This window comes from Medicago sativa, chromosome 5 (assembly GCF_051527215.1).
Source record: "Medicago sativa cultivar Bolivia chromosome 5, Bolivia_mono, whole genome shotgun sequence".
NCBI classification, from domain to species: domain Eukaryota; kingdom Viridiplantae; phylum Streptophyta; class Magnoliopsida; order Fabales; family Fabaceae; genus Medicago; species Medicago sativa.
The window spans coordinates 26,714,783-26,786,871 of record NC_140753.1 but is presented as its reverse complement, the minus strand read 5'-3'; the positions used below and the strand labels follow the sequence as shown (position 1 = coordinate 26,786,871).

Sequence of the window (72,089 nt, the reverse complement as noted above, 5' to 3'; positions counted from 1 at the left end):
TGAGGTTGAATATGTGTGAAAATGAATCGTACCTTGAGGGTGACGTTGAGTAACCCTTATATAGGCTAAGGAGGCGCTAACGACTTCCGTGAAACACGACGCCTCATCAGAGAGCCGTTGGAGGCCACGTGGATGGTGCAGAAGAGCGCGAGGGCGCGTTCCAACACGTTGGTCCACACTAGAACTAGCGTGTACCCTCAATGCATTACAACCTGTTTCATGGGCTTCATCCAAGTGGCTTTATGGGATTGGGCGTTCTAGCCGGTCCAGAACACTACCATAGAGTGTCGAGATATCAAACCCGAACAATATGATCAAGTTGACTGTGTAAACTTCTTTGCATCTGGAGGAAGTTAATGACATTGGTTATGCGGCTAGGCCTTTATTACCAAGAGGAAAACACTATTGAACTATGGTTGAAATTGAAGAAAATTGCTAAAGAGATCATCAAAGTGTATATAAGTCGTCTAGATTTTCGGACAATATGACACCTCTCAACTGGAGATTGCTTTATATGCCTTTCAAATTGTTCAACCTCTAAAATGAGTTGATCGGGAGTTAGTTCCGATCTAAAAAACAACAATCGGGTCATAACTTCCGATAAATTTTATGGGATGTGAGTTACGATCCGATAAATTCGAGGGAGTTTCAAGTAATGTGGGTGCTTACAAAGCAATTACCATCTCAAGTTTAATATAAACCAAGTCCATACTCTTAATTGGGTCACTAAATGCCAACAATTGACTATCATAACATTTACAAATATGTGGTCTTCACAAATCAATATTTTTGCTACAAGTAATCAAAACTGCAAGCTTATATTCAACCATTCACATATACCTAACAATGTTCAAATTAAGTAACAAAAAGAACCTTGATAATTAACCCATGAAACTGATTTCGTGAGAGGGATAAGAAGCAAGGGTATATGATATTGATTTGACAATGGAAACAATAGGACAGGAACATTTTAGCGGCGAATTGTCGGATTGTGTGGTAAAAACCATTGGTCAGCTACTAGGGTTGTCCATGCCATTACAAGTCTACATCCTTTGTGTTTTGTAAAATGAGGACATTGGTTGTGTCGTATGAATTAATTTGTCCCGTTACAGCATTTTTGGCATCTTTCAATCTATGTTTCATGTATAATATATATGGTATTTATGTGAGTTGATGGATTTTCAGGAGGAGATTAATTTGATGTTAACTGTGTCGGGTTTGTACATTGGTGAACATGACAATTTTATGACAAAGACATTGTTATTTTTCAGTTACTTTTAGTTGGTGATGCTACAAGAACCCGTTAAGACACAAAACTAGTGGTTACTGTCCAAATGTGATTATCTTAGATGACATACATGAGTCTCTTACAATATAACTAAGGTTTAGGATTTACTTTTGAGTTTGAGCATGCAGGATTGTTAAAACTCTTATCGCCTATTTGAATTTTACAAGTGTTGAATGATTAGTCTCTACAATTACGCAAGAATGATATCAAGTTTACACAAAAAAAAAAAAAAGAATGGGTTAAGCCCAACTGAAAATGTTTATTTTTACCCAACATTCGACATGAACAATGTATATTTATACGATTTCTGACTTTTATATTACCGATAAAAGCCGGAAACCCACAATTAGCATAAATGATCCTAAAAGAGATTTTAATGAGAAAAAAAAATAATATTTGTAAAATTATTTTGTGATAACTTTTGGATAACCCTCTTTATATCACACTCTAATTGTATTCTTATTCTCTCTCTATTACTTTCATTTTCGTATTGATATCTACATTTATATTTGTATATCTTTGATTATCACATGAGTTGTCAAAAAAAATGATTATTCAAATAACATATCTCTTTAATGAATGCATAGAATTAGAGGGGTTTTGCAAAAAGATAAATAAATAAAGGGTATTATTAACGAAATTTAGTAATTATTCTTTTAAAAAGTAACTATTACAATTTTCAAGCATTCAATGCACAACTTTTCATTAAAAACTTACTCCCTCCATTCCTTTTCTTTTGATGTTTTACAACTTCAACTATATTCCAAATTTTTTGATGTTTTAGTGAATTTATTATTGTTTTCTCAAGTTTACCCTTGTTGGAAAACACAATAAACTATTAAAGTAGTTATGACATTTGGTTTATCACATGTGAATTTAATGATAAATAAGGACATTTAAGTAAAAAACACACAAATATTTATATACTTTAATTACTCCTTAAAACTTGTGTCAAGAGCTAAAACATCAAAAGAAAAGGAATGGAGGGAGTACCATTTAAAGTGGTTAAAAAGTGATCTGGGAACACTCGTTAACATTTCTCTTAAATAAAACAACGAAAAATGATGGTCGTTATCTAATTGGTTGAAGGGAGAGGACTAGAGAGTTTTTTATAAAGGAAAAATAATGAGTTGCATTTTACCCCTTTATAATATAATGATGATAATGATGTTTCAGTAATGCTAAATATATTATAGTCAAACTCTTCAAATAATGGATGGAAGGCAAAATTGAGCGAAGAGAAATTTTAGTCCCCTCCTCTCCATTCCATCCAACACTACCTTAAAATTGAATTCTAGGCCTAACTTCTTTATTTATTTTTTTTTGGTAAATTAAGAATTTTCCCTTACATAATTTAGATTCATTTATGGAATTAACATGTCACAACTTATTTTTCTCATATGTGCTAGCTATGGATTGAACCCTTACCAAATAATTAAAAGGTTAAAATATCTCCTTAAGTTACTCAATGATTGAAAATATTTTTTAAATGAAAAAATTTGGTCACCACCTTCACATCAGTATCAGGTAGGGTCATTTTCCTTCAAAAAAAAAGGTAGGGTCATTTTCCCTATCCACTTGGAAAAGTAATTAACCATAACAAATATAGAATAAATTCTAAAAGAAATGGAAGACCTAGTTGTAACACCCCCCAAATATCTTTCTCATACCCACATATTGTTGATCATGTCTATGAGGTGTTACACAAAGATATTTGAGTCTAATAGCTATATTTTTTGTTGAACCAAAATAAGTTTTGAACAATGTCTCTGAAGTTTTGATGATAATAAGGTATTAAAGAATAATTGAATTTGTTAATATGTGTTCAAGTGTGCAGGATCATGCCATTAAATTCTAACTATCTAAGTCAACTTTTGGATGTGAAATATCAAGACTATGAACACATAAGAAAGCATTCGAAGCAAAGGAGAAACTATTATGACTTGGAACAAATATGAATAAAGGTCAAATTTAAAGTCAATGCTTTGATTAGAGGAGGCACTTTGGTAAGAAGCTTTTGATGCAATCCGACTCTGAAGGACTCTGAAGAATGGAGCATCTGAAGATGACGTCAACATCTGAAGACTCTGACCTGGTTTGTCATCTTCTGAAGGAAGGGCGATCAGACTCTGAATAATACAATTTGTCTTCTTTTGACCACGTGCAAAAACAAACAAGAAAATTCAAGGACAAAGAGAAAAATAATGAATCATTCTATTAGAAACAAAGGATTTTTTAATGACCATTCACTAACATTATCCATAAGAGGGAAAGTCTCAACATCTCTGATCAAGATTCTCAAGGACTTATTTGATGCACTAACACTTCTTCAACAAGGGCTCTCCTATTCTCTCATATATATTGCACAAACAGTTAGAAAAATTCTTACAAACTTTCAATCATAGAATTTCTTAAGTGTTCATAAGTCACTTGCACTTTAACATTCTTACCTCCTCCAAAAAACCATCACACCGACCAAAACCCCTAACAACGTCACCTCTCCTTCTTGATCAGAAGTGTCAGCGCATCAAATAAGTCATTGAGAACTTATTTGAGTAAATATCTTGAGTTTAATTGATTGATTATGTGCGTAATTAAATGTAAAAGATGAGTATTTATAAGCAAATACTAGTCCTGCTAGGAAAAATAGCATTGTCTACATTGATTAGCATTGCTCGACTATTTGTGTGGGTAGTGCATGTGTTTTCCCGCGTTAAGGAGAAAGGTGGGGGGCACATGGTGCCCCACATTTGGCTACGAGCTTTCCACTTCGCAACATGATCTAGTGACATAATCCAATATTCATACTCTAGTATACTCAAGAATTAACTGACTAACTCTTGTTAGAATATAATAACACTCGCCTAACCTACATTGGTTGAGGACATTACATATGTCCTTAAATCACACATGTGGTGACCTCTACGAACATGATATCATTTTTTAGGTGTAAACAAATTTTAAAATGATTCACGTGATATCATTACTTCATTTATGAAAACTCTCACGAAGCTAATACATTTATGTATTCTCTTACTTTAATGCCTTAAGTTTTTAGGTGGAGATGCGGCGTCTTCCTCTCTGGTGATCATAGAGCATCAACCCCTTGTTGCTTTCGATGCTCCTCTGAAGTCTTAAACAAGTGGTATTACTTCCCTAGTCGGTTTGGTGGGGAGCGGGATTGAGATCCGGATGTTTGGATCAAGTATAGGATGTCAGAACTCACACTTGAGGGCGGATGTTGTTGAGTTTCAAGTGTGAATGGTTAGCACCACATCACTTATAAATGAGTAGAATTATAAGAAAAATGAATGATTCATATACCTAATGCCTTAAAATTTTAGATGGACATATAACTCTAGTTCTCTTATTGTCCTGGATCACTGATCTGTTGATGTTCTTGACGCTCTTATAGACTCTCCAACATCGATTAACCATAGGTCTGACCATTGAAAATCATTTTGTCGACGGATGATGTTGATTATCAAAAACCGTTGTCTCATTTTTTTTTTATTATGTAATGAAAGCATACAAGATATCTATCTAATGGAGTACATTCATAACATAGATGTTAGATCCAATTAAAACATATGGAATCACTTATATGCTCCTTCTCATCAAATGAAGTAGCGGGCCGTCCTTTGAAAGGGTATATACGCCATGTGACATAGGTAATAAACTTAGGCCTAGCATCTTCAATGATTTTTCACTAGAGATCATTATCTTATAGGAAAAATTACATAATTGGTCTCTTAACTTAATTTTAGGTAACACTTTCGTACTTTATCTTTTTTTTTCCTTCTGATTTAATCCTTTATGTAATAATCAGATAACACTTTCATCCTTCATCTTTTTCTTTTTCCGATTTAATCTTTTATGTTATAAAATGTCAACATTCTTACCTTTTTATATCAAAACAAAATAAAAAATTCATAAAAAAATTATAAAATATCCATCAAACAAATAAAAAAACCCAAATTTTCATCATACAAATATAGAAACCCAAATTTCATTAAAAAAATCTTATTATAAATGATACAATATTGACATTATAACAAAAGATTAAATCGGGGAGAAAAAAGATAAAAGGCAAAAGTGTTGTTTGATTATAACATAAGAGATTAAAGAGAAAAAAGAAGAAGATAAAAGACTAAAATCTTACCTAAAATTAAGAGATGAATCATATAATTTTGTTTATATCTAATAAGTAGGAGGATTCACCCAAGTCTTTTATCAGAAAGCAACCCCTATCCATGGTTTCACATTTATAATAAAAACGTTTTTCCCGTGAGCAATGTACACCCCGGGTCCTATTTATAAGAAATATTTGACTTTTTTGATTCATTGTAGAAATAATGTATTTGGTCTATATTCTAGACCATATACATCAATTACTCAATGAATTTAAAAAATCAATTTTTTCTTATAAATAGAACCGAAGATCTTCCTCATATTTTGTAGATTGTGCCTAACACTTAATTTATGGATCCGCCAATGTGGGCATATTAAGGTTAGAGAATCCTTAAAAAAAAATTAAGGTTACAGAACCCATGTAATGTTGTCCACATGTGCATGTATTTAATATACGAAACTTGCAATAATTAGGTTATGTCCAATAATCACCCAGCTAATGATTGCAGGGATTATCATTAGTTTATTCAATTTTGTTCATTTGAGTTATTAAATAAAAAATCATGATAACAAATGTTCTTAAGACATTTGTTAAAATGTAAAAAAAAAAATATTATGTTGAGAAGGACAAGTTAAAAAAAAATTACTATATTTAATTTCTCAACACATGTTTGTAAGAGACTTATTAGAATTTTCCTTAAATTAATTTGTTTTAACAACTTTTCCTTAAATTAATTAGTTCACTAGCCATAGCTTTGTTTTCATTTGGAGTGGTATCTTGAGTTTTAGATCCTTAAACTTTTGATATCAACTTGCTTTTAAGTAAGTTCCATGCACTGACAGGAAAATCAAGTGTATAATCCCCGATCATATGTCTAATTAAGCTGCAAATGTTTAATCTACAGGTCAACTTTGTTTGATTCAAAAGGAAATTTCCAATAGTATATTCACTTATTTTCCTGAGAACTTTGATTACAATTATTTTACATTTAATAAACTCATAATTCATAAAGTACTAGTTAATATATTTTTAAAATAGCACATACCAACCATGTGGAGAACATCTTGACTTGAGACCTTAGCTTATTATTAATTTCATAATATAGTAAATGAAATAAATATATTACAATTTTAATATAAAGTGTCCTTTATGTTAGGTAATATTTTATTAATCACGTGGATCGTACTACTATACTTGTTGTAATTTGAAACTACATGCAAGTAGGTTCCTCTCCAACCATCCGCATATATGGATCAATGCATAGCCTTACTGAGTTTTGAAAGGATGCAATTCTATATATATGCAAGTTGGCCAAACTATTAGGTATCATGTTGACCCACTAGAGAGGGATCTTAATTTTCTCTGACAAGTTAATTAGGTTATGACTGAATCCTAGATGCTTACCTTAGAGAAATGCTAGTCACACACATTTTAACACATATTTTTCAACACATTCTCTTTGATTGATTAAAATTCACATGAATCTAACTAAATCATGTGGGACCCATATAAATTTGGTGGGACCCATGTGAGTTTTAACCAATCAAAGAGAAAGTATTGAAAAATATGTGTTAAAATGTGTGTTGCTGCATTCCTCTTAACTTTATTCATAACTACACCCTCCGGTCAGTAATATAAGCAAAAATTCACTTTTTAGATACATTCAATTAATGATGTATGTGACATATAATAAAGACCACATACATCATTAATTGAATGTATCTAAAAAGCGGATTTTTGCTTATATTAGTGACCGGAGGGTGTATATTTTTTTTAAGAATAACCTTGTTCCACAAAACACTCCATTGTGGTTTATCTTCTAGGATGCTTGTTTAGGGAGGGAAATTAGAGTCTTTACGGGGGAGATAAAATGTTATAATAACGACTTTTGGAATAGCATTGTTGCTAGTTATAAGTTGAAGGCTTATGAGACATGAGTTTTGACACTAGTACATAGCGAGCTAGGATGAAAACTTAATCCGAGAATTCTCAGTTTAATATTCTATGATTAGTTATGAGTAAGGAAGCAAAAATAATTATGGATATAGTTTAGATTAGTTATAACCGAGGTAAAAAAACATTGGTGGGGCGTGTTTTAAACGAATAGTCATGAGGTATTAAAGCGAAGGATATAATCACTACTACAAAACTGGTCATAGATAGCACTTTTTTCAGGTGATTTATAGCGCTTTAAAAGCGCTATTATAAATGGCGCTGGTAAAGGTAATATAGCGTTTTTTTTTTTTTTGTATAAAGCACTATCTAAAGCAGGGTTTATATAGCGCTTTATATCAAAAAGCGCTAGCAAAGGTTGTTCTTAGATAGTGCTTACAAAAATAAACGCCATCTAAAAGTGGTTTAAAATAACGCTTCTTTCTTTATTCGCTAATAAAAAACAGCGTTTTTGTTTTAAAACGCTATATAACAATAGGTTTAGATAGCTCTTTATAAAGAAAAAAAAATCGCTAGAAAAAACCTATTAATTTAAAATAATATATATATATATATATATATATATATATATATATATATATATATATATATATATATATATATATATATATATATATTTGGCACATTATAATTGAGACTATTATTTATCAAATAAATCTTAAACATATCATAAAAAATGTATGTATATATAGCATAAAAATCAGAAATGTATAGCCACTAATATGGTAACATGGATATCTCTAAAAAATCCTCTATGGTAGCATGGAGTCTTCTTCTATCTTCTTGGTCATCTCAACATTTTTATCCAAAACAAGCAGGCAAATCATCATTCATTTCCAAATATCGTTCACTCTCCTCCTCCTGAATATATAGCAGAAAACACCATTAAACAATAACACTATATTATATTAGAGACAAATTCAAAGTACTACTGATCATGAGTACAAATTAAAGCAAGATTATAAATTAAAACCACTACCACTTCTAGCAAATATATTTAGAAACATGAAACTCACATATACCTTATCATAAAAATATCATATAACTCTTAGGCTGATCATGAACTGACACCATTCTTCTTGGATTTCTATTAGTTTATTTTTTGAATATGTCAAACACTTAAAACCATCAATGTACTACATATATTATAACATAAAAAATAACCATGTTACTTAATAAACTTAATTATATACAAATATTATACTTTAATATAAAAATAACATACCAGCTTTGGAATCTCATTTAGTTTTGAAATGAGAATCTCTTTCATAAACCTCATCACAAAGTACCCGCAGTCTATACCATTTTCTGGGCGAGGACATTACAAAAAATAAAATAAGTAATTGTATCAATAAAATTATTTATATAATTCATACACTAATTTTTTAAGCTTGTTATGTTATATTATTAAACTTGTACTCGGACCCATGATATGTTGTTAAATTTATTCTTTGGTACTTGAGCTTCCCTTGCAGAGCGAAATACTTTTAGAACTTTACAAAATATAAATGTAAACTTATATTACATACAATTGACCACACACACACACACACACACACACTTACGTGTCAAACATAGTCTTCATTTTTGGGTAATTCATATAGTCATTGAGTAATGGATCCAAATAATATATGATTTCCGATATGGGATCAATGACACATAACATCCAATGTTCGCTACACAAATGTCCAAGTTAATTAGAAAATCTTATATAAACGGTGGTAAAAAGTGAGGAAAAAATAATCAAAAACAATGTTTCAAGGAAAATCTTACACATGCTTATGTATATAAAATGGTAGAATAAATAACTTCCGCTCATCTTTATATTTCATAAATTCCTTAACCATGTATTCTTTGACCAATTCTTGTTCTGCTTCAATTAACACCAAGGATATTCGATGGGAGGATAAGGAGAATTTCCTTGTGATATCAGTGTCTCTATAATGAAAATATAATATTAGATACTATTAAATGTTCCATTCATACAAATAAAATAATTTGTTCGATCAATTTAAAGTTATTCGAAGTACCTGATATATACGCAGACAACAGAGACACCTATTTCTGTATTTTCAAAAAACTCATTCATTTGCTCTTTGGTAATGTCTTCATCATACTGTGCTTCACCAAAAATACCTTCCTCCATAGTTATCTGATGCATATCCGTGTTTTCCATTTGCATTTCCGTGATTAAAGAACTGACACACACGATGGACAACACTTTGTACAGTAAGGCTTTTGATGTTTGGTTTTCGCAATATCTTGTTTTTGTTTTGTGATTGGAATATTGCTATGTCCACCCTTATTAGTGACTCCTTTCAACTTTTGTGCTTGAGACATATTTCTTGGTTAATCCTTCATGATTTTAGTACCTTCATGCAATATTTGTGTTCTAATCTAAAATATTAATTGTATAGTTAAATTAGTTAATGATTAACAAATGATTGAATAGTAAAATGAACATTTCTTGTGTATATCAATATATCTGTTTTTTTATGTGACCGACTCGTCACCCCTCCTAATCCCGTCATTACCATTGCCTTTATATGTTGCAGGAATCTATGTGAAATTGATTCAGTCAGTGATCAATTTATATTTTGCACAGGAGTGGAGAAATAAAGGTTATCTTTGATAGAAAATGTTTGTTTGTGTATTTTAATTAGACAGAGTATCACAACTTCTTAGAAGTACAAATTCTGCCCTCATTTCAAAGAATCACAAACTATTGTTTCTCTTGAAAGATCAATCCTATACTTAGCAGTACAAACTATAAATGAGACTAGTTACTAACTAAAATTCTTTTTAAAACCTGCTAGGAGAAATAAGTTTGTTTCAAGGAGATAGCACTACACCTTGTAATTGATGGGCAAGTACAGAAACAATCAGAAGCAAAGTCAGAAACAATTTGCCTATGTATTCATGAAATAAAATAAATATCTTAATACAAAAGAACTTGTGCCTAATTAGTTCTGACTTAAAAAAATTGCAATATATGCAACACCTAGAGCAATCAATTGCAATCCGAATTGCACAGTAATTCATGATATAAAAGTAAAATATTCGAACATAACTAATTCAAAAAACAAAAATCATCACAACCATGTATGATGTACAACATTGCTAAATGAAAGCAAGAGAAATTTACTTTACCTCAAGATTAAGGGAAATGTGGTTTCTTTGCCATGCCACATATGTTCCTATTGCATCTCCAACCAACCTTATATCAGCAACATCATCAGGTATGGGCAACTCTGCATCATGTTCTAAAGCAATATCAATTGATTCAAATAGCCAACAGGGAGTGACTTATGGTGAAGTTTATCTCCCAATGTTGTGTACCCTTCCTTTAAAGACTATGTGATAAGTAGGAGACAACAGGTACAATGAACAAGGTGATATACCCTAAACCAATAGTCAACATAAAGCTATTAAAAAAATATAATTAGCAAATTACTAAATGAAATATATACAAGTAATTAAATATCTCAGGAATGTTCTTCAAAACATCAATTTTGGAACTATCTTTGTCACTAGGGATATGCATATCCTGTTGACTTCTTGAGATATCTTTTCCCCTTTCCTTTTTCAAATGATCAACTTCAGATGATAGGTTTTGAATAATGGCCATTAATTCTCTAGTACTGGGATTTTTTTTCACTTTTCTTTTGACCTTTATTAAGAACTGTTTGAGTGACCCCTAACCCGATACCCCTTACACGACCAGAATACTCACGAACATTTAATGTTTTGCTAAGTATGTCTCTCCAGCTAGAAGTTTGAGAAGATTGAGATAGAGTCACCTAAAATAATATATGGTAGTACGGAAAAAATAAGATCGTCATAAAAAATTTCACAAGTTTTATATGAAGTAACAATAAATTTTCAGAATCAAATTAAATTGAAATAATACTTACACATTCTTCATATACTTTCTGGACACTTTCATCAACCATTCCATCCTTCTTCACACGCCCTTCCCTCCACCTTAAACATTTATCAATGTCTTTTTCTTTAGATTTAGTCTCTGCTAGCTACAAAATGACAAAAAATGCATACCAATTAGAAGTATTGTTACAATCTAATACGTCATGACATGGTTTTTGATTATGTATACTCACTTTTTTTTGTGTTAAGCGTACATATCCCATACGCCCCCTGTGGTATGGCTATTGGGGGTTTGACGCTCTCTTTCTATTTTTTTCACTCAATTCCTGTACAAACAAGTAGCATTATCAAAACATGGTATTCAATTACACACACACACACACACACACACACACACACACACACACACACACACACACACACACACATATAATAGCATAAAAACACTTATCAATAAATTATTCTAACTTGCAATTCAGCAGTATTCTGTTTTGCTACAAAAGTCTCCCATTCCTCCGGAGATATCAGGCTTTCGTAAAGTGTTGGACGATCTTGAAAATTTTCATCAACATCTTTAAGATGCTTTTTTGTTAAATAAGATCGAAAACATCTATGCAATTTTCCAGCAAGTTGAAGTACATATTTCTTCCGTGATTCATCAACATTAAGGAAATAACTCTACAAAATAAAAATAAAAAGACAAATGTATAAGTAAAAGCATTTATATGTAGTCAAACGTCAACTACTATTTGATACATGTATTTCCTTAAAAACAAATTCTTTATGGGGATCCATTGATTTGTCTTTGGGGTTCCAATGATCACAAGTGATTGGAATGTGCCTATGAACAACGACACCAACGAAACTTGCAAACGGTGTGGAGTAAGGCTTAATTGGTTGATTACAATCATTCAATAACACCTAATAATTTCATAAAACAATTGTAGGTATGTCTAGAAGAAATAAACCACATATAATTTAATTTTAAACAAATTGTTGAACAACCTCATATTTGACTCATTTATCTCTTGTGCGAATGACCTTCTTCATAAGGGTTATCCCACGTGATAGAGGTTTGGCAAGTGCACCAAATACTATCGAAGTAGTAAAAATATCGATCCCACGAGGACTGTTTTTAACTTCAATAATTCAATTGCGTTATAAAAATAGGATGTATAAAGGTTTATTTTAGTTTGCCACTAGGCAGTAGATTTGGTTTGATTTTAAGAAATCAAATAAAAGAAATAGGTTTGATTAAGAAAATATGGAGAGAGATGAGATCAGGTCTTCGAATCCTCTATGTTTCCCCTAATTGGTTACTGCACCTATTATTACTAATGATTCTCTAGTTTCACGATAGTTAACAAATTAGCCCTAATCAATCCCTTGAGTTAGGACCCTCTTTTTAAACTACAGCCCCTAATTCCTTAGGTGGTCTAATAATCATCAAAGGTTTAAGCACGTTAACCTAATATCACTAACAAACGATTATCCATTCCTAGACTAACCATGTTTATTAGAACAATTCAATTAGGTCTAAGTCGAAAGCTATGGTCAGTAGTCATTCGTTCTCACAAAATCATGTTTATATTTGATCAGGATATAAAAAGCATTAAGAACAATTGAATTGAATGAAAACTAGAATATCATTAATAAGTAATAGAGTTTCACAGCAACATGTATCAATTAGGGTTACATAGATTCATCTCTGACCTAATCTCTGAGAGATTTAGCTACTCATAATCGAGTTTACAAATAGCATAATCAATGAAATAATTAAAACATACATGAATTGGTAAAAGGATGAAGAAATCGCCCTTCTAGCCGTCTCTGATGTCTCAAAATCGCACTTTGCTCTCCAAAATCGTAACCCTTGTTCTTCAGATTGAGTGCAGTATTTATAGAAGTCATGGGCCTGACCCATCAAAATCGCGCCGCGCCATGTATATAGGCGTGCCGCGATTTCCTCTTTACAGGAAGTGTGTAATTTTGCTTCAAAAATCGCAGCACGGCTTGAAATTGGCGTGGCGCGATTTCCTTCGAACAGACTTCAACTTTTTAAGCTTTTTGCACTCCAGAACAGCATAAATTGCATGAGAACTCTATCAAAATGTCACAATAAGTCCCTAATATTACGTAATGACAGGATGTCATCACAACCCCAAACTTAAACCATTCCTTGTCCTCAAGGAATTTGCTTGCAACAGTGACAAACGACAGTAAAATAACAGTTACCTGACAAAACGATAGTACCCAAAAGTTCATTCTCCTTCTAGCTAAAGATGAGCTAGTTTGACTTGTTCGCATCCACCAGTTCACAACTCCACGCATCAATATGAAATAGGGTTCTACCAGTCGACATGCAGGTCTACATATTACCATACGCTTGAAAAGTTTCTAAATATTAATCAAAGTCAATATCATTACACACTTTTGAGGTCTTTAGGGTTATAACAGGGCTTAGGTGAAAGGTGGGATATATTTGGATAAGTAGGCTACACAAAATTTGAGTTAGGCATTCCTACAGAAGTTAAGCACAAAATTCAATCCATCATTCATTCACCCTTTTGGAATAACAATCAATGTAAAGGTACTAGAGAATATTTTTAACATTTAGGGACAATCGAGTTTGAAGTTACTCGGATTTTCAATGTTTTGTCCCTTTTTCATCATTCATTTTCATTTTTTTTTTCATACACCATTTTTGTGTATATTTTGCATGACAATTTTCTTTTTCTTTCATTTTTTGTTCTCTAGTACCCCCACCCCAAACTTAGTTGGTTGCAAATTCCAATAGCAACCCCAAACTTAATCTTTAGCAACATACTACAATGCCTTAACTCAGAAAATACATTAAGGGACAAATCCTAAAAGTCTCTAGGCTTGTAATGTAGTTTGTCACCGAACAAAAAGTTCTAATCCTACCGGCTCACAATTGGTTAAGAAAGGATAAATTTAACAAATTAAAACAGGGTAGGCTTCAAAAAGGCTCACAGGACCAAGCACTTTTGCCTCAGTGTGTAATTGACAAAGACCAATCAATAATAGAGAAACAATGCAAGTTCTAGAAATGTAGTTGCATGGAAAACTAATCTAAATATAAGTAAATTGAAAAACAAATTTGGCAATGAACCTTATGGCTGAGATTTCTGGGAGTGTGACTACCTAGCAACGCCGTACACTTCGCCTTTGAATCAAGTCACCCCTCCTTTAGAACTTTTGGAATACCGTTTCATCAAACAACTGTTACTAAACTGGAATTGGTCACATGAAACAAAACAAATTCATTAATAATAAACAAGTGCAGGAGCAATAACAATAGGGAAATAAGTTCAATGGACTTCGACATTAAAAAGAAAATAAAGAAAATACATCAAAAGAAAAATAACTGAAAATAAAATACAAAGCAGAAAATGCTAATCCATCAGTAGATCAGCCCATGTTCACATCATCATCCGAGTGTCCAGCCCCCGGTGTCCTCAATCCTTCAAAGATGCCATCCCCTTGATCTTGCTCGGTGGCATTGAAATCATCAGTGATTTCCCTCCTCATGCGCAGACCATACTCTTCTTGATGTGTAAAATATTGCTCCATGCGCTCACGGGAGCCTCCAAACCTCTCATAAGACCCACTAATCAGACCCATATGCAATTGAGCCTCCGCAGCAAACGCAGCTGAGAACCTAGGACGGTTCACCCATAGCTGGTCCGAAGTCTCATTCATCCAATTAGCTTGCACATGCATGAATTCCTCAAGCTTTGGGTGAAGAGGAGCATAACCCCCTTGGCTACTACTCCCTCCTTGCTCCATTTGTTGTTGCCTTGCTGCCTCCCTCTCTCTCTCTCTCCTTCATATAGCCCTCATATTTCTTCACAAACCCATCCATGACCGAGTCGGTGATCGGCTTCATATTGCTTGTGTTGAGATCACTGTCATAAGCCAGCACCAACTGTTTCTCACACAACCAATTAATTAGACTCCCATGCCCCAATTGTGTGGTGTTTTCGGTTGCTAGATCATGAAGACTATTGGCCAAGAGGCGGCCAATATCTATAGGGTGCTCCTTGATGATGGCATAGGCAGCAAGCACCCTCTTGAGAGGAATTTCAGAAGTGCAAGATGCACTCTCGAGAGTCTGGACCACATAAGACACCCATGCCTTGGGTACCGGCAGCATCTCCGCATAAGTAAGCATCCGGGACTTTTTCCAAGTCGACCCAGGCCTACACATGGTGGTGATGATCTCATCAAAGGTATCCTCCGTAATAGCAAATCTCTCCCTCCTCAATTTTTCAACCCAACACTCCTCCGGTGCTTGAACATTCAGCCATGCATTGAGAGCATCCGGGCTGAAATCAATGTATTTGCCTCGAACAAAAGATTGAAAGGGTGTATCGGACACCCTTGCGTTTGCAAAGAATTCGACAATCACCGTTTTGTTGTTTGCCTCGTCGATCACCTCATTCAATCTCGTCCACCCCCTCCTTCGTAATTCAGACCCAAAGAAAGGATATTTCACAAGCTTTGTGAAATCAAACTTCCTCTCCCCTATGACTTCAAAACTCTTCATAGATTGATGGAACTCTTGGGCTAGGTCATTGATGAAATGGATGGCGTTTTCGGGTGGTTCGGATGTGGCACGAGGGCGTTTGGATTTGCTTGTGGATGGTTTTGGGTTGGTGGTTTTCTTTGAGCGGGTGTTTCTTTGGTTTGAGGCCATTTGTGGTTTAGGAAGATGGTGAAAGGGAAGTTTTGTGAAGTTTGGGAAAGTTGGGAATGATAGTGGTTTGATGGTGGTTTGGATTGATGAATTGATGATAGGATTATGGGTAGATGATGTTTAGGAAGTGAAAAAGGAGATGAAGATGATAAAAATTCGTGAGTAGAAGTTTAGGGAAGTTTTGATAGAGAAAGTTAGGAAGAATGGAATGAAAATGGTGATGAACAGTGAAGGTTTTATAGTGCTGTTTGGGCAAAATCGCGGCACGCCAATATACAAGGCGCGGCGCGATTTTGCATTGTAACGGGCAATAACGGGCAAATTTGTAACGGCTAGTAACGGCTATAAGTTCCAACGGCTATTTTTTTTCACATAACAGCCAAAATCGCGCCGCGCCTTGTATATTGGCGTGCCGCGATTTTGGTGAAACAGGGGGTCACCTTTGCTGCTTCTGAAAATCGCGCTGCGGCCATATATAGGCGCGGCGCGATTTTGAATGTACAGGGGGGAATTCCTTGCTTTCTCAGGCCAAAAATTTTGTTTTCTTGAAAAATGCCTGAGTTCATTGAATCTTTGAAAAACTTTTGAGGAGAAAATCATGCAAGACATCAGTACCTTGCATGACTTTCTTGGCAAGAGGTATCCTTGAACAAATTTTTAAACTTTCCTGCCTTGTATTAAAAGAAAAGAAAAATATTTTTGTGTTTTTATTTTTTTTTGAAAGCAATAAAATCATACCTGAAAAAATAAATAGTGGGTTGCCTCCCACTCAGCGCTTCTTTACCGTCACTAGCTTGACTGATGACCATCCCTAAGGATCAGTTGATGTGGCTCCCTCTTCATTGTTTGGGAGTCCTCCTTTACGGTACCGTTTCAGCTTTTGTTCCTTACCCTTGAAAGTTCCTTGTGCACCAGACTTCCTTAGGTCCACAGCTTCATCAACAGGCTTGTTTCTTGCCAACCCTTCGTCACAGTACCTCCTAATTCTTTCTAAAGTATCAGAGAGAGTTGAAAGCATACACCATTGAAAAACAGCCGGCCCATTACGCATCCCACAGGGAATCCTTTTATAAGCCAATTTACCACCTGGACCAGTGGTAGTAGTCTTTATTTCATTGTTACCAGTTGTCAATCCCCCATACTTGTTGTCACGGATGTCTCCTGATGATTGTTGTTGCATCTGTTCTTTGCTTACTTCCAGTTGCTTAACACCCTCTATCATTCCAACATCTTCAATCACTTCTTGTCTGTCTATAGATTCCACACTTTCCACCTCCGTAGATCGAATAGGTTGAGATTCAAGGGATTTATCTTCGACTGTTTCTTCCACCACGTCAATCCGGTAACACTTTGGATTCTCATCTTGGTGCTTTATTGCCTCAAAGATATTGAAGACTACCTGCTCCTTATGGAACCTCAACATTAGCTCTCCACGTTCAACATCAATCAAAGCACGACCAGTTGCAAGGAAAGGTCTTCCTAGAATGAGTGGCATGTCTTCATCTTCAGCCATATCTAAGACCACAAAATCTGCTGGGAACACCAAGTCATTAACCTTGACTAGCACATCTTCAAGCACACCGAAAGGATAAGAGATTGACCGATCAGCTAAAGTAATGGTCATTCTTGTTGGTTTTGGTTCCCCACACTTAAGCTTCTTCATCATTGAAAGAGGCATCAGGTTGATACTTGCTCCCAAGTCACATAAAGCTCTTCCAATGTCTACCGGTCCAATTGAACAAGGGATAGTAAATGCACCAGGATCCTTCAGCTTAGGTGGCAGCTTCTTTTGAAGAATAGCACTACAATTTTCAGAAAGTGCTATGTTCTCATCATCCTTAGGCTTCCTTCGTTTAGTCAACAAGTCTTTCATGAACTTAGCATATAACGGCATTTGATCAAGAGCTTCGCCGAAAGGAATGTTCACCTGAAGTTGTGAGAAAAGTTGCATGAACTTCTTGAATTGACCTTCATCCTTTTCTTTCTTCTTTGAAAGGTGAGGGTATGGAAGCTTCACATATGATGGAATAACCTGTGGTTTGTCTCCATCTTTCAAAATTTGACTCTTCGACTTCCTCAAGATTGAATCTTCATCAATTAACTTCTCACTTTGTTCTCCCTCTATTTTTTTCTTCCTTTCGTTTTCAACTACTCCATGATCATTTTCTTTTTCAACTACACCCTCATCATTTTTTTCAACTACATCGTTCTCCTCCATCTCAACTACTTCATCAACCTTCTTTGGAGCTTTTGGAACTAAAGGTGTCAAAACCTTTTTGCTCCTCAATTCAATAGCATTACAAGACTCATTCTTAGGGTTATCTTTAGTATTACCTGAGAATCCGCCTTTACTTTGTTCAGCTAATTGCTTAGCCAATTGCCCCAGTTGAGTTTCAAGCATCTTCCTAGAAGCTTCATTGTTCTTTCTTTCAGCTTCTTGACTCTTCTTCATCTCTTCAAAGTTGCCTTGAGTCATCTTCATGAAGTTCATCATAGTTTCCTCAAGAGCTGATGGCTTCCTTTGTTGTTGTTGAGGAGGAGTGAGCATCTGAGAGTTCAAAGCATTGTTATTTGAGTAGCTTAGATTTGGATGCTTATTGATGCCTGAATTGGAGTATTGATTCTGCCTTTGATAACCTCCCATGAAGTTAGCTTCTTCACTTGATCCTTCAGGAACACACTCACCGTTGGGATGTTCTTCACCACATAAGTCACATTTGATTGCAGCTACTTGTTGTTGCTTATGAGCCAAAGTGAAGCCTTGAAACTCCTTAGTTAGAGCTTCGATTTGTTTGTTCATAGCTGCTTGGTTAGCAAGGATAGCAGTTTGTTCACTCACCCCAAACACTCCTCTTTCTTTCTTTTTAGCTTGATCACGATACTCATTGCCAGCCATGTTTTCAATTAGAGCTTGAACTTCATGATCAGTTTTGCTCTTGAGACTACCTCCCGCGGAAGCATCTAAGAACATTCTAGTGTTTGGAGTCACCCCCTCAGTGAAGATTTGGAGGTATTGTTTCTCGGTGAACTCATGATTTGGGCATCTCTTAAGAAGCAAATTGAATCGCTCCCAAGCATCATACAATGATTCACCTTCTCCTTGCTTGAAGTTAGAGATCTCCATCTTCTTTTCCCAATATTTAGACATAGGGAAATATTTCTCCAAGAACTTCAGCTCTAACTCTTCCCATGTTTGGACAGTCCCGTTTGGTATTGTCAGCAACCAATCTTTTGCTCTTCCCGTCAAGGTGAAAGGAAACAGCCTTAGCTTCTTTTGTGCTTCAGTCACGGTGGCTGGTTGCACACAAAACTCGCAGGTTTCAGCAAAGCGGCTCAAGTGTTCATGAGGACTCATAGCTTCAGTCCCATCGAATTGCTTGTCCCTCAAACCGTTGAGGACAGTTGTCTTGATGTCGAAAGCCACAGGGTTAGCTGGTTGAAAAGTGTGGGTCAGTTGACCGCGATGAGTGGCTAACCCGTAGTCTCCTAGCTTAGGTCTCGGTGGTACAACTCCTTCTCCTTCCATAGTTGCAGATTTAGGAGAAGAGATTGTTTCAGATTCAGTTGAGAGTGGTTCCAGTATTTGTTCTCGAACACCCGGTGGAACAGACTGAGCTAACCTTTGCGATCGGACAGCTTTCCGAAGTGCTCTAGCAGTCCTTTCAATTTCCGGATCGTATTCTAGGTCGTCTGAGCTCTGTTTACCTTGCATAAACAGCAAAATACCTTAGTAGCACTGTACAACGCAAAATAATCAAGTGAATATGAAAACAGAAAAATAAAAATTAAAAACAGAAAAGTAAATTGCAAAAACCCTAAATTATAACGTAATTGCCTTGTTGAAATAATTCAACAGTCCCCGGCAACGGCGCCGAAAACTTGATAGAGGTTTGGCAAGTGCACCAAATACTATCGAAGTAGTAAAAATATCGATCCCACGAGGACTGTTTTTAACTTCAATAATTCAATTGTGTTATAAAAATAGGATGTATAAAGGTTTATTTTAGTTTGCCACTAGGCAGTAGATTTGGTTTGATTTTAAGAAATCAAATAAAAGAAATAGGTTTGATTAAGAAAATATGGAGAGAGATGAGATCAGGTCTTCGAATCCTCTATGTTTCCCCTAATTGGTTACTACACCTATTATTACTAATGATTCTCTAGTTTCACGATAGTTAACAAATTAGCCCTAATCAATCCCTTGAGTTAGGACCCTCTTTTTAAACTACAGCCCCTAATTCCTTAGGTGGTCTAATAATCATCAAAGGTTTAAGCACGTTAACCTAATATCACTAACAAACGATTATCCATTCCTAGACTAACCATGTTTATTAGAACAATTCAATTAGGTCTAAGTCGAAAGCTATGGTCAGTAGTCATTCGTTCTCACAAAATCATGTTTATATTTGATCAGGATATAAAAAGCATTAAGAACAATTGAATTGAATGAAAACTAGAATATCATTAATAAGTAATAGAGTTTCACAGCAACATGTATCAATTAGGGTTACATAGATTCATCTCTGACCTAATCTCTGAGAGATTTAGCTACTCATAATCGAGTTTACAAATAGCATAATCAATGAAATAATTAAAACATACATGAATTGGTAAAAGGATGAAGAAATCGCCCTTCTAGCCGTCTCTGATGTCTCAAAATCGCACTTTGCTCTCCAAAATCGTAACCCTTGTTCTTCAGATTGAGTGCAGTATTTATAGAAGTCATGGGCCTGACCCATCAAAATCGCGCCGCGCCATGTATATAGGCGTGCCGCGATTTCCTCTTTACAGGAAGTGTGTAATTTTGCTTCAAAAATCGCAGCACGGCTTGAAATTGGCGTGGCGCGATTTCCTTCGAACAGACTTCAACTTTTTAAGCTTTTTGCACTCCAGAACAGTATAAATTGCATGAGAACTCTATCAAAATGTCACAATAAGTCCCTAATATTACGTAATGACAGGATGTCATCACCACGCGTGATCGCATGCTCGGTAGAGTTGTTTTCATCATTATGGGAGTCACTTTCCTCATTGTCAGGATCATAGTCCTTGTCTTCATCATAATACTCCATTGATTTACAATAAGAAAATAGATTTTTTTTACATAAATACGTTCATTGTTTAATGAACATTCATAATAGAAATACATTCATAATCATGGTTTAATGAACATTCATAACAGAAATACGTTCTTCAAACAAAAGTAGAAAATAGAAGAAAGGGTGGGCATACTTTAATCACAAATTATCATGGTTTAATGAACATTCATTAAAAAACAGTGAATACAGTGAATTTTATTACACAAAGAAGCTATTATGAAGAGTATAAAGAAATATTATCTTCCCATCAACAAATGTGGAACTTAAGAGTTTTTAGATCTCTTTTTTTTTTTTTTATGGCAATACGTTTATTTTTTGGCTTGACTACATGGAATGATGGATCAATGAAAATTCCCTCAGCATGATCATCTCTAACATACAAATCATCATCTATAGTAAGACCAATTTCAGGTGATCGTGGTTTTTCTAAGAAAGGATCATCCTCAACGTCCTCATCATCTTGATTTGTATTGTTATCATCTCTAACTTTGTTGGTCAAAAGTACCATGGACCATTTTACATTAGCGGGATCAATGACATAGAACACTTGTTTAGCTTGTAACGCTAAAATGAAAGGCTCATCTTCGTACCCCACTCTAGTAAGATTCACCTTCAAAAAACATGGCTCATCATTCCGAACACCATTTTTATTATCAACCCACACACACCCAAATACAGGAACTCGAAACATTGTGTAATTCAACTCCCAAATGCACTTGATAACCCCAAAATATGATAGATTTGTGTATGCCAAGTTTGTCTCCTCGGCACTTGAGATGTGCATCGATTCACCTACTAGGGTGACGCCACTATTTTTCATAGTGTTTTTATCATCTTGTTCTTTGGTATAAAATGTGTAGCCGTTAATTGCATATCCAGTGTAAGAATAGACATGTTAATTTGGACCACGTGCTAAACATGTCAACAGTTCTGAAATTGAAGCAGGATCTTAAGACAACTTCGAATAAATATGATTTTTAAACCATGTTACAAAAATTTGATTGTGTTCTCGTGCTATCAAATTTTCACTTCTATTTGGGTTCAAAGTATTCAGTACATCCTTGTGCAAAACATACAATTGTACTTGCTCCAATTCAGTCTTTGATATCGTCACTAGTTTAGTTCCAACTAACCCTTTTCCAGTTATTCTTTCTGACGTATGAGACATATTAGGAAGTCTAATGGATTCAACGTTGGACAAATATTCAGTGCAAAATTCAATAGCTTCTTCAACGATGTACCGTTCAACAATTCAACCCTCTGATTGACTTCGATTTTTCACATAGCCTTTTAAAATTTTCATATAACGCTCAATAGAGTACATCCATCTCATATAAGCCGGTCCACACATTTGTGTCTTTTTCACTAGATGAATAGTTAGATGAACCATTATGTAAAAAAATGAGGGTGGGAAATACATCTCAAGCTCACACAAAGTAACACTAATTTCTCTTTGCAATGTTTGTCAGCTCTCTGGATTGATCACTTTACTACAAATCGCCCTGAAGAAAAAACAAAGTTTAGTGATTGCACTTCTAATATTTTCAGGCAAAATGGAACGTATACCTATTGGTAACAAATGTTCCATTAAAACATGGCAATCATGCGACTTCAAACCCCTTAACTTGAGGTCTTTTATAGATACCAAATTACTAGTGTTTGATGAGTACCCTTATAGAACATTAACTTCATGAAGTATGAGCCACAGGTGGTAAAAATGTGCGCTTTTCATCGTTCATAGGTGCCAATTCAGTTTTAATTCTCATATCAATCAAGTCCAACCTCGCATTAATGCCATCCTTCGACTTTCCAAGTACATTTTGTAGCGTACCAATAATGCTATCAAATACGTTTTTTTCAATATACATCACATCAAGGAAATGTCTTATATACAATGACTTCCAATATGGGAGTTCAAAGAAAATTGACTTCTTCCATCCGCTTTTATCAAGATCATTTGCAAAAGGTTTGCCAAATTTATTGTTCATATACTTCACCTTTTCAAATAGTTGATCACCCGTCAATGCAACTGGAGCTACACCTTTTTCTGGTTTTCAAACACATAAATCAAACTTGTTCCAGATTGTGTTGGTAATTGTCATTTCCCTGATCACATATAGAAAATATAACAAAATATGAAAGTTTATCCTTAAATTTCACTTGTGAATTGCACTTTTGAAGCACATAAATCAAACTTGTGCATGATTAGTTATTTATCAATCAGAAACTAAGTTTTAATAGGAAAGTTCTTGAATGAGTAAAAACTATAATAATCCCATTGGCTTTGTAACTTGAATCAAATCTTATTCATCTAAAGACAATGGTAATATAGTGCATAAACGTGTATTTGTGAAAATTTTCAATATAAAGTACTTCAAGAAAAATAAACAAACAAAAATGGCATGTGGCTACTTCTCAATACACATACATGACATCACCTAAATCATCCATACCTGAGTTCATTTGAGGGCTTTCTGAAGTGGTTCAGTAAAAGAAGGTACCACAGGGCTGGAGTAGAAATAGTCAGATTTTCCAAGTATCTCTAATGTTTGTTCGCGTACTTTTAAATAAGTAATTCCGTTAGCTATTAAGAATTTTGCAGCTTTACTTGTTCCTGAAAAGTACAACAAAAATTAATCAAATGCTGAACAACACATAGGAGATACTCAACATAAAAACAACGCAACTTCATTTCGAATAAATGGAAAAGATCTTGGCATGATTTTAAAAAACTTTGGCATAATCTTTTTTTTTTCTAACTCCAGTTCTCTTTTTCTTTTACTGAAATTCTAAGTTCTTTTTTTTTATTCCATATATAAATAAGTGTACATATTTCAAATCCAAACTAATATTGCTTAATACTAGCAATAATTTTTTTACTAAAAAACAAAACAAAACACACTATTATCCAATTACCACTACAAGAAAATATAAGGTAATATTTTCTTCATGGAGCAGAGTATTTTTAAACCCATAACTCATTTCAAAGGATGAAATAGAAGGTAATATTTTCACCTCCCAAACTTAAATTGAAAGTGAAACGTATGAATCTATTTTTTAAAGATTAAAATAAAAATTAAGTTGGTATATACAACGTTGACTTCTAACAGCAAAATCACAAACACATATTGAAAACAAGAGTGAAGTGAAGATGTCCCTAGCTTCACAAAATCCATGTTAGTTTCTTATATTCAATATTAATTCTTAAAAAAAAATCATGAATGATTTATCTCTTATTTGTTTTTGTAGCTGTTGAGCATCATCAGAGAATAATAATACCAAACAAAAACGTTGACAAACTTGTTGGCATATTACATGAAACTTGTGGAACAACCAACGACCTTGTTATATTATATCCTCAAAATCAATGTTAAGGAAAGAGTTATATAGAAATTCAGGAGAAGGAGAGATACTTGGAGAAGAAAATACAGGACAGAGAGAGAGAGAGAGAGAGCGCTAACTCCGGTGGCCGATAACTAACTCCGGCGACGTTTTTCGGCGAGTTGAGTTCAACACTTCAACGTGAATCATATGTGTTCAACACTTCCGGCGAGTTTTGTTTTGTTTTTTGAAGACTCATGAGGGAGAGAGAGCTGTGAGGGAGAGAGTGAGAGTGTGATACTGATGGAAGAGGATTTAGGGTTTGAGTGAGAACAGTGAAACTAATTTTTTTTTTGAGGGGAGAGGGATATGATTTTTGGAAAAGTTTGGATTTAGTGGGATCTGGACAGTTAATTTGTTTTTTAGTTTGGATTTGTTTATTGGAAAAGTTTGGATTTGTTTTTTTTTGGAAAAATTTGGATTTAGTTTGATATATAAATGATAAAAATATTTTTAAAAAAAAAGGCGTGCTTTGTTACTGCAAAACATTTTTCATAAAAATTCAAGAAAAATTCGAAATATGCTATGTAGGGGATCGAATAGTGGACTTGTTAGATAGCGTTATTTATAAAGAAAAAACAACAAAATATAAAGAAAAAAGAAAAAACAACAAAATAAAGAGTCCAGAGAATCGAACAAGGAGTCCAGAGAATCGAACAAGGGACTTAAAGGTCATAAAGAGTCCAGAGAATCGAACAAGGAGTCCAGAGAATCGAACAAGGGACTTGAAGGTCATAGTGTTAATGCTTTACCACTCAGCTATATCAAATCATTCTTAAGCATACAATATCGTTCACTAAACGCTATTTAAGGTTGATTTATTTATAGTGTTTTCCATCAAAAGCGCCATATATGATTAATCCAGTTTTTTTTTTATAAAATTTATTATTTTTATTGAACCTATAATGACGCTTTTGAAATAAAACGCTATACAGGGTTAGAAGCATAGAAAGCTCTTTTTCAAAAAAGTCCTAGCTAAAGCATCCGTGTTTTGATTATAGCGCTTTAGTGTTAAAAGCTCTATTAATGGGGCGCTATATTTTCCCAATTTTGTAGTAGTGAATGGGTGGCGATGGTCTGTCGAGGAAGCGTATATCGTAAGATTGGAGAGTTAGACGAGAGAGTCTTGTAGGAGTAGTCACCTTTAGGTAATTTTCGAGGGCGAAAATTCTTTAAGTGGGGGAGAGTTGTAACACCCGGAATTTCTATTTAATTAATTTAATAAGTTAAATAGGTGGAGCCTTGATTATTATTATTATGGTGAAGCATTTTGTTTGATTATTATATTATTAACGAGAAATTAGTGTTTTGATGATGATTGACATGTCAAGAGGAGTAATATAATAAGGAGAGGAATTAAATAAAATAATAGAGTAGGGAGGTGTGAAATAGAAGTAATAAAATAACTGGGGGAGGAGGAAGTAATATTAGGATAAGTGGATGAGAGAAAAATAATAATAGCCTAATTCCCTAGTATAAATAGAGAAATAGAAATCAGAATAAACACTTTTGTTGCACGTGAGAATCAAATAGAAGAAGAGATGATAGGAGTCTAACCCTAACTAAGGAGAAACCAAGCCAAAAGCTGCATCGTCGAAGAATTCGAGGTAAGGGGAAGAATCCTTTCACTTGAGGGTGTCATGATCTATGATGGTGGGTTGTTTTAAATCTTAAGGAGTTATTGCTATTATGATATGAATTTTTTATGAGAGAATGATGATGAATGAAGGTAATAATGATGTTGTTGAAAGATTAAAATTGAAGAGAATTAGTGTAGGATTTTTAAATTAAAAATTTGGCCTTAAAAAGAGTAGGTAATCCAGTAGGTTAATGGATAATTAGTGTTTGAATGGTAGGGTATTCATAGGATGATGATTGGAGACAAAATTGACAAGTATTAGGTCGAAAACAAAATCAGGTAAGGTCCCTCAAGGTGAAATCGCAACAAAACTGTGATTTTCCTGTCACTGGGAGGATGCACAGTCGTGCTACAGGGGTGCACGTCCGTGCATAGAGTTGTTGTCCAGGATTTTAATTATTGTTGTTTTGTGATTTTCCTCTTTAAAAACAATATAAATAAGCACCTAAAAAAAATTACCAAAAAAAAAGTGCTTATAATTGTTTATAAATAAGCACTTAAAAAAAATTCACCAAAAGAAATAAAGTGCTTATAATTGTTTATAATAAAGAGGAAAAATATGGATGGTGGTGTAAAATAAACAACCAATAAAATAAAACAGATTAAAGGATGAGAGAAAAGGCACATAGATTTATCCTAGTTCGGTTCAAAATAACAAGACATACGTCTAGTCCCCAAGGAAAGCACCATTAGATTTTAAATAAGCAAGTTTTTAAACAGGATAAGCTAGTAACCTTTATAAGATAGTGAACACTCTCCAAACAAAATTAAAATTTGAAGACGAGCTTCTAAAACTAAGAGATATCACCTCTCTTGAAACCATGGGATCACACCTAATGCAAGTAAGAAATACAAGAATTAAAAAGTTACATCAAATGTGTAAATATAAACAAATTGAAGCACAAATGATACAACTCAACTGAATAGTATAAAATAACTCTCAAGAAAATAAATTAGCAAGTGTAAAAATAATGAGAGTGATAATAATATTTAACAATGTTTAAGTGTAAATATGAGTAAGAATCTTGTCGCATAATAAAGTAATAAAGTTATAAATTATCGTCTTCATAAGGATTTTCGTTCAACTTAGCAATTAACATAATTTATTTGAGTAAAAGCACCATAAGAGATTTAATGTGTTAGCAAGTTTTTAACTGTATTGCGCAATGCGAGATTAGGTTTTTTATTCAGATGTTTAACGGCGATTAGGGTCTTGATTCCCCTCTACCTTCTTTGTTGGAATTAACTCGGTTTACTATTAGTTATGACATGTGTTGAAAAAAGAGAGTAGGACATAACTCTGTGATGTAACGGTGGAAAGTTCGAGTATTTGTGTCACGACAAAGGCTATACTTGTGACGTTCCCCGAAAGATGAATCATAGCCTTAAAAATCATACTTATAATCAATTAAAAGAGATTAATTTAGAAAATAAGAAATTTACTATTGTTTTGGTTCGGGCATCGACATGATAATCAGTCTTATACCTTATCCTATATATCAAGTCAACCTCTAGTTGAAAAGCATTGAGTGTGGAACATATACAAATTAAATCAGGCAATTGGATCATAAATTGAATATAAAACTTTATTAATTGAATCCAACAAATAAGTAAATGTTCATCGTGGAACCCTAATCAAGGAAGGTTTAGTTACACATGGTAACCAACATCATTACAAAACAATATGAAAATATACCCTAAAGGGAACAAGAGGAGGAGAAAACACTCCGCCTTTAAGCTTTGATGTTGACCCTTGCCTTGTACTGTTAGCTTTATGAAGAATAAAGTGCAAGAGTCTCTATTTACAGTACATCATACCTTAGAGGTTAAGAGATAATAACTGGGCTTTTTCCTTCGATCTAGCTTGGAAAAGAAGCTAAAAGTGCAATTTTACTGTACAAACAGGGTCTCATGCGCCTAGGCGCTTTGGACAACCTCAAGGGGATAAATTTTCAGTTTTATGTCATCTTTTTTAGCGTTCTTCCGTCTTAAAATGTCTTGGAATTTGACATGAACTTTCTCCGACTTGTATTTTCTTCAAAAACTTTCTAAGAATCATTGATCTTCATTCTTCATATCCCTTGATCCTTCATTTGATATCTTGATTTGCCGATTTACATGATTTCTCACTAAAAAAGCTCAAAACACCTATGGAGCCATACAAAATGAATTACAACGACTCAGATGAAAACAATACAAAATGTTTTTGAAAACATGGACAACTTTTCTAAATGACCTCTTATTTATCTTTAAATGAAATGAAAATAACTAAGTACATAGCTTAAAATATCATATAATGCTCCGTCATCACCACACAAAAAAAATTACAACTCACTGAGGTATACAAAGAAAGATTAAAGAGACCTAAACATACGTCATAAGTGAACATGTGAAAAATGGTCTTCCCATGTTAGCGTAAGTTTTTGAAACACACCTAACAATAAGTTTCCCACAACCACATAACAACTTCATCGAGGAAGATGACCCAGTTCTTGACGAATGAGCAATGCTATGTTGGGAGGAGTTTGCACCACCGAACACCTCTGGTCAATAGTGTGCACATTATAAGAGTTAAAAGAGATATTAGAGAAAATAAAAACATGATCGAATTTTCCAAAAAAAATAAATAGAAATGATCATACTACAATGTATAAAACAAAGTAGTTCATGCAATTAATTAATAAATATCATAAATTTATAGGGTGTAGGAATTTAACAAAAAATAGCTTGGGTACGTAGGACTGGAAACCATGCTAGACCACCAGAGTTATATATTCATATATGGCAAGAGGCAATCATACGTGCTGAATTTATGATTTTTAGCTGAGACATTGCTTGAAATCACATTCAATAAAAAATAAGCTAAGTGTAAGGGTGTGTCCCTTTTGTTTTAAGTCTATAAACTGAGCTTCAATTAGGCCCCATGCATATATTCAGTTTAATGTGTACAATACTTGTGACATGCATGTGATGAAGCATGAGCAAAATTCGGTATCTTTCATTGTTGCTTTATTTAATAACCCATAGATTTGGTCAAACCTAATGGAAGTGAGTTCAATTTGAAGTGGAGAATAGTATATAGGGTTGGCACACTCCTTGCAGCCCCCCAATTGAAAATCAATAAATTAATTAGTTCCTCTATATTGTTTGGATTTTGTGACAATTTTTTAGGTATATACTTCTAGCTTTAGTACTAGCCTAGTTAAGGAATTATAGACTCAACCATATTGTACTTCTAAAGATTTATAGAATTAATATTGATTAAAATCTCCAGTTAACTCACATGTAAACTTTTTTTTTTTGTAAATTCTTACGAGTTCAAGTAAATTATGATAAAATTGGTAAACTCTCGATTTTGTGAAAGAGTTTATGATTATACATTAATTTGATCTCAAAATGTAAAATTTTAGTGAGAATTATTCAACACCTTGCTCAGTTATTTATGTGTTAAATATTTTTTTTTTTTTTGGAATAAATGTGTTTAATGTATTTTTGTAAAGTGCAACATACATTCTCATTTTATTGTGACAAAACTCATTTCACTAAATAATGGAGGTCTAGCTTTGGACTCAGAAGTACATACTAGTACAAACTTTTTTGAATTGTATGTACATATTAGTTGAAGCCATAATACTAATTATATTTTAAATTCAAATACTCTTAATTATATTACCCCTTCCATTCAAAATGAATGTCGTTTAAAGATTTTACACACATATTAAGAAATGCATTAATTAAAAAAAAAGAGGTTATTTTACCAAATTATCCTAATCAACTATTGATTTGTTTTTCATTAAGGAAAAAAATAACACTTTGGAAGTAGTGTATATAATATTAATTGAAGGGTACAATTGAAAAGAAAAATGTATTATTGCCTTGGAAACTGAAAGTGACATTCATTTTGAAACAATTTTTTTGGCTTAAACGACACTCATTTTGAAACGGAGAGAGTATTATTTTTTGGTCAAGTAACCTAGTAGCTAGAGCTCACACATTTAAATGTGGAGAAATGTGGTAACAGATGTTCGAACTTCGGCCCATACATATAATATGTAATATCCCTACCACCAACTGAGCTAAACTTACGAGATAATAGTGTTAATTATATTACTATCTAAATTGCATTAATTATTTTAAAAAGAGAGTCATATCCGATATATATAAAATAAATTGAAGACGATAACATATCTCTGATGAGATGGATTTATAAATTGAAGATGATAACAAATCTCTGATGAAATGGATTTGCAATTTAATTCGAAGATAAAGATGCATATGGGAAAGAAATTTTGGATTTCGTAATCCTCCATATGGCTAAAAATGTTGGCGGTTTATATAGTATATAATCTGTATGCCAAGAAACACGCCATGAAAAATCCAAATGCAACATCTAAAATATCCGATACTATTGTCAGTCACCAGTTTCAAGAGATTCATGTTAGGTCATCACTTACAACATCATTAAATATTAAAACCATGATGCCCTAATACTAGTCTGAAATTCAGTTTGTTTAGTCGGTAAGAATTTCACTCATATCATGTAAGAACGTGAGTTCAACTTTCGATGTCAGTCAATAATTTGTTGGTGGATATTCTATAAGTACCTCGATCTTGTTCTTTGATTTTGAGGATTGTTTTGACCTTGTGTTAGTGTTGATTGAAATGGTAAATGTTGAAGAAGTCTAGCACTATCTAGTATTGTAAAGGAAGGGAGGGGTCAAAACTATGTATGAACTCTAAATCTTTGTTGCAAGATGCATCAATAAATAACACTTAGTTTTGAATTTAATTTTCTTATTTTCTATTATATTATTGTCTTAGAGTGTTGTGAGATGTAGTTAGATATTTGCTTTCTAGAATATGGGTGTACTAGGGGATATTGCGATTCGAGAGAAATATCCATGTGTTGTAAAAAAAAAATTACATAATGACCTTAGTTTTTTTCTCCTATTTTAGAGTTTCCATGTTACATACTTTTGTTCTTGATGTGTTCCTTTATTTTTTTTCTATGCGGGTGTTTTCCAACGAGTATCAAAGCTTTGTGGTTACGATGTTGTATGACCTTTCACATCAGAAAAGGCTCTAAGATGAGAGAAATTCTTGTGTGAACCAGGACCAAGATATGAGGTTTGGTCACACATAGAGTTTTTTCTTTCTTTTTTTACTGTTTCCATTTTCTCTCTCTTCTCTCTTCTCTCTCTTCTCTCTTCTCTCTCTTCTCTCTTCTCTCTTTAATTGTGACCAAGAAATGAGGTTTGTTCCTGGTTCACACAAGAGTTTCTCGATGAGAGAAATACTAGTAATGTCTCCCTTGTTAAGGGAAATGATGACATCTTCTGAAAACTGAAAAGTGTGTCCTCACAAAAAAATTAACTGACAAGGGAAAAGGGGAATTATTTCTAGCGGTATATTGTGTGTATATTGATGAAGGGTGTGATATGAAATTATGTCAGTGATTGAAGAATTTCCTTTCAATATGGAAGTCGCAACCTAAATTTTCAACCTCATTTTCGCCACGTAGAAATTCTTGGCATGGTTTAAATCAAATGAAGTATTGTCTTTATGGTGGTGTATGATAGGTCTTTTAACTATGATTTTTATGCAAACAATGGAAGATGATTTATCATATTCAATCAAGGTAGAAATTATTTGTGTTGATTGAAATGATAAATGCAGAAGAGCTCTCACATTGCTTGTTATGATTGTTACGGAATTCCATTCTATTAGCTAATCGTCGAGGCAAGACATCATATATTAGAGAATATAATCGATCAAGGAAATACAGAAGTATATAATCGATCAAGGAAATACATTAGAGAACTAATAAATGAAGCTTAATCTTAGCACAACTGGTTAATTCATAAGTTCAACCCTTTTACTTTGTCCATCTCTACCAAACCATAACTTTTAACACTCAAAATAGTTGGACGGTTCAATTGCCGAGTCTCCGTATGTCACTCATTATAAATCTTTTGTAGTGCTAAATGCAACTCATTAATATAAGAAGGTTGAATTTGTGTGTGTGTGAGAGAGAGAGCAATTTTTGTACATATGAAAGAACAAAATTGTTAATCATGGTTTGGACATTTTTGACGATTTTGGTTTCTAGTTTTATAGAAAAGTCATGTTGGGTACATGGGCGGATCTAGCTTGAAACATGGTGTGGCAGTTGCCACACCAGATTATTGCCCAACAAGGTAATATATAACATAATTTGACAACATTTTCACAAATTAAGGTGCGGCGCAGTGGTAGGATGCCTTTTAACCATTGTCATGTCTGCGGTTCAATTCCCTCTGCCTCCGTTTTTAACTTTTTTTAAGAAGAAAACCATATTTTAACAAGAAAATCATCAAAAAAGTGGTGGATGGGACTCGATGGATGGGACTCGAAGAACATGAGACTTAGAATTGAAACAATCTTACCTTAGCCATTTGGCTGTAGTGTTTTTTCTGTTTAATTTTCTCATTACCAATATATATATCGTATTATAAATTTTTGCCACACCAAATCATCATGTCTAGATCCGCCCCTGGTTGGGTATGAGATTTGGATGTCATGTCAATAAATAATGTCATATGTGCATAAATTTTGAAGAAAATGAGAAAGATACTACCAAATCAAAAGGAGAACATACGTGTGCAAAATACTCAAAACAACAAGAAGTTGGTTACACAATCGTAATATTTAAAAGGTCAAAAGTGCAATTAAGTTTATAATCTTTTATATATATATATATATATATATATACACACACACGAAGAGTTTTGATTTGTTTTAAAAAATATATTATATAGTTTTTGATTTCAATGCATTGGTAATCTATTTTGTCGTTTGCCCAAGCATACCATATACATCAACAACAAAGTACGTGCTAATGTTAGTAGCAGGGGGGAATCGATTTTGAAGCCCGCAAAGACATACATTATAAGATGACACGTGTGACATGTGAATGCTATATACACGTGACATGTGAATGCTATATATAATATAACTAAAAGTTTGGAAATTGGTCATAAATATTTGGACGGTCTATTTAAACACACCCTCATATTTGAGAAAAGATAAAAAAAAAATGACAAAAGAAATAATGTTTATTTATAAAATAGTTAATTGATATGTATTTTTGAAGGTGAGATCAAGTAATGTGTCTAAATACATGTGAAAATGCAATATTTCCTCTTAAAGTTTTGCACTTTCATAGGGAAATATAGGGGAACTATACATAATCCGGCATGGATCAAAGATCCATAATTTGCAACCCAATTTATTTACGTGAATTATGGATACATGTATAGATGGAGACTGGTCAACAATTCCATCTCAAAAAATTTGGAACATGTTTTGAAGCTTTTGAGAATTTCAAGTGAAGACAAAAACCAAAACAACAAATCACTGTTGAATGGATTGCTAGAGAGACAACCAAAACCGGTAACATAGCCACTTGTTTGATGCTCCCAACTTCCAAGTGATGGTTTTGCAGCAGGCTCAAGGGTTATATAAAGTAACATGTTGTTGTTGTTCTAGGATAATCTAAGAGCTTAAGACTATATAGTTTTTGCAAACTTTGTCTTTGTTAAGTTATCATCCATCAATTAATTGATTAAATATTTGAATCTCAAAAAAGATTATAGATGGACAGTATAAACTATATATGGACAGCATAAATCTCTTTGATCATTTATAATCTTGTAACAGTTCTTCCTGACAAAAGATAAACTTAAATTAGTCATTGATGATTATATACGGGTTAAATTAGTTCTTCTATTATAACAAAGTAATGACTGATTTATCCACGGTATAAAAATGTCAAAGATTAATTTAGGTTTTATTTTTGTAAGAGATTGAATTGGACACCAATAATAAATTAGTCCAAGTAGTAAGGGACTTTGATCGGTTAAACAAATGGTTAGGTGTTCGATCATTAACTCTTATGTATGTAGAAAATTTTATTGAAAGAGAAGTATCTATTATATATGTCCTATATAGTCTTCGACAAAGTTTAGTCACCATTGATTATGATGGAAACTTCATATCTATAACATGATATAAAAAGGAAAAAGGACATTGAACCAAATATATATATATATATATATATATATATATATATATATATATATATATATATATATATATAGGGATTTGCTAGAACACACCCACTATTTTTTATGTGGGAGTGTTTTAGCAAGCTACACCTTAAGGTGTATTTAACTACTTTTTAGTTATAACTTGCTAAAACACACCTTCTAAAAAATAAGTGGGTGTATCCTAGCAAATGCCTATAGGAGTTGCTAACATACACCCACTTATTTTTTAGAAGGTGTGTTTTAGCAACATTCACCTTAAGGTGTATTTAACAACTTTTTAGTTATATCTTTGCTAAAACACACCTTAATAAAAACTAGTGGGTGTATCCTAGCAAACCCCATATATATATATATATATATATATATATAGAAAAAGACAACACATATTAATAAAGATTTTATAGTAGTTTATTAGGAGATATGATATTTCGAACTCTCTGACAGAGTCTGAGAATGAAAGTATCAATATGAATATATTCTTTTGTACAAAAGAATATGAACATGTTCTTGTAGTGTGAATATATTAGATTTGAATGGCTTTAGTGTAAGTTCTCTCATTATCACCATTAAATCTTTTTGAAACTTTGTAATTGGTTGTCAGAAGATTATGTCGCCAATTTAATAATTGTTATTATTGATTCATTTATATAAAGGAATACTCTAAGAATTTTTTTCCCTTTCTTTAATCCAAAATTACTCTAGTAATTATTAGGGGGGTTTGTGGCAAAGTTTATATCACTTTTGAGATAAAAAAAATAAAATAATCAGATCTAAAGATAATACAATCTGATCTAGATTTAAAAAGTCAGATCCAATCTGATCTTACATAAATCAATTTAATTTTGAATCGGTTTTGTTATATCGAAATTACAAATTATAATTTTTTTTAAATTAATGTTAATTATATAATAGATGTCTCATGTATAATAGTTGTGTATGGTTTATAGTACTCACCAACAATTTTTTTAACCTAGAATGCATCAACAAATTCAAAGTTCGACGGTGCACTAAAACTTGTATAAATTGGTTTGTTTGATTCATTATCATTCACAAACCTTATCCATTAGAAATTAGTTCTAATCTAGCTGCAATTCATTATACCAGTGGCAACTCGAATTTGTTTAGGATCAATGATGATGTTACACTTTCTGATTTGAAGATCCAAGTGAAATGGTCTTCTCAACAATAGTGATATCATAAAGTTGCTATGTGTTGAGTTTCGCCACCCATTGATTGACCCAAATGGAATTGTCCGATTTAACAAAATGAAACATCAAAACGCCAATGATCTAAGAACCATATTCTCTATATTGGCTCAATATCATTTCAAGGGACTGATCCAATTAGACACTACATTAGTTAGATCAATTCATGATATATATCCAAGAAAGTTTGTTTCGTCCCATGATAGTCAAAAATATCAAGGAGTGTAGGGTTTTACCAGATGAAAAAAGCATGTTATATTGTGATAGAGCTACTAGCTTTTGACTCGTCCATGATATTTATTTGTGTTACTTTCTCTTCGTAATGACTTTTGATTTCTCACCTTACAAAAATATTAACAAAAATTATATCTTTAATTTTAGTCTTTCAATTTGATGTTATTTGGTATGATCCCTCCTATCAGTCAGCTTGGCGACAGGGATTTACCTCTTTAGCCTACATCATTTGCCAAAAAGGCCGAAATTGTTAGGTCGGACGTCATGACCGGGGTTCGAACCCCGGTACATCCACTTTATTTGTGTGAGTTTATGATGACTTTGTCATCTCGTCTATCTAAAAAAATACATAATAAATAATAAAGATTAACTTTTTCAATTTACCTCTTAACTATCTTGGAAATTTTTTTTTTTTTAAGAAACCATCTTGGGTTTTTCTATTGTAATTTTAGCTAGAAACCATTCATCAAAGGAACGTCATTTTTATTTTTTACAAGATCAAAGGAACATCATATTGGCTTTTTTTTTTAATTCGTATCATACAGGTTTTTTTAACAAGCTAGGAGCTCTTAAGCATTAAACTAGATGAAATATATCTCCAAATGGTACCCCTAACTTCAAAAAAATCATTTGTTGAGGCTCCCTCAATTTATTAAAACAGCAAAAAAATAAGAGGAATACCAAAAGCCTATTTAAAAATTAAGGACCAGCCTTCCTAAAGTGGGTGTTATAACATATTGTTCTCCTCTTTCAAAAAAAAAATAAAAAAAAATAACCTATTGTTCGCCTAGTTAGCTGAACTTTACTCCATCCGTTTCAAAATACATGTCCAATTTTTGCAATATGCACTATTCACTTGACTTACTTTGACCATACTTTTTAACTAATGTATAAATACAAATATTAGCATGTACTCCCTCCGGTCCTAAATATAAGAGAATAATCTTTTTTTAGGTTCATTGAATAATTTATGCATCTAGACTATAATATGAACTAAATACATCATTTATTCAATGAACTTGAAAAAAGAATCTTCTCTTATATGTAGGACCGGAGGGAGTAAGATGTTGTTTGATTTGTCTCGACAAATATTTTCAAAATATTAAATTTTTATAATTTTTTACTTTAGATAATTAAAGATATTAATGGTCAATTGTGCATTGACATATGTGAAGTGATTGACTTGGACATGTATTTTGAAACGGAGGGAGTAATTTATTTTTTCTATTTATATAAAAGGGGTGAAAGGAGCATCTCCAAAGTAGAACTGTCTTTAATTTCTGCATCATCATATCAGCAAACTCTTTAGACTTATCTTCCTCCACCATATAACACCAAAGCTTCTCAAGAATTTGAATATATATTATGTGTGTTTTCCATTTCAACACTGGCGACTGAAATAATTAGAATATCTTGACTAGCATTTGCATTATCAACAATATCATTAAGTATATTTTCACCATTTGGGACTGCTTCATTTATGTTACCAACATTGATATTTGTATTAGTATCTATATTGGGAATAGCCTAGGAATAATGACAGGTATATGCATTAATATTTGCAATAGAATATATCACCAACAAAGATTTCTGCACTAGAGGTAAAATCACAATGAACCACTTGTGCTCTGGGATCACAAGTTGCAACACTTAGCTTGTATTACCATATGCTAGTTCAAATAAATAGTTATTGGTTATAATAATGTTAAAGAGAGTTTTATCAACAAAAAAAATGTTTCGAGTTAATCTCACACTATTATCGTAAAGAGTAGTGATATATGTACAACTCTTTGGTACAACTTTAATGACAACTTTGGTTTTCTCTCATTTGATTGGTCAAAAACAATAGAGAGAGAAAGAAAAAGGAAAAGAGAGGATAAGAAGATAATATGAGTATGAAAGAGAAAGCTGTCAAAAAATTATTAAAAAATGGTTGTACAAATATCATTTCTCTATCGTAAACTACTCATGCAGATACAACCTATAACTTGGAACCGGCTCCTTCTATAGGACTGACCAAAGTTGTCTGACACCCCTTTTTCTACAAATAAACAATTGTGATTATTCAGATCTTTGATATCAAGTAATTCCATAAAATGGTCAAACAAGAATAGAAATCTACAAATTTTTTATGAATTCTATAAAATAATAAGGTTTAAATATGTTTTTGCTCTATAAATATATCAACTTTTCATTTTGGTCTTCTTAAAATTTTTCTTTGAGTTTTACTCCCTCAAAAGTTTTCAATCACCACTTTTCCTTCCTACTTTTATGTCAACTCATGTGTAACTTTCATATTTTAGAATGGAAATTTTCTGCAATGTTTATAACATTATAAATAATTCTCTAAAACAAAATTAGAATTTTTTAACATAAATATGAATTAAATTTGAACTTTATTATGTTTTTGGCGCTTAAAATTCATTTTTAATTCATGTTTTGTTAAAAAATTCTAATTCTTTTTGGGAGAGATTCTTATAATGTTATAAACATTGCTGTAAATTTTCATTCAAAATTATGAAGGATAAATATGAGTTGACTTAAAAATAGGAACCAAAAGTGATGATGATTTTTTTTGGGACTAAAAGTTGAATAAATTTTTAAAGAGACTAAAACGAAAATTTGATATATTTACAAGGACGAAAAGTTGCTTATTGAAGAAAAAAAACTATTTAAGAACATTTTTATTTGTAGATGGATCCAGGATTTTTGAATAGTGAGGGCACCATATATAAAAATTTGTAGTATTAATAATTCTCCTCTACAATATTCTCATAATATCAATAAAAATATTTTTCTCTATGTAAATAACTGAACAACCATCCCTCAAAAAAAAAAAAACTGAACAACCATTTAATTGATCATCTCTCATTCGATTTCGCATCCGATTCTTGACAATATTTATATTATCAAAAAAGAATTTGAGATATATGATGATATGTGTGGGTCAAGAGAGAAATGATTTGTGAGAAGTGTAGACTATGTAGTCAAAATGTCAACTATTGGTACATTACTACTAAAAAAAGGTTTCTAAATTTTTTTTAAGCACATGCCCACACATCCAACAACATAGATCCGTCCCTAAGGAGTAGCTAGTTAATTTTTTTTAGGGGAATTAGTCACTTTAGTCCCTGAATGGGGAACGATTCGTCAATTTAGTCCCTGAATGCAGATAAATTGCAAAATAGTCCCTGAATGTAGACTTTGTTAGTCAATTTAGTCCTTGAATGCAGACTCTGTTAGTCAATTTAGTCCCTGAATGTAGACTTCGTTAGTCACTTTAGTCCCTGAAATTGACCATGCAGGGACTGTTTTGCATATTATCTGCATTCAGGGACTAAATTGACGAATCGTTCCCCATTCAGGGACTAAAGTGACTAATTCCCCTTTTTTTTATTTAAGGAAAATTGCGTCTATGCGGTTCTTTATGTTTGATTTTTTTTTTTTTTTGAATTAGTCATTATGTTAGATTCTATTTGTCATGTTAGTCTAATTTTTAACAAAGTTAGGTTTATAAAAAAAAACACTTGTGATGTTTTAATATTTAGATAATTCATGTAAATATGTCAGATTTGTCCCTTCATTTCTCACTTCATTTCTTCTTTAAATTATATTCTCAAACCAAAAAATGTAGATCCAAAGAACAATGATTTAAACTCATAATATCAAAACATTGGTTTGTTCATCTTTAAGGTGAGGCGTAATGAATGAGTAGTTGAATAACGTAAAATAAAATTTTGTAGTCGTACAATTATAAAATATAATACAATGGTTTATATTAATTCAAAAAAAAAAAATAAAGTTTAAAAGACTAATTTGAGAAAATGATCAAACCATAAACATTAATCTCTATGTTTTTTAATTTATTTGAATAAAAACGGGAAAAGAAATACTCCTATTTGAGCTAGTTGATTGTTTCACATAAGTCAATACACAATTTTTACACATATCTTTAATTACTTATTAGCAAAAATTATAAAATTTTGTTATTTTAAAAATATTCATTAAGACAAATTGAATAATATCGTATATTCTATCATTTATCTTTATATATTAGTAAATAACAAAATTCATGGATAAAATAGGGTATCATTTATTCAAAAAAAGGGAAAGGCGGTTTTGCGGTTAGGAGATTGAAAGAGTTTATGGTATTGGGTTTTAAGAAAATTGCTGTTCACACATTAGAGAAGGCTGGGACACACATGCAAAATACGCTTTTGCCCCCTCGGCAGTTAACTGCCGAGGAATTTGAAATCCGGCTGCAGTTAACTGCCGAGGAATTCCTCGGTAGTTAACTACCGAGGAAAGCATTTATGCAGACAGCAGGTTCTGCATTAATGCTAAGCATTTCCAAGCCATTTTTCGGCCAGTTTTTACCTGTAATTTTACCAGAGCATTTCCATATGCAATTCAAATTATACAACAATGAAACTCGGTCATAAACAAGAAAAATACAATATCTTTTACATATGTCCATAATTAAATCAAACCGACATTTGGTTCAAACCACACAAAAGTTTGAAATTCATCAAAACGGAACATAGTGTCCATAATCAAACAACACATTACAAGTCATTACACATCATTACACATCATTAAATTAAATCCCTACTTACATTCATTACAATTGCATATGGAACGAACATATATATATAATACATTATTTTCCACCATATTCCTAAACATAAATCCGACGTCGCTATCGTCTTTAATAAGCCAAGGCATATAGCTTGCCGTTTTCCATGTGAATTCATCTCTATCTTCTCCTAGGTCTATCATTGGCATTAGAGCAGACAAGTGACGTGTATATTGATTTTCACCAAGATGCTCAAAATAAGTGTTAAGTTGTGTCTTCAAATCATCAATAGAGTCCGTCGGTGTTATCATAACCTTAACCGTCTTTTTAAACGCGCAATACCTAACACGCCCTTCAATTCTTGCAACCTCTGACATGTTTCACTTGACAAAAGCTTTAACAAAATAATCATAGATTAGAACAAAATTAAATGGAATGTAATAACGAATAAATCAAATGTGCAAACATTAATAAGCTATAAATAAGTATTGCACTAGTTTCAAGTCAATAAAAGTCATGTTATCATATATATCAATATAAATTACATAATGTTACTTATATATTGGCCACAAAAAATTGGCATTACAATTTTGACCCCAAAATATACGTCGGTGTAATTTCTACCAAAAAAAAAGGACTAACACCGACAAAAAAATCCCTTGTTAATTGCCAAGTGATTGGAGAAGATCAAGTGACATAAAATCTTCCTCATCTTCCGCAATAACTTCAAATTGTTGCTTTGGTTTTTCGGGAGTGTCCAACAAAATAGGCGCCGCTTTGTTTGATTCCTTTTGTGGTTTTGGCGGTTTGTTTCCACTTTCAATAGCCATGAGCTTTCGGAACAACTCATGTTGATCCAAATACTCATCTTCCCAAGTCACCGCATCTTGTTTCTTGTGATTGTGCCACTCCGTAGATGATGGAGGTAGTGGACAACCATTCCTCAAGTAAATAAGCACAAAGTGATTAGGAATTACCCCAAGGCACATGATGGGAGTTTTTTGCTTGCCCGGCGGTGGTGGCCCTCTTAGTGGGAAAAAAGATTCTGAGTTACCAACTTCAAGATTTGTCAACACAACCACACACCTTTTGTAATAATTGGCAACAATGTGCCCCATGTCCGGAAAAGTCAACCACTTATCAACAAGATGTGCACAACTTTTTGTATTTGCGGGAGGATGTAAGCCATTTAAAATGTAGTTATAACGATCCTCACCCGCAAATACTTCAACATAATCATCTCTATGATCTTTCAATTCTTGAATAAGATGTGTACGAATCATGAGATGATTTTGTTCGGTTAAGCCCATGAACTCGGCTATAGCCCGGAATCCACAATGTCCATCGCCAATAACATCCACCACTTTTTCAATAAATGGAAGCATGAAGCGTGGCATATAATCAATAGGCCTCATAACCGGGATAGCCTTAGGCTTTGGATACCGAGAAGGTGGTGGAAGTGGGGAAATTGGTGCTTTACCAAGACGAGCACCTTTTTTCCTTTTATATGATGATGTTGTTGGTGATGGTGACGGTTGACTATCCGGATTTTGGGAATCAACAACCTCCCAAGAAGAAGGGATCCGGCTAGTGGATGTAATTCTTCCTTTAGACCTCGCAATGTCCACTTTTTTCTTGGCTCCCTTGGTTGTTGCTTTTTGTGGTGGTGGAAACATCATGGTGGTTTCAGGAAATGCCAATTGCCGCAAAGCCTCCTTGACTTCAAGCTTCATTTGGAAAGGGAGTTTCTTGAGACGTTCTACAATACCCTTCAACTCATCATCCACCGAAAAACCAAGTTCATTACTTTCTTCTCCCATGCGTAACCTTTGCCAATGGTGGTGTATCTCATCCAATAAAATTGGCTTTTCTTCAAGGAGTTTAGTTGCAATTTCGCATGCACATGGTAAGCCATAAGATGTCCTTTGAACACAACCACAAATTTCTTTGTTCATGCACAACGTTTCCCTACAACGTGACTCTTTCATAGCAATGTTGTCCAAAGCATATCTAGACACATGACCACCTAAGCCGGAGTACAAAGTGACATCTTTGAATCTATGTTCCAACACGGTAACGCTTTGACCAAAGGCTGTTTGTATCGCAGTGTGTTGAAGCAACAACATGTTATGTATTTTCTCCCAACAAGTACCCAAATCACCCACACTATTGTCTAAATATTTCTTCACCAAAGCATGAGCCGATTCTACCCTATTGGTGGATCTACAACCAAGATGCAACACACGGTCTGTCCATACCCTCACTATTTTCTCCTTCACTTCATTCAAGGTGGTCATGGCATAGGCTAGGAAAGGTGGGAAATCACTACAAGCATCTTGGAACTCCACTAATGCATTTGCATATAACTCTTGAGTGGACGATTCAACCATATCTTTCCATGCCCTCATGATCTTCTTGACAACATCGCGATTACTCACCTCTTTCCCATCCTTTTTTCCCATAGGATATTTACAATCTAAGACGCACCTTTGTTTAACATTTGCTTGCACATGAAAGTAACAATTCATACCATAACTTTTCGGGAAAACAATTCCAACCGCTTTCATCAAAGACCCATCTCTGTCGGTAACAATCACCTTAGGCATATTCATCTTTGAAGTAAGAAGTTTACGCAACATTTTTAAAACCCAAACAAAGTTTTCCTCTTTCTCATGCATCAAGAATCCAAACCCAACCGAATATGTCAAATCGGTCGAAGTTACCCCAACTACCTCAAACATTGGCATCTTATACAAGTTGGTTTTGTAGGTGGAGTCCATAACCAAAACCGTTGGAAAATTGTTAAACAACTTAACGGATGTTGGATGAGCCCAAAAGATATCTTCGATTGTATTACTTTCACCATGTGTTCTTGAGTAATAAGTATAGTTGTGCTCCTCCAACTTCGAGATTAGATATTGCAACGGCTTCTTGTCACCTCTATTTGCCTTCCATATTTTTTGACGTTCATTGTACACTTGCTTCACATTTGTCATGCAATGTGGTCTTTTGTTCTTCAAGTGTATCAAAATATTTCTTGGAAGCACCTTGCTCTTGGTCAAGTCATGTACAATCTTCTTGTCATCCTCCTTTAATCTACCGGCAAGAATGTGTCCTTCTAAAGCCGGCTCCATCGCATGGTTGTGAACTCCATTAAGAATGTTCAATCCCCATTCCTTTGTTTGCGTACTTTGATATCCACTAATCATGAACAAGCACCCGCATTTTCTTGAGCCCGTTGTCGCATGCTTCGGTTTTTTTTTAGGCACTTTGTGAGCTCCACTCCTTTCACACACTAGGCGCAATATTGGATGGATCAAGCTTGATCTTTGTGTAACAATTGTAAATCCCGCCTTGTTTGCTTGACAACGTACCCACCCAAGCAATTCTTCTCTATCTTGAAACTTAATGTCGTCAGAAAAAAACCTAGCCGTGTCAACTTCGTGGGCTTGAAGTGGGACGACACCGGGGCTAACATATTTAGAAGCTTCAACATGGACGGAAGCTCCATCAATGTTTGGTTTGACTTCAACCTTAGGCGGTTTGACATCTCCGGAAATTTGGACAAAATTACGTTTTGTCTCTCCCGAAACATCTTCCGCGTTCTCGGTCATTACTATAATTAAACAACACAAAAATATAAATTAACAACTTACTAATGCATAAACATCAATGTCATAATGAACCAAAACAAAAAAAAACAAAAAAAAAAAATTGAAAAAATGGCAGTAGCTGCCATTTTTTCGTCCTGAAAATTTTTCCCAAGAGTTCCTCGGTAGTTAACTACCGAGGTTTTCCTCGGTAGTAAGGTACCGAGGATTTCCTCGGCAGTAAACTGCCGATATTCCCCATGACAGTGTTACGTAGCTGAAGTTGTAAAACTACCCTGACATATCCAAAAAATAAACCGAATAAAATGCACAATACCTGTTTTTTTACGTCAAAAGTGTGTTGAATCATCCTATGCTTGATGCTTGAATCATTTTGGAGCAAGATTTGATGAAAAAAAATTTAGAATTTTGGGGTGGATTGGAGTGGTATGAAGGTGATGAGAAAATAGTGTGTAGGGGGAGCAGGTTTCCTGTTTCATCTGAAGAAACATAATCCTCGGCAGTTAACTACCGAGGAATTCCTCGGCAGTTAACTGCAGCCGGATTTCAAATTACTCGGCAGTTAACTGCCGAGGGGGCAAAAAGGTCATTTACATGTGTGTCCCAGCCATATGGTATGTGTCAACAGCAAATTTCGGGTTTTAATTGCTTGGTACGGTGGGAGGGTGGTGCATTTGACATAGTGAAGGAAGTGGATATGTGTGGTGGTAGAATAGTAATAGGATGAGAGTGGGAACTAGTGTGGGGGTGGGGAGTTGGTTGATTGATAATATAAGGGCGTGTAGTGGGAGGTGGGTTTTAAACATTGGTTTGGAGGAACCCGTGGATGGAAGGGAGTCGGTTATGTGATAGGTTTAACAAATTGTATGTTTTAGCAGAGAATAAAATGGCGACGGTGGCTAATATGCATTTTTTAGGTGGGGTGAGGATGCCGAGGCATGGAGGTGGCGTAGGCGTCTCTTTGCATGGGAGGAAGCACATGTGGGGGGATTTGTGAGCTAGTAACTTCTATTGTTTTGCAAGATGCTGAGGAGAATAAGTGGATTTGGTTGTTACATTCATCCAAACAATATTCTGCGAGTAGTAATGTTGATGTATAGGAGGATCCAGTATGACTGAAGATATGAATCATTCATACATCAGATGCAATGATTTTGGCAGACTATGGTCTTTGGTTGCAAATTTGTTAGGTGTTGAATTCGTGGGACACAACTTATTTTTTGACCATTGAATGCAATTTGTTGTTTTAGGTGGTTTTTCGAAAAGAGATTGTCTTTCTTTGAATATTGTTTGGTTTTGAATGGTATGGACAATTAGGAAACACAATTGCCATATTTTGCAGCGCAAGGATAAAAATATACAAACTTTAACCAAGAAGATTAAACTTCAGATTTATTGGTGGTTGAAATCAAAATCCATTACTTTTGATCTTAAATACTCCCTCCGTCCCATATTACTTGACTTATTTAAAATATTTGCACTATTCATTTAACATGCTTTGACTCTATTTTTCTACTAATATAAAAAAACAAAATATAGCATATAAGATGTTGTTAGATTCGTCTCGATTAATATTTTCAAAATATCAAATTTTCGTAATTTTTTCTACTAGATTATTAAAGAAATTTAAGTTTAAAATTGTGCATTGGCATACGTGACAGAGTCAACTAGGTCAAGTAATATGAGACGGAGGGAGTACCATGTTTGGAGGCTTCATCCTCGCCAATACTAGTTATATATCATCTCTTAGAAGCTTTGCTTTTCATGTTTTACGTTGTTACATAACTGTTATTGATTGATTGTATCTCGTTGTGATTTTTCCGACACGTATTATGCTAAAAAGATTTTTCTTTAATGACAATCAATTTTCACATGTTAAAAAAATATGATCAAAATATATTATATCAATAACATTGAGACATATAATAAAAGAGTATCGGTCACTTTGGACCGGAGGAAGTATAAATGAATATGAATAATGAATGATTAAAATTAAATAATGAGAAGGGGAAGTAGTAGTAAGATAACATGGGGTTGCGTGGTGTGACTGACACAAAGAGGTCCCACATCGTAGGCCGATAAACAAGCACAATTTTCTTAAGCCACTTGAACACTAACCCCAGTTAGGGGACACATTCAGAAAGGACAGTATGGCCTAATCTCTCCCTCTCTCCCTCTCTCCCCTCTCCCATTTCAATTCTCTCTATTAATAACACCCATAGCCCACTTCTTTCTCCCATGCACTTGTCCTCTTCAATTCAACAATTCAACCCACTCCTCTTCACTCTCTTCTCCAAATTTAATTTTATTATCATACCTTAGCAACATTACAAAAAACACATAACCACTTTTATTTATTTCTCTCTTAATAAATACTATTCCCTTACTCCATACTCATTTCACATAACTTCTCTTCACTTTCTTCTTCCTTCTCTGACAACCAACCAACTTCATTTCCTCTCTTTCTCTTTATTTATTTTCTTGTATCACAAATTAATATTTCTGACATATAGTTACTATACACATTACCACTACCTCCTTAATTATAACAATGTCTAGCAGAAGATCTCGTTCCAGACAATCCGGTGGTTCCTCTGAGATCACTGATGCTCAAATCACTGATCTCATTTCCAAGTTACAACAACTTATCCCCGAACTTCGCGCTAGCCGCTCCAACAAGGTATTTATTTTTCTAAATATCGTTGTCTTCGTTCTTTAAACTGTCTGCAATTGTACGCAGATGATACTTAATTTATAAAAAATAAAATTATATTTTACTTATAAAACTTTTCCTTCATACACACTCTCACAAATTCCCAAGTCATCATTCACATGCACAATATAAGAATGATACAATGCACATATTGTGTGGACATTGTTAGTTTTGGTAGATAAACAATGTTTATTATGACTCTTCCTCAATTCTTTGCCACAACTTGTGTATTGTATTGTATTGTATTGTACTCATTTACTAATCATGCATTAATTACTAGCTTGTAGCTAGTTGCAACATGCAAGTGGGTGGTGTATAAAACTAAAAAAAGAATTAATTAAACTTTGACTCTAATAAAATTTATTAATTTGTATTTTTTTTTATGGTCTTATAGGTTTCAGCTACTAAGGTATTGCAAGAGACTTGCAACTACATAAAAAACTTGCATAGAGAGGTTGATGATTTAAGTGACCGATTGTCACAACTTTTGGCTTCTACAGATTCCAACAGTGCTCAAGCAGCTATTATTAGGAGCTTACTTATGTAATAGTGTCTAGTTATATATATATTTATAACTACTACTACTCTTGCATTTGTTTGTCGTGTGCATGTCCTTGTCTCACTTTATTGTTATTCTCTTATCTGTGTAGGGTTTAATTTGGTTTGTAGACCAAGGCAAAAGGGCTTACTATATTATACCTTTGTTAGTCCTTGATTAATTAGTTTAATTTTATGTGACACTTAATTTGTAGTGAGATTATGATTATGATTATGATGATATGATGATGAGCTTCTATAGCTATAAATAAAATGGACTACATCTTGATTAGTTCAAATTATGAATATATGTGTATGAATGATTTTCAAATTTTCAAATTTGGAGGCAGCAATATTTGGATTTGATCTTAGTAATTTAACTAATGAGAGAAACTTTTTGCGGTTTTTTGTGAGGGTCCATTCAAAGGGTCAAGCTTTGAAGTTGACAGTGCCAATTACATGTGACATTACCCCACATGCCATTTTCGGTTATTTGCTCTTGCCAACCCGTGATATTGATGTTGTCAATAGGACCACAATATAAAATAACTAACTCATGATCCAACCATATGATATTTGGCAACATACATTTATGTATCCATCTAATATCTATATATGTAGTTGCATTTCTATGTACAAATATGTATACGGATAATCACAAAGTATCTATTTATTGTTCCCAATTACATAAAGAAAAAATAGTAAAGTAGAAAAGAAAAGAAAAATATCTATGTTATACCAAATATTTATCGTTCCTAAATACAACGTTCAAATTCTAACTACATTACATGTCCTTATTTAATGTTTGTGCTATGAATATATTTACCTCCCGTCAAGGACTTCTATCGATATAAGAAACTGGCGCGTTTTAGCACCAGTTAGAGAGTGTCGTTATAAATAAAAAATTAGACACTAAAATCAATTTAGCGTCTTGTTAGCAAGAAAAACAGTGACGACAATAAAAACCTGGAAGCTTTGTTTTTCGGTGAAATATAAGTTCTAAATTTTTATTTTTGTTTTTGCTTTATATCAATAAAAATAAAACTTTAATAAAAAAATGAACAAGAGGTACTCAATTATATTTTTTTTTAAGTAGCAAAATATAATATAGTAGTTAAGTCTTGAGCACTTGGACTAGGGTAGTCCAATCAAACACAGGGAAGTATCAATAAAAAAAAACACCAATAATCCCCATTGGACTAGGGTAGTCCAATAGATGCATTCCAAGGGATCCATAGACACTCATAAAAAAGACATTGCCTTGACTTTTTTCATATCCAAAAAATATTTCCAAAACATGTCAGTCTCCAAGTTTGAGAATATCAGACATACTTTTTTCAAAAACTTTTATCATATGAAATGTATTGAACTCTCAAATCAGAGTGAAATGTAAAGATTTGATTTGGTCAATGGAAGGTTCTTATTTATAGAGTAGTTAAGTTCTTTCATTACAAAGTGTACATTATTCTTAATTGGATCAATACCTCACAACTGAATCCTAGCAACTTCTAACAGTTTGTACCTGACAATTGCTGATGTGGCAGAATCAGTTAGCTTCCATTGAAAGTTACCACCTCCGTTCCTTTTTATAAGATAAAATGGGTCAAGAAAAATTGGTGTATCTGTTATGTATTTTGAACCAGATACATAAAATCTTGTTGACCAATATGTCTCTTATAAAAAGGACCAGAGGTAATACTTGCAAATCAAGTAACTTCTTTTTCGTAAGGAATAGTTTGGGATCAAGAGATTTGGTGAAAAAATCAGCAGCTTGTTCATTGGTTGAAATTGAGAGCAATCTAAGGATTCATTCTCGCACTTTATTGCGAACAAAATGAAAATCTATCTCAAGGTGCTTGGTATTTTCATGAAATACTTGGTTAGCAGTACTATGTAAGGAGCATCAATTATTATAATAAAAACCAAGAATTCAGGAACAATGCACTTTAAAATTATCAAGTAAGTAAATGAGATATAGTAGTTCACATGCAGCAGCTAAGAGGCTTGATATTGAGCTTTACAAGATGATATTGAGACTGTGTTAAGGAGCCAAGAAAGAAACATAAACCAGTAATGGGTCTTCGAGTGTTAACACCATCAGCCCAATCTGCATCAGTGAAACCCAAAAGTTGAAGAGAGTAAAACTTGTGGAAGAATAGTCATTTTCCTATAGGCTATTTTTGAGATTAAGTATTCTACAAGTAGCATGATAATGGACAGAAGTGGATCCGAATCATTAAGAATTTAGAGGATCCAAACAGGTATTTTTCTGGCAAATATAAATTCTATGATTGGAATATGCCACTTTCAGGCCAAAAAAATACTTTAGCTTGCTTAAATCTTTTTTATCACAAAAGTAAAATACAAGATAGATTTCATTCTAGGAATCTCATAAATGGAGTTTCCAACCAATATAACATTATCTACATAAGGTTGTGAAGATATCTCATAGGATAAATGAAACAATGTATGATATGAGGATGTTTGTTTGTAGCCTAGAGGTATGAGAAAAATCGTATGATTTTCATACCATTTGCGACTTGCTTGCAATTCAAAGCATATAGGGACTTTTGTAACTTGCAAACTTGGTTAGGTTTATGAGGGTTACGCCTTGATGCACCTTCTTATACACATCTTCATGGAGAAAACACGACCTAGAATTTTAGGGTTGGTCAAAAACAATAAAGTTGCCATCAAAGTTTATTCAAATTGGGAAGATATTGGAAAGACACTAAAACAAGAAAAAATAGCCCTAACCATATTTCAAATTCGAGACGATTTTGTATAGGGAATGTATTAACACCCTACCACGTCAATTAAAAAACGGTTATCTCAAAATAATTGTGCAAAACATTTTTAACTTTAAAATACGGGTCTTGTTAACGAGTGCCACCAGGACACTCTTTAAACATACCAAATTTAGCAATTATTCTTTTAAAAAGACAACTATTACAATTTTCAATGCATTCAATACACAACTTTTCATAAAAAAAAAACTTGCTAATTAAAGTGCTTAAAGAGTGCCTGAGGAGCACTCGTTAACATTTCCCTTAAAATATTTATTTCCTCCTTATCGTTAAGATACAAATTAAATGTCAAGGTTTTGTTTATTGGTTTTGAATTGAAGTGCATTTAAATATAGTGGAAAATATATAAATCTATTTGTGTTCTCAACATGAGTGGTATCTTGCTCCTATGCACCTTTAGATGTGATAGAAAATTAAAAGCTACGTGGTTCCTGGGGTGTTGCAAAGTTTGAGCGTTTACGTTGATCTACGTATGAATGAAAATAGAGCGGTGTGGGTTTGTCTCCGACTCTCTACATTTTTTTCTCTTTTCTATTTTTTTTTTCTTCCCGTTGGACTTAAGACTAATGGACTAGATGAGTTTCTCATTTGATTTAAGAGAATTGCTCTTCTCCCATTTAGAATTGCTCATTCCCATAAAAATATCAAACGTGAGTTAACTCACGTAGATGTATTTTCAACATGAGTTAACTCACGTAGGTGCATTTTTCAGCGTGAGTTAACTCACGTAGTACAGAAATAAGAAAAACAAAAGGGAGAAGAGCAATTCTCTAGATTTTATATAAATGGACATGTGTAAATATGGACCTCAAACCTAGTGGGCTCAATTAATTTATTTCTATTTTTTTATTTTTTTTAATGGACCTTAAGAGCAAATTAAAAGTGATGACAAATGTAAAAATTATTATTTTGGGAAAACCTTTGATAAATAAGACAAATTAAAATTAGGATAGTTTGTCCTATTTAATTATGTTTTACCAGAAAATAAGAATAACAAATGTTTTCATATCATCATCGTAAAAGATTAGTAAATGGGTCATGTTAACTTGTGCCCTTAGGGCACAAGTTAAGGATCTAAAAAAAGAATTAAAACATGTGTGTTGTATTGAAAAAAATAAGTTTTTAACTTTTCAAGACATTGAATGCACGATCTTCAAAAATAAGTTTCTACATTTGGCTTCTAAACTTGTGCCTTAAGGGCACAAGTTAACATTTCCCTTAGTAAATATAATGGCCCAACTTCTGTACTTCAAGTTAACAAGAAATTGCATCTAAATAGACAAGAATATAAATGATTGTCTCTGAATTTCATATTGATGCATAGACTGGTGAAAAATTAAATGATTGTCTCTGAATTTCATATTATAGGATAAAAATTGTCAATTAATTTGCAAGACACAATTACTATTACTCTTGACATGTCCCAAATTGATTGGATTTATCTTGATGGGAAAATAGTCTCATTTAGGCCAACCGATGGTACTAAATTGTAAACAATTGTTGTGTATACTACTCCAATAGTGATATGTATGTTTGATGTTATAGTGATGCAAACATGATTGGTGCAAAGTGCATGCATGGACTTATGATTTACGATCATGTATGATGCAAAATCTCATACAGCACACATGAGCTATTGTTTTTGTTCATAGATATTGTTCATTTAAAAAAATAAAATGATGCAGCAACCTTGTTTAGGGAAAATGATGCTTTTTGTGGAAGGAATGAATTATTTACGTGATCACATTCTTGGTAATTTCAATTTGTAAACAAACATTTGAACTTAGGATAATGCAAACTCAAGCTTAAACATGTTGCATAATGACGATGCAACAATGTAAATATGAAATAATTGATTAAGAATGGCCAATTTTTGTACTTTTGGCGTGCAAACCTTAATGATTTATTTTCCTTTTTGTTTTTTAGCATATTGCAAATGAAGAATATTACTTGTCTCAAAATTAAAGTAAAAATTAAAAAGCAATTGATCACTGACTGAAATGGACTTTTTAGGGTTTTAACATTGCTAATGGTGTAGGGGTTATTAAAAAAGGGTATATCGGGGTCAAATAAGTATGTAAGGTTCAAGTATGATTTTTTTTTTCTTTTTTTGAAAGGAAGTAGGATAAATAGTCTTTTTATATCAAATGCCCTATTCATGCTGTATAAATGTGAAAGTTTATTGTATATTCTTTTGTTGCTTTTCCTCCAATTGTTTTATCCCATGGATTTTGATTGATTTTGTTATTTTTTTTCAATTTTTTCGACATCATGAATAATTCAAAACTGATGCAAGCATTATATAATAACTCCTAATGTAGGATTTTTTCTTGCTTGGGGTTACTGAAAGAAAAGAAAAAAAACTGTTTTTTTCGGCTCAAAAGGGTAGAACGGGGTAGTATTATTAGCATAATGCTTCTTGTCGCGACAATCTCTCTCACGAGATATCACGACACGCACAATTATATTTGTTGTAGGACCCCTTTTTTATCATGACCCACCCATGTATTCAATTCAATGTCAAATCTAACGGTTCCTATTCTTTCGTGAGTGATTCTTGAATTGTGTTGTCGCTTCAAATAGCAATTCCCTTATTATTATTTTTTAGAGAAAAATCGTGAAACTTCATCTCAAATCGTGACTCCATACTTTTAAAAAGTTTAATTTCATGGCAAGACAATGTTCTTTCATGCTGCAATAATCTTTGTTCAGAACAACTCCCTTGCAGGTTTTCAACCTATAATGCTTTCTTTCTTTTTTTCTTCTTTTCTTTCTTCCATTTGTGTTTTCAAAAGGACTTGCACCAAGTGTTCTATTCTGATATTTGATAATCATTCAAAAAAAATAACAAAATTGCCTCAACAAAATTTCCAAGAGGACCGGCAAGGGATTTGTGGCAGACTACATGGTGATACACTTATTGGTTCTACCTTGTCTCTGATCTACTCATGAGCCATCCAGCTGAGTTTGTTGAGAGCCACCTCCTAGGCCTCCTAATCAGGAGGTTATTATTAAGGAGGAGTATGCGAGAGAGCGCCCCGACCCACTCCAGGTTATGCGGAACATCTACATCATTGCGGAGGAGGCGTTGTGTGAAGGCGAACCACATTCATACTATCACAATATGTTTATGAGGATCCAAGAGAAGATGCAGCCAATGACCGAGCTAGAGATTGTCCGGAGGAAGAGGGATAATGGTTGATCGTTTTTTAGTGTGTTTTTTATTGTATATTTTTAGTTTTTTATTACATTTTTTGCTACATTTTGGATCTTGATGTAAATTAATTACATTTGCATATTCGCATTTTTATCTATGATATTTGCGTTACTTTGGAAATGATTTTGATTTTGCGTTATTTTGGAATTATTTTTTATTTTGGTTTTGATTGAATGAACAATTTGATTGAATGATCGGAAGAATGAATGTGGTGAATGAATGTAGTATTCGATGATTGGTATTGTGAAAAATACATATTTAGATGTTTAGGTGCTTAAAAAAACAGCAATTCTGCGAGGAATTGTTGTTCTGTTAGCAGACCTGAAACAAACGCGTTGTAGGTCGGTGTGTGCTGGGGTTAATTTTGGAAGTTTGGGGTGGTAATGAACAAAATGGAAAGGGAGAAGAGTAAAATTCTTCATAGAAAACCTATGATGGGCATACTGAAAGTCGTTATCTAACAAAAGTTCAAAGTGAAATTCTTTTCCCACCCCATGCCTCTCCAGCACCCCTACGACTTTCGCAAATTACCCATTCAAATTCTATAATTGGAAACATGTTTAGTTTTGGATTGTAGAATTTGGAAATAATTAACCACGCTCATTTTAACTAACTACGATTAAACCATGACTAATTTTTCAGGACTTTTCCACATAGAGAAGTTGCTTTAAAATGGTTTCCACTTTCCATTAGTACTCAGTGTGGGATGAAGGCATATTGTGGTGGTCTGTGTGATGACAAACGAATTTGGTGTTTGATTACTCTATGGCTCATGATCTTATTCCATCACCGTGATCGAGTTATGTTCTTCAATTTGTGCATTTATATAATTGGATTCTTGGTCATTTCTATAATTAAAAAATGTGAACTAATGCAAGAAAATACCAGTGTGAACTGATGTATATAACAAGAGGTAACACATTTAGAAGTGGATGTGATTACAATTGCATCAACTCATTGTTTAGATTTTTCACTTGCCTCTATTATTTCTTTTTGATTGTTATAATGAAATGGTTTGGACCATGATTTAGTTTTCGAAAATATTATCTAACATCATTACAAATGGTGAACTGATGGGAAGCACTTTGTTACAATAGAGTTTGGAACATATAAAAAAGTTGTTCATCATATTCTAAAATTTGGATATGTAAAAATGATTTTTTTTCGTGTTCAGATTCCAGAATCTAAAGACCCTCCTACATGTAAAAAATTGAAAAAATTATGAAATTGTATTACATCACAAGAAGGATCCGAAACATGTAAATGATATGTTTGGATTCCAAATATGAGACATATGCTGATGTTCAAATTCTAGAATTCAAACGTGTAAAAACCTTTTTAAAAAAAAGATAGCCATGTTCAAGAATGTTAAAATGATAGATACTAACTTACTTTTTTTTATTATTTTAAATGGCACAAAAGCAAGATTCATATTATAGAATCCAATAAGAAAATTGTTCTTTAGACTTCTAAAATTGTTCTCAAACAACCCAAAATTGTCGCTAACATTATTCGCACTTCTACGACAGTTAACCATTGTTCGCTTGTTTACGACAATTAATTGTCGTTGCAAATTTTTAATTAGTTGGGCAACGATACTTAAATGTCGTTCAAGATGAAAATATTCATTTTATCATTTCATTACTAGTACTACTATGTTGTTCACCAAATTTTCAACAACGTTAACTCTTGTACACAAACGAACGACAATTAACTGTCATAAAGGAGAGAGAGCATCAGTTAACTCTCGTTAGGAGTAAATGGTTAACACTATCGTAGTGTCTAAAGAGCAATTTTCATCCAATAAATCAACGATATTATCGGTCCAAAAAGAATTTCTCTATTAAAGTTATAATACCCAGCCCCCTCTTTGAAGTTGACCTATGAATATAGCTAGAAAAATGCTTTTTTGACAACAAAATTTCCTAAACACACATTGAAAATACAAAAATACCCCTAGCGGTAGTTATCTACCTCCCAGGTTTAAAAAACCAGCAGCAATTAACTACCGTTCAGCCCAGCGGTAGTTAACGACCGTTTCGGGCTTTCCCATAGATGCAGTACAACTCCACCCTACCTGCTACTATTCATCCATCACCTTCCATCACCATTACTCAAAAAATCTCGAATTCCAAAAAAATTCATTCAAATTTTCCACTCAAATCATTGTAGAAGGATTGCTAGAAGTTTTCTACACAGATTTGACGTCAAGAAACAGGTAATGCATATTTTAACCCGTTTACAATTATGCATATTTTGTCATTTTTGAAATGTTTTCTTACATACATTGTAGCAGTAGTTTACTACCGCTGAGGGAAACGATAGTTAACTACCGCTGTGGACTTTAAGTTTTCAGAGTTTGTGATTTTGGCCATAGCTACTACCTAAATTTTGTTTTTGTTTTTGTTTTTCTATTTTATTTTTGTTTTTACTTTATATTAGATAGATTTTAATTAAATAATTTTGCAACTATATGTTGTTTATTTGTAGTTATGGTTGAGAATGTGGATGGCGATTCGGTTGATCGAAAACCTGATTTTGTCTATCATTTTGTCGAGATCAAACCGTCTAAGGTTGAAGCTTCCGTGAAAGGTGAAGCTCTCGTTAAAGTTGAAGCTCCCATGAAAGTTAAGTGTTTGGTTTTCTATTTTATTTTTGTTTTTACTTTATATTAGATAGATTTTAATTAAATAATTTTGCAAATATATGTTGTTTATTTGTAGTTATGGTTGAGAATGTGGATGGTGATTCGGTTGATCGAAAACCTGATTTTGTCTATCATTTTGTTGAGATCAAACAACCTAAGGTTGAAGATTCCGTGAAAGGTGAAGCTCTCGTTAAAGTTGAAGCTCCCATGAAAGTTGAGTGTTTTCTCGTCAATTCCGATATGTCCAATCTTCGTGACAACGAAGTGGACACAACTCTCTTTTTTTCAACCCGAGATACATGGAAAGATAAAGATGAATTGCTCGGTTGGGTACGTCGACAAGCGGTTGGATTTATGGTTGTCATAAAAAGATCTTGTGCAATAAGAATCCAATTTTAGAGTTGGTTTGTGAAAGGAGTGGCAAACATAAAGTACCGAAGAAAAAATTGAAGCATGTAGCTACCAGATCAAGAAAATGTGAGTGTTTGTTCAACGTGCATGGATATGTTGTTAAGGAAGAAAATGCTTGGAAGTTGGCTATTCTTAATGGTGTTCATAACCATGAGATGTTGCCATATTTAAGAGGGCACCTTCTTGCGGGAAGATTAAAGTAGGACAACAAGAAGATTGTACACGACTATGTCAAGTTCAACATGTCTCAAAATGCACAAATTGAAGGTCATGTGGCATATTCCGCTTTCAAGAAGACGATTAAAGTTTTCTTAACTCCGACGGACACTTTGGATGTCTTGAAGACACAACTGAACGAATACTTTGTGTTTCGTGGTGAAGATCATAGTACATCGCATGTATTTGTACAACCGCATTATGATCTTGGGGCGGGAGAGGAAGATATGTGGAAAACGATTTATTATCCTAAGCTTATTGAGTATGATAGTGACGTATGATTTATGTTTATTAGGTTTGTTGAAAATAATGTGTTATATCTATTTGTTCGTTCCAATTGCAGGTGCGTAGAATGTTCATGAGAGATTTGTTGTATTTTACTGTAATGTGTTGCATAATGTGGAAGTTTTGTCGAATTTCAAACATTTATGTAACGTTAACGTATTGTCATATTTGTGTAATGTTACAGACAGGGCCGTCCCTAAGAATTCGGAGGCTCGACTCTGGGAATAAAAAGAGGTCAGTGATAAAATAAAAACGTATTTTTTTTAGGGTTAATTAAGTAAATGGTCCCTTGATGAGTCATAAATTAGTCTATTTTAATGCTTTATTTAGTTTAGTTTTATTTAGATTTGATTTTATTTTATTGCATATTTATTTCCTTTTTGAATATTTTACTTTAAATTGCTTTTTATTTTATTTTAGGAACGAATATATGGTGGAAGGTGTCTTGGAGCAAAAGAAAGAGGACTGGAGCAAATACAGTACAAGAATACGAAGATACGAGACAAAAATATGTCTCTACCAAGTCAGAAGCTTGGCACGGCCCGTGCCAACATGTGGCACGGCCGTGCCACCCTCCAGGATACTCTTTTGCTGCTTTTCTTCAAGCTCAAGTTACTCTGTTGTAGTTTTACTGCTTTGCCCTTATAGTTGCTTAGATTTTAAGTCAATTGTAAAGCTATAAATAGAGTAGCACTCCATCATAAACATTCATCTTTTGTTCTTGGAATAAAAGTTCACTTTTATATTATTGTTATTACTGTTTTCTCTCTTCTTCCCCCATGTCTACAATGAACGTTAGTGAGTAGACTTCTTTGTCTTGGGATTGTTGGAAAAGTCTAATGACATAATCCTAACAAACCAAGCTTTAACCCTAATTCTATGTAGCCGTACTTTCTAATTTAGATTCACCGTTTTAACATGAATTAACAATTATCAAACTGTGGAAGCGAAAGCGGAGGGTTTGATAATTGTTAATCCATTATCCCAAACATTAATTCATAAAGCGAGAGCGGAGCTTTGATGTTGGAACAAGTGAATCTAGACAATAATTGCAAGACAGTGAAATAGTCCTTGCAATTATTGAGACACAGGTAGTTTCAATCCTTATAAGCATCTTCTAGTAATCAAGTCAGCGAAATAGGCTTGGTTACTAGAAGTAAACTCTCACCGGACTTTCATCGGAAAGGTGAGGGGCTAAAGGGAAACCGGTCTTAAGAAATTACGGTGTAAACCTTGGAATTAGAAGTTAAAGTCTTGTCTAGTGAAAGATTTGTTATTATGACAAACCAATAATCCCAAGGCTCTTTTATTATTATTGTTATTTACCTTCAGCAATTAAACCCTTTTTTATAAGCTTTCTTCTCTTCTAATCATTCTCTAAAAGTTGATTGAATTCACAACTCCCTAGCGGAACGATACTCTTTCTTACTACTATTACTTCGATAGGCCGTGCACTTGCGGTTTGGCCATATCAAGTTTTTGGCGCCGTTGCCTGGGAGTTGTTGTAATTTGATTAACTTTTTAATAGTGGTTAGACCAAAAAAAAAAAAAAATCTTTTGCTTGATTTTATTTTATTTTATATATTTCTTTCTAAAAAAAAAAAAATCTTTTGCTTTATTTTATTCTATTTTATTTTATATTTTTTTTTCTTTTTATAGTAGTTCTATCCAAAAAAATATATATATATATATATATATATATATATATATATTTTTCTATTTCTTCTTTTTCCTTTAACTTCTTGGGAAGATAATAACGATATGACTAAGGAACGCTCTCTCAAAGAGTATGCAATCCCATCTTCAAATGAGTCATATGATGCTATTGTGTACCCAACGGTTGAGGATAATTTTGAAATAGAACCTGCACTTGTTCACCTAGTGCAGCAAAATCAATTTTTCGGATCACCCACTGAGGATCCGAATTTTCATATTTCAACCTTTTTAAGACTCAGTGGAACCTTGAATGCAAACCAAGAGGCCTTAAGGCTGCACCTCTTTCCTTTCTCCTTAGGGGGTAGAGCTAGTGCTTGGTTTCATTCATTGGAAATTGGTTCTATCTTTTCATGGCAACAAATGAGGCAAGTTTTTCTTGCCCAATTCTTTCCCTATTTTAAAACCGTCCAATTAAAGATTCAAATCACACAATTCACTCAAAAAGATGGTGAATCTCTTTACGATGCGTGGGAGCCCTTCAAAGAAATGCTTAGACTTTGTCCCCATCATGGTTTAAAGAATTGGCTTATTATTCACATTTTTTATAATGGTCTTTTATATACCAAAAAAATTTATGTTGATGCAGCTGCAGGTGGAGCTTTAATGAACAAGAATTACACAGAAGCATACACCTTGATTGAAGACATGGCTCAAAATCATTACAAGTGGACCGACGAGAGAGCCATCACTAATTCTTCACCCTCTAAAAAGGAGGCAGGTATTTATGAAGTCTCTAACTATGATCACCTTACCGTTAAGATTGATGCATTAACCCAAAAATTTGAAAAAATAAATGTTAGTGCCATCTCTTCTTCTTCTTCTTCTGCATCTCCTTTTTGTGAAATTTGTGGTGTATTTGGCCATATTGGCATTGGTTGCCAACTAGGTAGTGTTGTTAGAAGTCCTGAGCAAGTAAACTATGCTCAATATAATCAAGGGTTTAGAAACAATCAAATTTTTTTTCAAACCCCTCAAAATCTTTTTGGACAACAAACAACATCACCCAGTTATGCAAACAACCAAAGAGTCCCTCAAAAATCCAGCTTGGAATTTTTTTTAGAAAATCATTGTATAAATCAATCCGAGCAGCTCCAAGAGCTTAAAAATCAAACTGAATTTTTGAAGGACTCTCTTGCCAAACTTACATCAAAAGAAGACTCCATAGTTACTCACAGTCAGAGGCTTGAGACTCAAACTTCTCAAGTTCCCCAACAGGTGGCTACTTCCTCTCAATCCTCCGAAGTCCTCCTAGACCAAACCGAAACCAACCCCAAAAACCATATAAGTGATATAACTCTTAGGGATGGTAAACAATTAGAGGACCTTAAGAACAATGAAGGAGAGATAGGGTGTGATGAGCCTCAAAGTGAGAAAGCCATAGGAGAGAATGAAAAGCCACTTGTTTCACCATCTCATAAGCATGAAAATCCATTAACACAGAGGTTTGATGAGTCCAAGTTAGATGAGCAGTTTAGAAAATTTATTGAAATATTTCCAAACAAATTGCCACCTAAACTTAAGAATCTAGGAAGCTTTTCCCTACCATGTGTCATAGGATCTGAAACTATAGAAAAAGTCATGTGTGATTTGGGAGAGAATGTTAGTTTGATGCCATTGTCCCTTTCTGAGAGATTGGGTATAGGATAGATGAACCACTTTCTAACCGTCAAGCTAATGACTCTAAACGAGCGCTTCGTGGGAGGCAACCCATGAATTTAATTGCTTTATTTTTGTTTGTTTTGTGTTATTTTAATTTGTAGGTACTTGTCCAAGATGATCCAATGAGAAAAAACAATTTGAAGAAAAAAAAAATTTGAAAAAAAAAATTTAAAAAAAAAATAAAAAATAAAAAAATTTGTGCCTAAGGTCCAGAGGCTAGGCACGGCCCGTGCCTAAGGTGGCACGGCCCGTGCCTAAGGTGGCACGGCCGTGCCCAAGAAAAAAAAAAGTTTTTTTTTTAAAAAAAAAATTAGAAAAAAAAAGTTTTTTTTTAGGAAAGAAGATTGTTGGCTCAGATGATGATGCAGGGAGGAAGAAATCAACACTCCGCAACCATGGCATCCATTTTAAAGATGACAAGCAAAGGAGTAGGTATACATCTCTTATCTCTAAACTTATTTCTGCTTGTAGATACCCTGATTTTAATGTTGTGGATAGACTAAGAGATAGGAATGATGATGACTGATGAACTATTTATGTTGTGGGCTATGCTTTATAACCATTCTATTCCCATTTGCTATTATTTGCTTGTTTATCTAGGTTCAATTGTTAAAAAGAAACCAGATGATAAGGATGATATAATGGTAGGTGGAATCATCACTTTTATTGCTAGGAAGTTTGGGGTGAGTGTGAATCAAGGGATCAAGAGGATAGAGGAGAACTATTATCTAGACTTATATACTCTCACTACTTTGTCCTTCCTTAGAACCCATGACCCTACTCACAATTACCAATATAAATGGAGAACCATTTGAGCTTATTGTTTGATTATTCTATCTAATCCGGACATAACTAATCCGGAGGTGGTGGAAAATTTGCTTTATGTTGATACTAACCCACAGGTACATAATGATGGTGATGATGATGGTAATGAAGAGGAGGTAGGTGCAAACTTGCACCATGAACAAGAAGCCGGTGGAAGCTATAATGATGAACGTTGGCCTAGATGCAAACCAAGGTTCAAAGAATAAGCACCGAGCAACAAAGACAATGTGTTGAAATGACCGGGCTAAGAAACAATGTCCAAAGGGGCAATCGAATACATGAAGAAAATAATCAAATGCTACGGAACATGATACAACACCTTCACCTCCAAGGTCTACTTTATGAACTTCAATAAAATTGTGAGCTTTCCTCTTCCTTTACTCTTTCTTCTTCCTCCCCTTCTTCTACTTCTTCTTCTTCTTCTTCTTCTTCTTCTTCTTCTTCTTCTTCTCTTCTTCTTCTTCTTCTTCTTCTTCTTCTTCTTCTTCTTCTTCTTCTTCTTCTTCTTCTTCTTCTTCTTCTTCTTCTTCTTCTTCTTCTTCTTCTTCTTCTTCTTCTTCTTCTTCTTCTTCTTCTTCTTCTTCTTCTTCTTCTTCTTCTTCTTCTTCTTCTTCTTCTTCTTCTTCTTCTTCTTCTTCTTCTTCTTCTTCTTCTTCTTCTTCTTCTTCTTCTTCTTCTTCTTCTTCTTCTTCTTCTTCTTCTTCTTCTTCTTCTTCTTCTTCTTCTTCTTCTTCTTCTTCTTCTTCTTCTTCTTCTTCTTCTTCTTCTTCTTCTTCTTCTTCTTCTTCTTCTTCTTCTTCTTCTTCTTCTTCTTCTTCTTCTTCTTCTTCTTCTTCTTCTTCTTCTTCTTCTTCTTCTTCTTCTTCTTCTTCTTCTTCTTCTTCTTCTTCTTCTTCTTCTTCTTCTTCTTCTTCTTCTTCTTCTTCTTCTTCTTCTTCTTCTTCTTCTTCTTCTTCTTCTTCTTCTTCTTCTTCTTCTTCTTCTTCTTCTTCTTCTTCTTCTTCTTCTTCTTCTTCTTCTTCTTCTTCTTCTTCTTCTTCTTCTTCTCTTCTTCTTCTTCTTCTTCTTCTTCTTCTTCTTCTTCTCCTTCCTCTTCTTCTTCTTCTTTAATTTTTTCTTTTTGAATCATTGAGGACAATGCTTCTCCTAAGTGTGGGGGGGCCTAATAAAGTGTCTAGAGTCGTAGTGTTCCCAAACTCCCTTGAACTTTATTCTTTTGTTTTGTTTTTATAGTGAAAGGCATGACTAGTAGCTTGTTTTTAATGTAAAATATGGCATAAAATTTTTTGTTTTGTCTCTTCTTTAAAGGTTGCTTCTTGTACATGAAAGTAGTTTCTTGTGTTTCTTATGTTCTTGCTATACCCATATCATGTTTTATTGTGAAATTCTCCAATGAGAAAAGCACCCGGTTGCAATCCTTGAGCAAATGTATGAATAGGTATTTTAAGGAACACGTTCTAGCTTTAGTGTTAACTTAGACCCTTTAAAGTCTTAAGAGTAAAAGTAGTATAAGTTTGTGTGGGAAATTAATCTATGTTCCTAATTGTTATATCCTTAATTGTTAAAGTTAAAATGGGGCGGGAGAATGACACCAACATGTGGGGGAAAGGACAATCCCTAACTTCCTAATTGTGGTGGTGACTCCCTAATTTGAACCTAAAGTGAAACAAATTCATCAATGCTAGGGGGAAAGGACAATTACATCCAAAAAGACTTCCTACGCGGAGATGAAACAAATAATAATTTTGCAGCATTGCTTAGGGTGATTTTGAATCTAGGGGGAAATGACAATTACATCCGAGAAGACTTTCTACGAGGATAGATAGCCCCTAAGCATCTGCAGCCCCTTGTGCTTAATTGTTAATCTAATCTGATTTTAACTTAAATTCCCATCACTCTTATATGAAATGAAGAAAGGACTTTTCTCGGTTACTTTAGCATTAAGGATAGAACCTATTCCTCATAATATATGTCTTATACAGGAGCAAGAAAAGGGTTGGACTGCACACACACACACTCACTTGAGACTTGATGTTGGGTAGAATAGGTTCATGAGAAGTATTTGAAATTGTAATTAGTGTTCTTGAAGCGAAGCCTTTCTTTTGAGACATGTGTTCTTAATATTGCCATGAATAAATCTTTTGTTGCTGCTATGTCTATTTCCTTTTGCTTGAGGACAAGCAAAGATTCAAGTGTGGGGGAGTTTGATGAGTCATAAATTAGTCTATTTTAACGCTTTATTTAGTTTAGTTTTTATTTAGATTTGATTTTATTTTATTGCATATTTATTTCCTTTTTGAATATTTTACTTTAAATTGCTTTTTATTTTATTTTAGGAACGAATATATGGTGGAAGGTGTCTTGGAGCAAAAGAAAGAGGACTGGAGCAAATACAGTACAAGAATACGAAGATACGAGACAAAAATATGTCTCTACCAAGTCAGAAGCTTGGCACGGCCCGTGCCAACATGTGGCACGGCCGTGCCACCCTCCAAGATACTCTTTTGCTGCTTTTCTTCAAGCCCAAGTTACTCTGTTGTAGTTTTACTGCTTTGCCCTTATAGTTGCTTAGATTTTAAGTCAATTGTAAAGCTATAAATAGAGTAGCACTCCATCATAAACATTCATCTTTTGTTCTTGGAATAAAAGTTCACTTTTATATTATTGTTATTACTGTTTTCTCTCTTCTTCCCCCATGTCTACAATGAACGTTAGTGAGTAGACTTCTTTGTCTTGGGATTGTTGGAAAAGTCTAATGACATAATCCTAACAAACCAAGCTTTAACCCTAATTCTATGTAGCCGTACTTTCTAATTTAGATTCACCGTTTTAACATGAATTAACAATTATCAAACTGTGGAAGCGAAAGCGGAGGGTTTGATAATTGTTAATCCATTATCCCAAACATCAATTCATAAAGCGAGAGCGGAGCTTTGATGTTGGAACAAGTGAATCTAGACAATAATTGCAAGACAGTGAAATAGTCCTTGCAATTATTGAGACACATGTAGTTTCAATCCTTATAAGCATCTTCTAGTAATCAAGTCAGCGAAATAGGCTTGGTTACTAGAAGTAAACTCTCACCGGACTTTCATCGGAAAGGTGAAGGGTTAAAGGGAAACCGGTCTTAAGAAATTACGGTGTAAACCATGGAATTAGAAGTTAAAGTCTTGTCTAGTGAAAGATTTGTTATTATGACAAACCAATAATCCCAAGGCTCTTTTATTATTATTGTTATTTACCTTCAGCAATTAAACCCTTTTTTATAAGCTTTCTTCTCTTCTAATCATTCTCTAAAAGTTGATTGAATTCACAATTCCCTAGCGGAACGATACTCTTTCTTACTACTATTACTTCGATAGGCCGTGCACTTGCGGTTTGGCCATATCATCCCTATAAATATTCAGAATTTTGTTTTTAGTCCCTACAAAATAAAATCACACTTTTTAGTCCCTATAAAATTTTTCATCAACATTTTTAGTCCCTATAAAATTTTCCATCAACATTTTTAGTCCCTATAAAATTTTTCCATCAGCATTTTTAGTCCCTAAAATGCTTAAGGAAAATGTCAAAGGGACTAAAAAGTGTGATTTTATTTTGTAAGGATTAAAAACAAAACTGTGAATATTTATAGGGACTAAAAACTTAATTAACCTTTTTTTTTAAAAGAGCAATGTTCTATTTATATTTTTTAAAAGATAAATATAAGGTGTCGTATATATGTGGTACACCCAAAGGTGAAAATGACTACCGTATACATGAGGAACCTCCCACCTAACACCAAAAGCAAAAGAACCTAATTCTAATAGGCCTAAAATGCTAAAACAAGGGGATAGAAAATGGCTGTGGGTATTAAAAAAAATTGGAGGGCAGTAGTACTAGGGGATATTAATTTTTTTTTTGAGGCCCATGGCTGAGGGAGGCCCAGCTCTGTTGAGTTGTTTGCACCCCCTCAGGGCTGGGCCTGGTTACAAAATCATTGATAAATTATGTAATGTTGTTGTTTATGATTGCTGAATGTTGTTGTATTGGTTTAATTTCATCTAGAATTGCCGTTTGAAATTACAGGTTAGCTGAAAATGGCTTGGAATTACAAAACAGAATGCACGGGTTTCTGTTTTGGTATGAAACAGTAGTCAACTACCGCTAAAGTGGTAGTTAACCACCGCTGGGGTATTTTAGTATTTTCCGTGTGTTTAGGAAATTTTTGTTGTAAAAAAGAAAAACAAATTTCATATAGCTATTAAAAGTCAACAATAGTTTCAACAGTTTCATATCTTTCTTCAGAAACTGTCAACAAACGCTGAAAAAGAGTCTCCTCTCTATTCGTTCCAGTTAGTTCCATCGTTTTCTTCAATCTCAAAACTGGTACATGCATCTAATTCCTAACCTAGCTTATTCCAATAATCGATTCTCAAATTCACTCATCTTTTTTTAATTAATTATTTATTTCAGTGAAAACCATGAATTCTGGTGGTGATGGTTACGCTGTTGAAGTTACTGGTCTTTCACCTAATGCTACTGATAAAGATGTCTATGAATTTTTCGCTTTCTCTGGTGCTATTCAACATGTTGAAATTATCAGGTAAATATTATAATAATTATTTTAAATCATGTGTTATAAATTAGGTAATTATTAATTATTGATTCTGTTCTTTTAATCTTTCTTAGATTAGGTAAGATTTATTTATGTAATCTTGGATTTCAGTTAACTGTAAAATTAATGGTTTAATTAATTGATTATTATACTAATTATAACTGATTCAGTTAGTAACTTTGAGTATGGTAACTAACTAGGTTTAGTAATATATTGAAGTAAACTAGAGATTATTGAATTGAATTGTTCACGAATTATATTTCATCGCCAAGGTTTTAAATCGCGGTTAAGGTTTTTACATGATTCTTGATGTTGTGAGAACTTGCGATCAGATGCGGATGAATCTTCCTTCAATTAATGAGGGACCAATGTTGTACTAGCTAGTAACTGAATATTCATGGTAATCAAGGATTGAGCGGTGTTGTTAAATAGTGGCTATAGCGGTAGCAAAATTTAATCAAATCGCTATTGTCAGATAGAGGTCGTAGTAGTGCTATAACGCTGAGAGTTATGGATCGGTGCTGGGCGTGACCACTAGCAACAGGGACGATTGGTTTAGGTTGAAAAGGAATCTTGGTCCCAAATTTGAGTGGCATGGTGATAAACTGAGACCCTTACTTACGAGGGTTTACATGAGGAAACATGATAGAGAAGTTAAGGAAAAATAATCTATGACACAGTTAAGGGAAAGTTGTAGATAGAAGAAAGTGTAGCTGACTTTTATTAGAGTTAGTTAGGCTGAATGAAAGAATATATAGAGGAGTTTAAGAGTGAAAGGAACCGAAGTTGTAACTCAGAAAAGAGAGGGATGCCATCCATTCTGTGGAAAGGGTGCATAAGATGACACAAGAAAGGGGTGAGTTATTCGGTGAATTCCCAGCTAACCAGTTAAAAGCTTAGAACCAGTTACGAGCCCAAGACAATAAACACCAAAGAGAATTGGAGTTTTACGTAGATGATTGATTTTTATTCTAAGGCTATAACCATACATATTGGACATCTAGGCCAGAAAATATAATAAAAAGCTCAGTTTACGTTCCCTTGTAAGGTGCTAGAGACTAGAGAGGACTCAAATGTTGCATTCAGGTTGGAATTACCTGAAAATAACTGTCCATCCTTTCTTTCATATATCTAAGCGCAATCACTGCGGTTTGAATTGAAATATGCACATTGACTGCATTAATGTATTGTGAGAGAGGAAAAAACAAGAAAAGTTTCATTGTGTCTTTAAGATCACCCGGTGAGACTACTTGTTTCATTTCTTTCCACAAACTAAATTGCTACACTAATATGGTGTACACAGAATGATAATAGGTAGAATTAGATAATGTATAGGAACAAAACACAAGGAAATGAACAGTTGAGCACATATCATGGCTACCATTGTGCAGCTGCTGATGGAAAGTTGCAAGGGTAAGGGAAATCTTAGGTGGGTGAAATCTCAAGATGAAGAGGCAAAGCAAAGCTGTGTGATTGTGTGTGTGTGTGTAGTTGTGCTCTAGAATGGTGGAACAGTGAGTTGAGAGAATGAAACACAAGGAGCTTATGCCTAACATCAATTGGTTTGATTCAGGGGGCTCAGTTTGTTTAACTTGATACTTAGCCAAACACATCAGGCTAGACATTATAAAAACTGAATCAAACAAATAAGTGAAACCAAAATTTTCATATTGGTTTCATTAGAGTTGATCAGTTCATAGTGTGGATGTGGGCTCGTGGTCATCACTAACCAATATCTTAATGAGTAAGGACTATGGAGAGTAAAAGTGAAATGAGTTTAAATATAGGAACCATGATAGAACCAACTGTTATATTCTTGCTTAAAAATGGGGAAGGAACCCCTTTGATTACTAACATTGGCAGCAATTTGAGGGTCTGCCTACCTCCCAACACACCCACTGACTAACCTATTCACTAACTAGGACCAACATGCAAATTAGGAGACACTGTATTGACTAATTGATTCTTGAGACTTGAACCTAATTTTATTGTTGTTTTTTCCTTTTTTCTGTTTTTGCATTTTGCTGCTTAGCTTACCGAAATGTGGTGTATAATTTTTAACCTGTAAACAAACTCCATGAGACATTTTGAAGTTGATTGTAAGTACTTTGTGTATTAAAATATGATATGAAGTCTGTTAGAATTAAGCATCGCTGAAGGGATTATTTTAACTTTCCCACTTGTACAAGATACATTGATCATTTTTTTTTTTTTGAAAATCAAGATACATTGATCATTGATGCGGAATTGTTAATAATATCTGTTGGGTAGGTGAATTGAAATTACCTGTAGTATTGAATATTGTCATATTTTTGTTTTTGAGATATGATTCATTTTTGGCATAGTATTTAGGAATTTGATATGATACTTGGTTATTTTCTTGTGGCAGGTCTGGTGATTATGCTTGTACTGCTTATGTGACCTTTAAAGATGCGTATTCTCAAGACACTGCATGTTTACTCAGTGTGAGTATTTATCCATCTCTGTCCAGAATACTTATATATTGATATGTTCTGTCCAGAAGCCATGCTATGTGGATTATATTATGTTATTTATTGCTTTCTTCATAATTTAATTTGTTCTCTTAGGGAGCCACTATTTTAGATCAACGTGTCTGCATAACTCGCTGGGGGCAGTATGAAGAACATGATTTTTGGAACAGGCCCTCCTATAGCCACGAGGAGGAGAATGCTTATAATGTATTTTTTTTTTTTTTTTATTATTTTCTTTCTATGTTGCTAATGATTATGGCTTTCTGGTCATGGTTTGGCATTCAATTATTTTACATGGGCAATTTCAGACACAACATCAGACTCAACATAGCAGTCAATTTGTTTCCTCTGCTGGAGAAGCAGTTGCTATGACTCAAGAAGTCGTTAAGACCATGCTAGCAAAGGGATATGTCCTTAGTAAGGATGCATTATCTAAGGCTAAAGACTTTGACGAGTCACATCGGGTTTCTGCCACTGCAACAGCCAAGGTTTCGGAATTGAGCCAGAAAATTGGCCTTACTGATAAGCTATCTGCTGGTTATGAAGTTGTTAAGTCTGTCGATCAGAAGTATAATGTCTCTGGAACAACAATAGCAGCTGCATCCGCAACCGGAAGAACAGTAGCAGCAGCTGCGAACTCAGTGGTAAATAGTAGCTATTTTTCAAAGGGAGCCTTGTGGATGTCTGGTGCTCTAACCCGAGCCGCTCAAGCTGCAAATGATTTGGGTAACCGCGGTACTAAGCAGTGAGACATTTAAATTGGTTTACTCTTGTATTTTCTTGTATATAAATCTGCCTCTGCTATATAGCTTCTCTAACTTTACAGTACCTAAGTGCATATGTTTTAGTTTCTACCTTGTACACTTTTATTTGGTGTTGGTCTCTACAAAAATTTGTATCGGTTTTAATCCGTAAAAAATACGATGATTTCATTTGCTTTCGGTTTTCATTGTTTTGGTAGTACTTGGATTATATATAGTCCCTAGACATCATACACCTTTTTGCTTTGGACTTAAAAACCATTTCTTTTCCTTTTAAATAAGTAAAATTAAAGGGTAAGAGAGTAATTTCATTTGTTTTTTTTGAAAACATACAATTAATTTCACCATTTTTTCATGTTTTCCGTAAAGAAGGTTTGGACTACTAGCATCATATTCTCTCTCCAAAACATGTTCACAGCTACTCCGATCACATTTCTGCTTCTACTAGCTACACATTTTGTTGTGCCACTATATGTTAAGTTTGTCTTCTATTAAAAGAATATGTTAAGTCTGTCCTTTTGGCATTGGAATTTCAATAGCTTTAGTTTTTACACAAATTGTTAATCTTGTGCTGATGAACAAAGAGGGAACTAAGGTATCTATCAAAAATCATGGACAACGGTGTTTGGTTTTTTTTTTCTTCCCAACAACAGAGGTGGTTCATAATAAAAGACAATCGAAATAGAGATTTTGGTGTTGGTTAATCAAAACATAAATAAAAATAGAAGTTTTTTTTTTTTTAGGTGTAGAAGGTTTTCTTCTATCCCTGTGCTACAACGTAGGGGTGGACAGATTGGGCCGACCCGTCCAAAACCGGCCGGCCCGTGAGCAAAAAAGACAAACGGATCGGGTGAACCGGGTTTGGCGGGTCGGTGGGTTGAGGAATCGGTTTAGAATGGGTAAGGTTGGTCGAGTTCGGATGACCACCTCAAACCCACGGGTAACCGAAACCCGACCGAAAGACATAGAAGGGACAAGGGAGCATATGATTTGACTAAGCATGCAATAAAGAATTAATGTCCTTGAAAATAGGAAACCACTTTCAATACCATTGAACAAAACCATCAAACAAAACCATTAATTTTCTCTCTCTTCAAAACCAAAACCAGCTTACATACAACCAGGAAAAACACTTCTTCACGTATAAATTGATTTTTTTCCATAAAATTTCTTTCTCTTCACGTTGTAGCAACACATGATCGAAGAAGAGAGAATGTTACAAGCCAGATCTCTTGCCATTCTTCATCTTTCTTTGATTTTTTTTCATTCTCAGCTTAGATAGATCTTATCACTTCTGTCATCTTCTTCAACAATATTGATCTGACCGACTTTTACCTTTTTTTCATTTGTTAAGTTCTGGATTTGTGAAGTTTTTCTGTAAAAATTTGTTTGATGCCAAACCGCTATAATCCGGCCGATCATCCGCCAAACCCGCTGAAACCGCAATCGTTAAAACCGAACATTGTGTTGGACGAGAGCGGATGGTTATATTGCAACCGTCGGTTGAATCGGTTCCAGCTTTTGAACCCGTAAACCACCCGAAACCGTCCGCTGTCCACCCCTACTACAACGTAACATGATTGTTTTACAGCAAGAGAGAGAAACTACTGAGTAAGAAGAATGACAAAATTACTTTAAGAGACATATGCTTTTAATGACAATTGAAGAAAGAGAAATGGTACTTTTTGTCCAAAGTAAAAAGCTGTATGATGCTAATGCACACCTTTTAAAATCCAAGTAGGTGTGCATTAGCATTACCCTATATATATTTTCTACTGAAAAAAATGCAACTTGAACAAGTATTAGAAACCCCAAACAAAATGACAACGACCAAGCCTTATTCCATTAAGTGGGGTCAGTTACATGAATCAATCACATCAAAATGTTCTATCAAAAATCATGTCTTTCTCCAATTCATTAATCTCTATATCCTTTTTAATAGTTTCTCTTATAGTTTTTCTAAGTCTTCCCCCACATATAGTGATTTGACTCATCCCATTTGATCCATTCTCTTTACTACAAAATTCACATGTCTTCTTTCAACATGCCAAAACCACTTAAGTCAAGTTTCTACAATCTTTTCTACAATAGATGCTACCTCAACTCTCTATAATGTTATCATTTCTAATTCTATATCGTATATTCTTACAACCAAACATCCAACGCAACATCCTCATATCTGATACGTTGAACGTATGGTCGTGCTATACCATTCAACACTCTGTTCAATACAACATCATCGGTCTTATTGATGTTGATAAGATTTTTCCTTCAACTTGAGTGATACTTTCACATTACATAAAACATCTGAGGCACTCCTCCATTTCAACCACCCAACTTGGATTCGACGACCAGATGTTTATGATGTTTGTCTCGAACCTCCCATTTAATTCTTCCTTCGATTTTTCATGTAGGACAATATCAACTGCAAAAAGCATGCATCTTGGTGCTCGCTCTTAGATGTGTTTCGTAAGTACATCCAAAACTATGATGAAAAGATCAGGGCTTGGTGTTGAACCTGGATGCAATCCTATTTTTTATGGGAAAATCTTCGTTGTCTCCACCTTGTGTCCTCAGAGTAGTTGAGACTCACACATATCCTTGTAGTTCGAATATAGGCAACCTTGACATCTTTCTTCTACAACGTTTTCCATAAAATCTCTCTAGGCAATATGTCTTCTCCAAATCAATGAAAACTAAGTGAAAGTTATTTTGACCCATTTGATATAGCTCAATCACACGTTGTAATTAGTATATTGCTTTCATTGTTGACCTCCTGAGAATAAAACAAGATTGGTTTTTAGTAACTTTTGCCTTTTTTCTTAGTCTCTGTTCAATCACTTTTTTCCATAACTTCATGGTATAACACATAAGTTTAACCCCCTATAATTTGCGCAATTTTGTATATCCCCTTGTACTTAAAGATCGGCACTAAAGTGCTTCTTCTCCACTCACCCGTCATTAGCTTTGATCTCATAATCTCGTTGAAAAGCTTGGTGAGCCACCCAATGCCTCTATCTCATAGACCTTTCCACACTTCAATAGGTGTGTTGTCTGGCCCAACTACCTTGCCATTACTCATCCTTTTTAACGCTTTGTTTACCTCGTGTTCTTGAACCCGACGATAGTAAATGTTATTTCGGTCCTCCTATCTAATGTTTAACATGTTAACATCTGATAAGATATGATATACTTCATAAGCAATTTATGGAAATACTTCTGCCATCTATCATTTATATTTTTGTTATGAACCAAAATTCTACCTTGCAAAAAAACGATGAAATTTGCTCTGGCGAAAGTTTGTACTGTTCATCACCTTCTTGTTTGAGTTCACCGTATTCTACCACCGCCATGTCCCAATCACTGATCAAAACCATCAAACCGGTCTTAACCTCT

At 33.8% G+C, this 72,089-nt stretch overlaps 3 protein-coding genes, 1 long non-coding RNA gene and 2 pseudogenes across 5 annotated transcripts in view; 3 read left to right on the top strand and 3 right to left on the bottom strand.

Annotated features, from left to right (window-relative positions):
• Positions 1–21,140: 21,140 nt before the first annotated feature.
• LOC146921410 (uncharacterized) lies at positions 21,141–23,703 on the bottom strand (annotated as a pseudogene). The gene is made up of 2 exons (XR_015011117.1): positions 21,406–23,703; positions 21,141–21,209 (listed from the first exon to the last, which is right to left on the bottom strand). The product of XR_015011117.1 is annotated as an uncharacterized LOC146921410 (transcript).
• Positions 23,704–40,118: 16,415 nt separating this feature from the next.
• Positions 40,119–44,355, bottom strand: LOC146921409 (uncharacterized). The gene is made up of 2 exons (XR_015012139.1): positions 44,127–44,355; positions 40,119–40,593 (listed from the first exon to the last, which is right to left on the bottom strand). It is a non-coding gene; the product is annotated as an uncharacterized LOC146921409 (long non-coding RNA).
• Positions 44,356–45,968: 1,613 nt separating this feature from the next.
• On the top strand, positions 45,969–47,359 carry KDR (basic helix-loop-helix (bHLH) DNA-binding superfamily protein). Its single transcript, XM_085714842.1, has 2 exons — positions 45,969–46,490; positions 46,918–47,359. Exons 1-2 carry the CDS (start codon positions 46,362–46,364, stop codon positions 47,068–47,070), a joined length of 282 nt encoding a protein of 93 aa, XP_085570968.1. The 5' UTR covers positions 45,969–46,361; the 3' UTR covers positions 47,071–47,359.
• An 11,415-nt stretch (positions 47,360–58,774) lies between these two features.
• Positions 58,775–58,874, bottom strand: LOC146921407 (small nucleolar RNA R71; annotated as a pseudogene).
• Positions 58,875–65,112: 6,238 nt separating this feature from the next.
• Positions 65,113–68,881, top strand: LOC146921406 (RNA-binding (RRM/RBD/RNP motifs) family protein). Its single transcript, XM_085714841.1, has 5 exons — positions 65,113–65,211; positions 65,299–65,428; positions 67,830–67,905; positions 68,029–68,139; positions 68,241–68,881. Exons 2-5 carry the CDS (start codon positions 65,307–65,309, stop codon positions 68,679–68,681), a joined length of 750 nt encoding a protein of 249 aa, XP_085570967.1. The 5' UTR covers positions 65,113–65,211; positions 65,299–65,306; the 3' UTR covers positions 68,682–68,881.
• A 3,163-nt stretch (positions 68,882–72,044) lies between these two features.
• LOC146921405 (uncharacterized) overlaps positions 72,045–72,089 on the top strand; it is a 5,699-nt gene continuing 5,654 nt past the window's right edge. Inside the window, exon 1 of the mRNA XM_085711300.1 lies at positions 72,045–72,089. This exon is cut by the window's right edge and continues 1,452 nt beyond it. Coding sequence (XP_085567426.1) covers positions 72,045–72,089 — 45 coding nt within the window.

Bases quoted from the DNA above. Each gene is read 5' to 3' on its own strand.
- LOC146921406 (XM_085714841.1), top strand. From the start codon at position 65,307: ATGAATTCTGGTGGTGATGGTTACGCTGTTGAAGTTACTGGTCTTTCA. The intron at 65,429-67,829 runs GTAAATATTATA...TTCTTGTGGCAG, and splicing joins CAACATGTTGAAATTATCAG to GTCTGGTGATTATGCTTGTA. The intron at 68,140-68,240 runs GTATTTTTTTTT...GGGCAATTTCAG, and splicing joins AGGAGGAGAATGCTTATAAT to ACACAACATCAGACTCAACA.
- KDR (XM_085714842.1), top strand. From the start codon at position 46,362: ATGTCTAGCAGAAGATCTCGTTCCAGACAATCCGGTGGTTCCTCTGAG. The intron at 46,491-46,917 runs GTATTTATTTTT...ATGGTCTTATAG, and splicing joins GCGCTAGCCGCTCCAACAAG to GTTTCAGCTACTAAGGTATT.